We start from the raw sequence: 57,945 nt of genomic DNA on the forward strand, positions 1-57,945 counted from the left end.
CAGGGACCTTTCTCAGCAAAAAGAGGAAGATTGGCAACGGATGTTATCTCAGGGCCAATCTTCCTCACACACACAAAAAAAGAAGATGCGACACCTGGTTAAAGGAATTAGAGTGTCAGAGAGGAATGGACCATCCCCTCTTCACCTCCGTTCCCGGAAGCTCCCTCAGAACTCCTCAGAACTTCTCACTGCAGCAGAGGTGACTGGGACTCCCCCTGGGATAAGGAGGTCCCCAAAGCTGGAAAGGAATTTCCCTTCCTGCAAGATAACTGGACCAGTCATGTCTCCCTCAGTGCCTCAGTTCCCCTCATCTGTACAATGAGGCAGCAATAGCCTTCCTGGTCCTGCCTCCATGGGGGTATACGTGAGAACGCATAAGACAGAGTGGGGTACCACATTCTTGAAGCATCTCTAGTTTCAGGCTCAGCTGGGAGGGAGGTATGCATAACACTAAGAGAGTTACAATCAATTTTCCTGCCTTTACTGACAGGCACTGGAAGGCTGGGCATTTGGCCTAGGCCTTTTAAAGGGCTAGGACACTGCTTTCCCCCTACCCCAGCTTAAATTTCCAAGGGGAGGAAAGGGGGTTCAACCCTTGCTTTTCAATTCTCCATAGGCTGGCAGGGGAGACCTATCCCAACTGTCAACACTCAAAGATTAAGCTGACTACTCATTGCCCAGCATTTTGCCAAGTGGAAAGAATTCCTTTGGTGGCATGAGGTGGCCCCATCTCTGAGTCTGTGGAACATTGTCATCCAACACATCCCTGCTCGGAGCTCCTGAAATCTGGAAAATGGGCTCTCTTTCTAGCTGTAATTGTGTGTGTTGTGGGGGGTGTTGCAGGGGACAGGGGTTCTGCAGGGGGTGGGGTGGGTGTTGAGAGGGGGAGGTGAAGTAGATAAAGGGGCGGGAAGTGGGAGGTAGTGTTGCAGGCATTAACATGCTCAGTAGATGTTGTTTTCCCTCCCACAAATGCTTGGGAAAAAAGACCCGCAAAGCTGGAGAGTGGCTTCAGGGTGTATTTTCTGTGGTTTAAGGCTGTTCAGACTGCAGTTAGCCCCCTGCCCACCTGGGCAAATGAAAGAGAAGAACGAAAAAATAAAAAGGCGAGATCAAGGCAAACATGTGAATCTCCTTTTTACCTCATGATCTTTGTAGGAAAGATACCAGTGGCCGCAAAGCTAGAAACCCAAGTGACAACATGGAGGAAGCAAGAGGACCATGGGAAGAAAAAGGAAGCTGAGCACATGTCTTCCTTGAGAGACTTTCCTTTATTTCTCTGTAGCTGAAACTGTGAGCTCAAGGGCCTTACAGTGTGGTCAAGGAAACAGCTTATAAGAAACAACTAGAGAACAAGGCGAGAGAGAAGAGCATCAAGAGTCAGGTAAGAAAAAAATCAGACCAGATGAAAAAATTGAGTGGTGGTCAGAATCAAGGAAGGCTTCTGGGAGGAGGTGAGTATCGAACCTTGACATGGAGAATTTCGGCATGGAGAGTGGTGGGGAGGGAACCCCAGGGTAGTGGGGCAGGGGGTGTTGCGAAAGAACAAAGGCTTCAAAGAGCAATGTTTGTTGAGGGAGGCAGCATGGCTGAAGAGGAGGGTGCGGGTTGCAAGGTCATTGTGGAGATCTGAAGAGAACATACTGTACTGGTGGGAGCAAGGAAAGAGACTTTGTTTCCCTTTTGAGAATGACATGGCTCCAGGAGACCATGAGGGAGGTTTCCCCAATTCCCTCAACTCCTGGGCCACACATACAGGCTCAGCCTTCCGTCTCCTCCCCTCCATGCTTGCAAGGCTAAAGAGCAACTTATAAGATGAGGAGACTGATCCCACAGACAAAAATCAGTGTAATTATTTTACAATCCTACTGTGAACATGCTGGTCGCTGAGTGGGTGTGCATGCGTGTGTGCACGTGCGTGTTTGCATGCGTGCTACTCTGCAAGGGCACACACAAAGCATGACTTGTACTCTGTAAAACTTAAGCAGAGCAGGTGGCAGCCTGTTGGGTACCCTTTGAGGCAGGCTGCACGGCAGAGTGAGAAGGACACAGGACTTAGATTCAAATCCCGACTTATTTTCCATCTGGGGGACCCTTCACCTCTCTGAGCCTCATTTCCTCATCTGTAAAATGGGGATAAAATTAGCTACCTCATAAAGTGAGGATGAAATGAGATAAACTGTAAAACGCTTGGCTCATAATACGTACTCAAGCACGGACAACTTTTGATATTACTTACGCACTCTCCCATTCCACGCCACCCCAGGAGCCTGCCCTGCAAGCCTGAATTCCCACCATTTCCCACCAAGTCCCAGCTGAAAGTGCTGTTCAAGGCAGTGCCAGGCACTGTTTGTGTGGGAGGGGCATACAAACATGAAGCAGAAACAAACATGGCAACATCTTTTTTAATTTTTTGTGAGGAAGATCAGCCCTGAGCTAACATCCATGCCCATCTTCCTCCACTTTATGTGGGATGCTGCCACAGCATGGCCTGACAAGCGGTGCATCGGTGCGCGCCCAGGATCCAAACCCTGTCCGCCAGCAGCGGAGCGCGCGCACTTAACCACTACGCCACGGGGCCGGCCCCCAAATGTGGCAACATCTTGGCAGTTGTGGAATCTAGGTGATGGGGGTTCATTGTACCATCCACTTCTTTGTTTGAAACCCAAACAAACTGTAAGAGGGAGCAGAACTACTTCTTATCCGCAAGAAGGTTCCATCTATCGCAGAGGAGAGAAGCAAACCAGCAGCTAATTTTTATGCCAGGCGGAATGTGCAAGGAGGCCCTCAAAGAGGGGCTGGGAGGTGCTGTGAACCCGTGCAGGAGGGGAAGAGGACTTCACCTGAGGCACTGTGGGCAGCTTCCTGGAGGCAGGGGCAGTTCAGCTGGCCCTTTGAGGAAGAGAATTTGATTTGCAGAGAACAAGGTGGGGGGGCTGGTTACAGTGGTAAACTCTGGTCCAGGCTCAGAGGACAGTTGCCAACTGCACAGACTCTGGAACAGACGTGACTGTGACTAGTATGCTTGGAGAACTACATTCCAGTTGGGCGTGGCAGGAGGGGAACACTTTAACCCCCTGGCACTCCATAAACAGTTGTGGAGAGGGCTTAATGGATCAGATGAACCTGCTCTTTGCTAGTTAAGTGCAGAGCTAGGAGGGGGCCTATGTCAGGGCTCAGCTGGGAGATGAGGATGAAGGAGAATGGAGCTTGAGAACTCACCTGATTGCTGGGGGTGCAGTACTCCAGGTGTAGAACCGGAGAGGAGAGTGCCTGGTGGGGTCGGAGTGGGTCTGCTCAGGGCCCAACTTACAAGGGGGCAAAACAAAGCATGATGGGCAATGAAGGGTAAAAGTTTTCTCCTGCCCATGCCACCTCAGCCCGTCACAGGCCCAGAAATTCCCCGCCATCTGTTTTCGTTCTTTTCTAGGCACCTAGGGGATTTTTTTCTCAAGTTAAAGAGGCTCCTGTGCAACAAGACCTGGGGAGGGGACAGCGTGTTAAGCCACTATTAACTCCTTAGGTGTGCAGAGGGAATTCTCTAAACCAGTACTTACCAACCTTTCAGATGGAGAGCAAGGCTCTCCTGGAACAGGAAGGGAAGCGGGGAGAGGGTGAGGGGAGTGTCTGTGGAGGAGAACAAGGCTGGCAAGTGAAGAGGGAGACTTCAATTGGCTGAGGACAGAACTTGGCATGCGGCAGGGAGGACAGCGGGTTTCAAAAGGAGAGGGTGGGGCAAGGAAGCAAAGACCGACAACTTTGTCTAGGTCACAGTTATCTTTCCTAGGGGTCCTGTGTGCCCCTCCCTGCCCCACTTCCTCCTGACTTGGGCCCTTCTGAATACTGTGATCCCCACCTCTCTCCACACACAACAGGAAGGAGGCAACCAAGAACAGCCCAGAATACTCTCTACAGGATGAGTCTGGCTGGCTGGAGAAGGATGCCCAGGAGGCTGCCAGGCTCATTTCCACCTGGGAGGGCCAGATTAACTCAAGCTTCTTAGGCAGGTGCCAGGAGAGAAGGCCCTGGAATCCAGCAACCCTGGGACAGGATCCTTAAAGGCTGGAGCTAATCCCAGGTTAAAGGGATGGCCTTAAGAAGTTGGAATTAACCAACCCAAAGCATCCTTTTGTCAGTTGTATTTGGGAAGTTCTGGGGACACCAGGGGTGCATGTTCACCTTTTATGGCTAATATCTAGCAACCATAACTCATTTCTTTCTCATCTTCATTGCTGCCATTTTTTGAGTGTCTACCATATGCTAGGTACTTTATTATTATCAACAACAGCTAACAGGTATTAAACACTTACGACGTGGCAGGCTCAGTACCAAGAACTTGACTTGTATTATCTCAGTTCATCCCCACAACAGCCCTGTGATGTAGGTACTGCTATTGTCCGCATTTTACAGAATGGGAAACAGAGGCTCAGGGAAGTGAAAGAACTTAACTCACTGAAGGCCACACAGCTAACAACGGGTAGAGGCAAGATTCCAACTCAGGTCTCATTGGTTCCCAAACCCACATACTATGTGCTTCAGCAGTACACTCCACAGTCTCCAGCATGCTTTGCTGTCTTGCTCCTCACTAGTGATGATGCCTTCTCCCAATTAGTAGATTAGTCATGTGTTGACACTTCTAGTCTCAGTCTAATGGCTTGTTTATTTAACTGATGGATGCTGCTCCCCATTTGAGGCCATTAGCATTTAAACAAAACAAAACAAAACAAAACTGTTGAGCCTGGCAAAGTGACACTGTGTTTACTGTTTTTCTCCCAGTGTTAATTATGAGCATTTTCCAAATATGTATTTTGATGTGCTAACGGTCCCTAAAGAGAACTGCGGAACAGTTTAGTAATCTTCTCATGCAGCTCCAGCCCCATTCTCCTTGGTGAGTGGGACAAATGGCCCAGGGGGTCAGCCTTGGCTAGGATGGGGAAGAGAGATGGTGACAGTCCCATTCTGAACAATTAGGGGGCAGAGAGGCTGGGCTGGGTCAGCCAGTCTGTCCTTGGGGACTAAGCCCTGGAGCATCCCCCATCCACGCTTGGGGAGGGAATTTCGTATTTCTTTCCAGACAATAAGAACATCTGTGCCAAGGCAGAGGAGGAGGCCGGGCGCTCCGAGGCATCTCTGCCCGAGTCTCTTGACACTGTCCGATTGTTACTGTTTCAGTTTCTGCTTGGATCACTGACCGTGGCCATTTAGAGCAGGCTGGCTTGGGTGAAGACAGTGCAGGGCTGAGGAAGGACAGAGAGGACCTGCCAGGAGCGGGGTGTGAGGTGGGCAGGGAGCTGGACTGACTCTAAAGTGCCCAGGTTACAAATGAGCCGCTGCAAAGTACAGGGTGAATCTTGCATCCATAAATGGGATGAAGGAGCATTTCCACCCTCCCTCCTCCCCTGGGGTAACTGCTGTTGATCTGTCCTGTTGGTTTGTAGCCTCCTTCTTCTGACACATTGGGGTTCAGCTCGACCTTGGGGTAAATGGATGACAAGCTACATGGTTGATCCTTATATGGGACAGTTTGCTTCACACTGAGAAACTGGCTACTTCCTTCCTCCCCACTCCAGTTGCAAATTGATGGGAGTTAAAGTGGGGAGTTTAGGGCTCCCTGCAAACCCATTCCCAGTACTGGAAAGTCACACCACTCCGCGTCTTCTGATGGTGAGTGCAGCGGGATCTGGCCCTAGCAAGTTGGCCTCGGATTGGGAATGAGCTACGGAAGCTCCTTAGTTTCTTCCTCTCTCAGGACGTCCAGCTCTGGAACTGGGAGTTCTGGGGATGAGGAGGTAGGCATCTGCCTCCTGCATAATTAGCTACAGCAGTCTCAAAAAACATTGATGGCCCATCCCTTTGGGCATCATGCTGTGCCTGGCACGAGCTAGTAATCCCAACCGGGTCCTCGCCCTCCCGAGTTTACAACCTTAAGTCACACAATAATGACACAGAGCCCATAGGCGGGCAGTTAACAAATACATCCACTTGTCCGCCAATCACAAGGGATCCATTGAGTGAGCCACAGCGGCAAACAGCCCCCTTCAAAGAGCTTCCAGTCTGGTGGGTAAAGAGGTAAGACTTAGTGAGGGCTTGGGAGAAGAGGTTCAGGCGAGGAAACACGGTCAACTTGGGCATCATGGAACACTTTTTTTTTTAAGTGCCTATTGGCATGTGGCTGGGTGTTCTGTCCACTTGAAGCCGTGCCCCCCACCCCGGACTGAGGGGTGAATTCCGTCCTCCACGCTCGGGGTCGATACAAAGGGCCAGGGGCAACATCGCTCTGCGCGGCGTGGTGGGGAGACCCAGGCCGGGAGGCGGGGGCGAAGCGCTCGGCGTGGGCTCGCCGTTTCTCCCTGGGTGGCCGGGGCGTGTCACTGGCCCTCTCCTCCCCGGGCCTCACGGTCCGCAGCTAAGGTCCCTCTCGGCATTTTCGGATAGTCCCTCAGCCCCGTCCCGACAGCCCCGAGTCTCAGCTGCGCGCTGCGCGCTGGTGGCACAGGTTTGGGGCGGGAGCCGGGAGGAGGCTCCGGGTAAAGTCATCCCGGGCGGTCCGGTGGCGGCGTCTCCCCAGGGCGCGCCGGCCAGGCCTGGGCTGCGAGAGGCGCCGCGGCCGGCCCGTCCCCCAAACACTTCCGACGGGCGCCTGCGTCCCGGGCGGCTTCCCAGGGCCGGGCTGGGCGGGGGCGACCCGGCCCGGGTTCGCGCTCCCGGGCCATGCGCCCGCCCGTGAGGTGCCTGTGGCGGCGGGGCGCCGAAGCTCCCCCGAGGGCGGGCTGCGCGCTGCGCCGGGCCGGGCTGCCGCGGGGCCTGGGCGAGCGAGCGACGCGGGGCGGAGGGGGTGCCTGTGCGGGGGGAGCGCGGGAGCGCGAGCCGCCGGCCCGGGCAGGGTGGGTCCGGGAGCGGCGGCGGGAGGAGCGAGCCGGGAACCAGGGAGGTCGGCCGGGCTGGCGGGCCGGAGCCGGGGGGGCGGAGGGCGGAGCGCGGAGGGCGGGGATGGGGCCGAGGGAGGGAGGGGCCGGCGGGGGCGCGGCCAGGGGCGGGGCGCCGGGGCCTGGGGAAGATAAGAGCGTGCTCGCAGGGAGCAAGGGCGGGAGCGAGGGAGGGCGGGGGACGTAGAGACCAAAGAGGAGACAAAAGGACGGGGTGGGTGGGAGGGGCATAGACAAGCGGGGGTAGGGGAGGGGCGCCGGGGACGCCTTGGAGGGAGGGATATGTGTGTACGGGCGGGGGGGGGGCATGGTGTGGGAGGGACTTACAGAGGGACGTGAAGGGACAACATAAGAAGGGAGCGCGGGGGTACGGAGAAAGGGGGAGTGGGCCGGTAGTGCTCCACCACGCTGGCCACGAAGGGGAGGGGAGGCCACGAAGGGGAGGCCGCTGGGAGGAATGGCCACACACAGGGAGGGGGATCCTGGGGATGGACAGTCCGCGAGCAAGGGGGGCCGGTGCTTCGGCGGGCTCGGGATGGGAAGGGTGAGCAGACACGGGGAAAGGCAGTGCTGCGAGATCCCGAGGGTGGAGGCGGATGGGCGTGTGTGGCGCGCTGAAGGCAGGGATTTAACGCTGCTGATCTGGATGACCAAAAGACAATGGTGGGGGCTGCACAGACGGGACGGGGCTACCAAGGCAGGACGCAAACCGCCCAGGGGAAAGTGGGATCTACGAGGGCTGGAGAAAGGTGGCGGGGGCGGCCTCGGGCTCGGCAGGAAGGCGCCACCACCGCCCTCTGCCCGTCCCCAGCGTGCCCCGCCCCGTCCGGGGGCCCTAAGGGCAGCGGCCTGGGCCGTGGGGGAGCCGAGCCAGGGCGGTACCATTCGGAACTGAGAGGGGGGCTTGGGGGGAAGGGAGGAGCCAGGGGTCAGAACCCTGTTGGGGGCGGGGGGGGCCACACCCTGGGAAAAAGGCTTGGGCACATCCAGAATGGACCAATCAGCGAGCAAGGCCAGGGTGGCGTCAAGGGGCAGCTTTGGCCAATGGGAACGGAGAACACTTCGGAGGTTCGGAGGAAGAAAAGAAAAAAAAAAACCCCACGAAACAACAATCGAATGCGTTTGGGGGCTTGGAAGGCTGGGAGTGGGCGTCGTTTATAGCACGTTCCTGGGCCTGCCCACCCTTTGAAGGATGGGGTCGCTTGCATCACTCCTGGGCCGCGGGGAGAACCCGGAGCTGAGGAGGGTCCCGGGAAAGTAGACGGGGATTGGCCGTTTACTGGGGTCACTTGATTGGGCGCTTCAATTTGGGGGTGGGTGGGACAGAGGTGGCAGCTTTGTGCTCAAAAGAGTGAAGAGAAGGTTATGGACTGTTAAACGGAGGCAGGAGTGGTCAGGGGTCCCCGTTCCCTCCCGCTGGCTACTGGCTTAAGTGTCAACCAGCAAGTGGATCGCGGATAATCTCAAGCCAATAGATAACTTAAAAATGCCTCTTGCGCTCTGAGCGTGATCAAGGTATTCATTTCCCTTCCCAGCTCTGGGCTGGTTCTTGAGAGGATGAGCAAACGGTAGGGGCCCCCAGCTACCACTGCGAATTTCATAGAAATTTATGGAATGGCTTTTGGCTTCAGAGTTAGCCTAGGGTCCTAGTGCCTGCTCAGTCACTAATTTAATGTGTAACCCTGGATACATCACAGTACTCTGCAATCGTTCACCTATAAAATAAAGTTACTGGGACTAGTTTCCTTTGAGGTCTGAACGTTTTGGAACTGATCTGGAGAGTAGTGTGCTTGGAAAAGAGGGCCATATTGCTGGCAGTTATTGCAAAAGAAAACTCGTGGAGTGGCAGAGAGCTTTTGGCCTAGGGATTCCAAATGTCTGTAAAGCTCCTCCAACTGTTTGTAAAATGGTGTACGTTTGTGCACTTTTCTGGGGACAGTTCATAACTTCATCAAGTTCTCAGAGGGGTCTGTGATACACAAAAATTACCCCCCATCTTGGTCTCAAAAGGCTGGGGGGGGGGACCAACCTTCAAGGCAGGAGGTGAAGCACAGTAGTGGTATGTCCTTCTGGAACCAGAGGAGGGGTTTCTCCAATTCCTTGTTAGAAATGTCAGCTGCAGGGGCTCTTTCCATATATATATTCCTCAGAGCTGAGCAGCCCATGTGAACTGTCATATAGCAAATTAATGCTTGAATAAACTACACTTTGAATCAATGGTGAGGAGTTGGCCCTGAGTTAGGAAGGGACTAGAGCTCTGAAAGCCTACCTACCTCATCTGTAAAGGTAAAACCTCACAGTCTTACGAATGAGAAAATAAGTGCTAGCTACTCTAGACAGCAACCTGTGCAAGCCGGGAGGCTCTCACACACAAAGAAAATGATAGTAGCTAGCCTTAAAGCTGAATCCAGCTTCAGCACCACCTAGGACCAGCCCAGGACTCAATCCAATTGCATCGTTTGTGCATGCTGTTTCTAGGTTAAGAATATACACTATTTAGTCACTATCCCTGACTCTTCAAATTGGTTATTGATGGTGGATCATGTCTGATGTGATGTATTTAAGATCACAGGCTAGGGTAACTTCTCTTCACTTTGATTTAGGACTAACTACATAATCCTTGGTAAGAAAATGAGGTTCCTCTGACAAGTGACTGGAGAAATGCAATGGGGAGCAGCCAAAGGTGTCTTGTCTGACTGAAGAAAATGATTCCACTGGGAGACAACACAGAATACACTCCAGTTAAATAGATAAAAATGCCTTTATTTTAAAAATGTGACTTAACTACACCCACAGTGTGCTAAGCCAGTTTTGGAATTGATCTTGTAGCTCAGAGTCAACTGGGCCAATGGAGGAGCAGCCGTGGCTCCTGATTCTGGCCAGGATGTCACTCCTTCACCAACTCAATCTACAGAGTTTTTCTTCAGCTGTTTTTTGTGACGGATGGAGAGCCGTTTTGGATTCCTCTGTACGACAGAGAGGTCTGACCTTGAGGAAGACCTGTAGCCCACATCCTCTGCTTTTATAGGCTTAATGATATGGCCTGGCTTGGTGACAACCTTGGGCCTAGTCAGCTTTTGGAAGGCCCTCTGGGTGTTCCACGTCGATCCTATAGGGGTCTGGATGGTCCTTTCAAATTGCTGATGGTGGGTAAATGGATATGGAAGCACCCGGACCTGGAGAGGCAGGCAGAAATGGGAACTCGTCAGGTAGCGTTAGTACACAGGGCACAGTTCTACGTGCTGGCTGCAGTGAGTGAAGCTGCTGAGAGGTCAAGGCCTCCCAATGCCCCCATCTAACCTCAGGAGTCCCAATCTGCTTGAGGACATCTGGGAGTAGAAGGACCTAATTTGGATTAGGACTCCCCCTTCTCCTAGGCTTACCCAACAATCTAGGGATTCAAAAACCACCCCGACACTGCCCCTGTAGCTGTAGGAACACTCCAAGGCTGCTGTCCCCAAGTGGGTCTTCCTATACAACACTGACTGCAAGAAACATCTGGGCATTTGTGTATCCCTGTGGATTTGATGACCCTCCTACCCTCTTCATGCTCCCAATCCCTTCCTTTCCTCTCCTTGATACACGGGATTAATGTTGTAAGGAACCCAAAGGTTTACTCCTGAATCCTGAACTCTACCAGGCTGTTAACACTTAGCTTCATCCTCTTTTGGTATCACAGAATGTCAGAGCTAGAAGGCCCTAGATAATGGCAAAGGTCATCTCCCTCGGCCCAAGAATTTGGCTTAGACAGGGGAAGTAATTTACCCAAGTAAATTACGAGCAGTGAGGGAGAACAGAACCCGGGGCTCCTTTCCTGGACTAGTACTCTTCACCTCACCACAGCGCTACCTTCTGACATTTAAATAATCTTTAAACACTTCCCCAAAGGCCAAAGAAGAGGAAAAAAATGTAAGCAGAAGAATGGGGAAGCTACAATCAGTAGTTTTTGGAGATACGCAATGGAACACTCAAGAGAAGCTGCCAGGTGGGCCCGGTGGTGATGAAGGACACAGATTCTCTTTAGGTTAAGGGAATGTCTTATTGGGGCTGATAGCTAGATCTGTGCATGTCACCCAGAGCAAGAGAAAAAGAAAAACTCCTGGACAAAGTATTCAGTTTCAGGAGGCTTTTTTTTTTTTTTTTTTGCCTTCAGCAATTACACACTGGGACCTGCAGTCTATAGCTTATTAAAAAGATGAGGAAAATCAAGGGAGACTATTTGTCAGTTTGCTGTGAATGTATTAAAAAACAAACAGATAAGACTCCTGGAATGGAAGGGTGATCTTTTTTTTTTTTTTTTTTAAAGATTTTATTTATTCAGTTTTTTTCCCCCCAAAGCCCCAGCAGACAGTTGTATGTCATAGGTTCACATCCTTTTTTTTAGTTGCTGTACGTGGGACTCGGCCTCACGTTGGACGGAGAAGTGGTGCCTCGGGGCGCTCCCGGGATCCGAACCCAGGCCGCCAGCATCAGAGCGCGCGCACTTAACCGCTAAGCCACGGAGCCGGCCTGGAAGGGTGATCTTTATTGAGGTCCACACTCTGCCCTTCACCTAGAACCCTGGCCTGGTGGAGTACCTCTTTTCTCTCTCACCCCCTAACTGTCTGCTCATTGCCTATTTTCTGCTTATATATCCTCAACTGGGATTACAGTGGTTACAATTCAATTTCTGCAGTGATTGGTTCACAAAATAAGATCAATAGAGTATTACTAAAATGTGATTTCCTCACCTTTCTTTTGTACCTATTAAAACAGTTCCCCCCTTTTTTTCAGAAGGAAAAATAATTCATTTCAATATTATACTGGCTGGGGCCAGATCTCAGGGTCACAGACTTTCAGAATGGAAGGGAACATAAAGGTCATTGAGTCCAATCTCATTTCTGAGTCCCCTCTACACATGCTCACCCGCACCACAACCCATTCTCTCTCTGGACTGGCAGAAGGTTTCTCCTTAAACTGAACTCTGCTTTTCCTCCAACTTCTACTTTATGTGACTCCACTCCACATGACAGCCTTCAATATACTGGAAGACCATGATCATGCTCAAATTTGCTTCTCTCTTGGGTAAATATCCCTAGCTCATTATCATATGACACAATTTAAAATCCTTTCACTGCCTTGAACAAGCATCCCATTTGTCTTTGTTTTTCTTAAGATGCAGCACACACCTTATAGCCTCTGAACATTACCTTGACTATAAATACAAGCGAATGGTAATGCTTAGTTTAGTGACACCTATTTGCATCCGAGTTATCCGGGGTACTAGCTGAAAATGCAGATTTATGGTCCTCACCATTGCTACAAAGATTATCCTGTGAGTCTCAACCTTCCTCTTGGTCAATAATTAAAACAGCAGAGTCGATTTGGAATTCTTCACCTCAGAGCCAGTCAGTGAAAACAAGAATAGATTTGACTCTGTGATCAAGATCACACATCCCTCTTGACCAGAGAGCCCTAGAATACTCCTCCCAAGTAAGAGAGCTGGCCAGCAAAGAGGAGGCAGCTAAAGAACTCTCTCTCTCTCTCACCTGATGAGCTGCTGCATGGATGTTTCTCTTCTCATTGATAATCACATTTGGCAAATTCTTATCTTTTCTTGAAGGACCCTCAGGGACTTTAATGAGGAACCTGGAAAGCAGAACAGCAGGAGGTCTGACTAAGAGCATTAAGGACTTAGTGAAAAGGGCAGGGAGGACATATGAGAGTGAGGTGGGAGAACCTAGTGCCCTTCTGACAGGCTTTCTTCCCTGTTCTTACCGGTGTCTCTTCTTGGCACTGGGCTTCAGGCCCACACCACCCCACTCGCCCCAGCCAGGCAGAGTCAGGTCCATGTCCTTTGGCTTACTCGCCTCCACAGCCTCCCTCTTCTCTTTCAAGAAGTCTCTGATGACATCATCCCCAGCAAAAGCTTCCTTTATCATCTGCCTTTGATCTTTCTCCTCTTCATCTTCCTGAGAAGAAACAAGAGCAGAGCTACAGCTTGCCTTGTGAGCTGTGGTTCCCGGCAAGACCGCTTGACTTTTGGGTTGTGACATTTTAGCGCCCCCTAGAGGGAAGCACTGAACCATGATGGTCTTCCATCGGTAGCCAATCATGCTCCAATTTTCTTCTCTCTAGGGTAAATATCCCTAGCTCATTATCATATGACACAATTTTAAACTTTCAGTAAGGAAGCTGCTGGTGGAGGAAGGACTGGCCTGTGTTAGGAGGAGGCGCTCCAAGTGGCCTGGCCAGAATGTGGGCGTCCTCCAGCTACATCCCTGCAAAGACAGGCGCCAGGGCTCCTCACTTCAGCAGTTGCAATTACTTGATCGGGGAGTCCTGGAACATTTGAGATCCCACTGAGAGCAAAACCTTGGCAATAGCTCAATGATTCACCTTCGAGTTGTCCTGCCTGGGATCTGGTCAGAGCTTTGAATGACTCCCTCTTTCCTCTGAGGGCAGTTTTAGAGTCACCTCAGGGAAGGTCTGGTGGCTCAGGGTTTAGGATGTGGGAGTCTCAGCTGCACTCACATATTTGCACCTAGTAAACTGTCACGGGGACCAGCCTGGCCCCGTACTATTCCGGACCTCTCAACTAGCGAAATATGTCCCCGGCACAGCGAAACCTCACTGATTCTACTCCTTGTGCAAGAAGGACACTTTCCGTGCTGGCTCTGATCCCCCAAAATGGCCCATGACCCTGGCTCTGCTCACCAATTCCTCTATTGTCGTGGGAATGGCCAAAGACTTCACAGAAGGAGATTTTGTGGTAAGGAGGTTCTGCAGATCAATCATTTGCTCCTTCTTTGTCTTCTCCTTGGGGGCACCAGGCTGATTATTTGGGTTCCTCTCCAACTGCTGCCCATCTAATGCAGGTCTGGGAAGCTCCTTATCTTGAAAACATCCTTCTTCGCCCAGCTCCTCCAGCTCTTCCAGAGTCTGTGCTCTCTCCCGCTTCTGCAGCAACAGGGGCTCTTCTTCTTCGGCAGGTTCCTCTCTCTGGACTGGCAGAACCGTCCTTGCTGAACTCACTTTTTGCTTCCTGGACTGATGGTTTTCCTTGTTAAGTTTCTGGGAAAGTGCCCTCAATTCGGACAGCACCTCCTGGCTGCTAGAATCTGGGGGAAGAAATGAAAGCTGTCAGAAAAGAAGGTTGGAAGCTGCCTTGTCAACAAGCATTTATGGAGCACTCTCAACAACCAGCGAGCATTTGTTGAGCACCCACTGGGTGCTAGGCACCATGAAAGACATTCCATCAAGGACAAGTGAGTAAAAGAAGATTCCATTTGCTGGATTTCCTGGAGAGTTCACTAATCATTACCTGTCAAGAAGCAGGCAATGGAGTTGAGTAGTTAAAAGCAGCATGTTGGGAAGCAGATGTCCTGGGTCCTATTCCCAGCTTTGCCAATGACTCACTGTATAACCAGAACCGTGGCTTGATTTCCCTAAACAGTAAACCCTGCTTGGGGAGATCGCCCCAAGTTCCAAGTTTTTAAAAAGCTGTTTTTTTTTTTTTTTTGAGGAAGATAAGCCCTGAGCTAACATCCACGCCAATCCTCCTCTTTTTGCTGAGGAAGACCGGCTCTGTGCTAACATCTATTCCCAGTCCTCCTCCTTTTTTTTTTCCCTTTTTCTCCCCAAAGCCCCAGCAGATAGTTGTATGTCACAGTTGCACATCCTTCTAGTCGCTGTATGTAGGACGCCACCTCAGCATGGCCAGAGAAGCGGTGTGTGGGTGCGCGCCCAGGATCAGAACCCAGGCCGCCAGTAGCGGAGCGCACTCTTAACCGCTAAGCCATGGGGCTGGCCCCTTAAAAAGCTGTTTTAACAGGTGGCTTCTAGGACTGGCCCCATGGCTTAGCGGTTAAGTGCACACGCTCTGCTGCTGGCAGCCCGGGTTCGGCTCCCTGGCACACAGCGACGCACTGCTTCTCCGGCCATGCTGAGGCCGCGTCCCACGTGCAGCAACTGGAAGGATGTGCAGCTGTGACATACAACTATCCGCTGGGGCTTTGGGGGGTGAAAAAAAAACAGGTGGCCTCTGAATGCAACTTCATTGTCATTTATGATTTGTAATTTCTAAAAATTGTGATTTACTATTTGTAAAAACGTCACCCAGCATTGTTTATTTATTTATTTATTTTTTTTGTGAGGAAGATTGTTGCTTAGCTAACACCTATACCAATCTTCCTCTATTTTGTATGTGGGACGCTGCCATGGCATTGCTTGATGAGCAGTGTGTAGGTCCGTGCCCAGGATCTGAACCCGCAAACTGTGGGCCGCCAAAGTAGAGCACGCCAACTTAACCGCTATGCCATGGGGCCGACTCCAGCATTGTTTTATCTTAAAGCAGCATTCATAACCTGTTGTGGCTGAGTCAAGTAGCTCGCACTTTCCAGTCACCAGCAGCATCTGAGCAAATACCACTAGTCTCTGAGAGCCCCGAGGAAGACATGGCAGTAACACACTTCTAAACTGTCCTTTGCGTCAAGTTGCCTCCATTCCCAAGTTCATCCTGCTCTCTAGCTTTGGCTTGAAGCCACTGGAAGAAGCTACTTAGATCTGGCTTTTGGACACATGTATGTTTTTTCCTCAAGGTCGAATTTCCTTGTTCATTTTGTTTGGGGTCCATGACTTCTCACTATTTTAGGATACTATTTCCCCAAAGGTTTGGGAACATTCTATTTATTTATTATCCAAGGAAATCCAAATTCACCTTTCATACCACAACCAAATGCTCTACCTAGTTAGCTAGGTGACCAGCTTTTGAGGGGGGCCCAGGAGGATACAGCTGGTGTCCTGTGGTCGTATAGAGATGGCCCCGCAATCTCGGCCTGCAGTGCTGCTTTCCAAAATCCTCTCAGAAGTGACTGCCTGTAACTATTAATCCCACAACTCTCCAGCTGAAAACCCGAAGTTAAAGTCCTACAACACATTCCAAATGACAGCTCTTTTAAAATATTTTTTTTGCCGTGGACAAACAGATTCTTGCTGTCATCTAAATGCATTATTCCTATAGGAAATAAAATCAGACCGGAGAATCTGCCCAGCCAGCCAGGTGATTTCTGAATGCAAGTAGTTTCCTGAGCAGGCTTTATAACGCCCTGTGTTGTCCCCAGAATGGGAGCTCTCCAACCTGTCTCAAGGGCACTAAACATTGTGAATATAAAATCTCTTCAAGACAACAGGTAGAAAATATAGTATACAAATCGAGTCTGAGCATAGGGTAACAATTCTAACTTACCATGTACCTTGTGGAGTCAGTCATTCCTGTCAAGAAAGTCTCACCCTATATGACACATAACAACTAGCATTATGAAGTGCTAAAAATGCCACTCCTACTTTACAAATAGAAACTGCAGCAATGATTTGAAGATGTTTCATAACGCCTCAAAATCCACCTGTGCCTGTGGGTGTGAACGATTTTCAGATTTGCCATCCCACCTCATGCACTTCTCTCTGGTTTGTGGGGACCAGTAAGGTTACCTCCTGCCCTTACTTCCAGGATGGTGTGGTTCTGTCTTTCTGAAGACTGGAAGGAAGCCCTCAAGAGCAGAAAACATGTCTGAGCAGACATTGTACAGCCATGCAGATGACCGCTTATTAAATGCCTTTGAAGAAAAGTGGTGATGATGAATTTATTTTCTCTTCAGGGACTCAGGGCACTCTCTTGAAAGTCCCCAGAGCCTAATCACTCTGCGGCGTGTGGGTGGACAGTCTTCCTCTCACAGTCGGTCCGTAACACTAGCACTAGGAAGTTCTCTCTTCCCGTCCACCACAACTTACCTTTTGTTTCTTGTCTGCCCACCGGCTCAGAGTCCTGGTTAAGCCCAGACTTTTTTCTAAGCGATCGCCTTTCCTCCAATTCTTTCAACAAAATTTCTTCCTCTGCCAGTGGGCTTTCTTCTCCCTCACTTTCAGAAGCCTTGTGGGCCACAGGCTCTGAAAGTTGTTCAGGGTCCTTCTGGATTTCGGCCTCTTTTGCATCACTAGGGCGATTCCTGAGCATCCAAGGGTTTGGTCCGTCTGCATTCATCTGCACCTCATTCACCGCCTCAGGGACAAGCAGTTCATCCTCTTCCTCCGCACCTCCCTCCTCTTCCTCACTCTTGGAGGCCGCCTGGAGTTTCTGCGTCAGTTCTTTGTTTCTGGCCAATTGTTCCTGCAGAGCCTGGCGAGCCTGGAGGAAGGAGTCACAGCACGAGTGCCTTGTCATTAGTGACCGCGATAACACCTTTCCTGGTCCATTTCTTAAAGCTGCCTCCTCTCAATTCAGCTTAAGTATTTCTTACTGGTGCCTACTGTTTAAACTGCACATATACCACTGTGTTAACATCTATGAAATGAAACGGGAGACACATTCTTTGTCCTCAAGGAATCAACATGGGAAACAAGGTAAAAAAGCTCCTCTCCCCTTTAACTGGACTTGCCTTCAATGCTGTTTCCCTTTCATCTCTCCTTTTCCACTTTGTTCCTGGTCATTTTCCTCTCTGCCTTAGAGATTTTCTGATGCCTTTTTAGATTCCTGGTTTTCCATTCATCCTCATGGCTCTTCCCCAACTCTGCTTCTGCTAGCATCCTTATGGACTGATTTTCCTTTCTTTCCTCCAATTCCATCTCTTCTCTCACCCTGACGATCTCTTACCTCCAAGTCATATTTGGCCATAATTGCCTTTGACTTTGCCCACTTCCCACTGTTTTGATGCTTAAGGCTCATTCGCTCCTGGAAAGAAAGGGCAGAGTGAGATCCTTCTCGCTTTCCGGGGAAGGTTGGTTCAAGGGGTGGTGGCAAGAGGCAGCCTCACCATCATTCTGGCCTTTTCAATTTTTTCCAGCTCTTCCAATGCTGCAGAAGGATTGACCTTCTGCAGCTTCTCAAACTCTTTTAGGGCTTTCTTGGCCTTTCCTTTCTTCAGAACTTTGTGATACCTAGAGGATAAGAGGGGTAAGAGGGAAAAGACTTAGCTGAAACACTGACGCCAAACATAAAACTGCCCTGCTACCCAAGGGGTTTCCCTATGCAGGGGCTAGAACGGACATTACAGAGCCAGCTGACTGGAGGAAGCCAGTTTGGGACCTGAGAGGACTGACAGGACTCAGGCCCTGCAGCCCCCAGGGGCAGACCTCTGCAGAGCTGAGTCCCCTCTGCTTCTATAGTGCAAGGGAAGAGTAGAACAAGTTCCAAAGAGGCATAAAGGCAGGAAGGAAGCCCTACTGGCCTCAACAGCTGGCGAATTCACAGCTCATTCTGCAGAACCACTCTGTGATACCCTGGAAGTGAGAGAAAGTAATTGAACAGTCCTCTTTTTAGCAAAACCAAGACTGAAAGCCAAAGCTAGAGGAGAGGGCACTACTGAAGCAGGCAAAGCTCTCTGAGGCTGGTCTGAGAAAAAAAAAAAGGCTAGTCACTCCTATTTGGGACCTCTTCTACATGGCTCCAGCTGCCACGCCAGAGGTTCTTTCCTAAGAAATCACGATGAGCCATATCACTTTCTTCCATGGAACCCAAGGCCAGTTCACAGGGGCCTCCTTACTTTTTGCTCTTGATTTTCTTCTCTCTTCGAGCCCTGGCCTCATAGTAGGACTGCAGGGCTCGGGCCCTCTGCAGCTCTGCTCGGCGCATCTTAGCCTACAACGAATGGCATTCACAGTGATTCCTGGGCTTGGGGGCAAGTGCTGGGAGAAACAGAGCATGTCTGGGTGTATCAGAGGGCCTATCACACTTACCTCTTCCAAGCTCATGGCTTTGAGAGAGGCCTTTTCCAAGGGAGTCAGTAAAGGGTCTGTCACCGGCTGCTTGTTCTTATGGAGGAGGTTAAAAATTTCCTGCTCCAGGGGAGTTCTTGCCTTAAGGAGATAACAGAACATTCTAAGTCTTTAAGCCATGCTCCTGCAGTCTCCCTCTTTACAATCCTATGACCATCTACTTTATGACACTATAATTGGAATCACTAACTGGATAGGATTGGCTGTTACAGCAAGAGAAGGGCTTCCAGTCTCGCTGTCCAGCTGTGTAGATAAAGTCTTATTTTATTCTGATTTAAGATAACCTCAGCAAGGGAACCTTGAGGCTACTCTCTAATATTACTGAGGGGATCACTCTGTTCAGATTAACAATATATATGTAAAACAGAATACCATTCTCTTAAGAATCGAAGCAGGATGCCCCTAAGGTAGATGCTGGCAGGAGAGAGGGACAGCAGTACCAAATTGTCAGTTCTGATAGTTGCAAAACAAAATGGTCCCTGTACTGTTATGTACATTTTAAGCACATAATTACTGTATAGTTTGGAATTTCAGATTCATAGACACCTCCTTTTAAGAATATTTCTAGAGGAAAGGGAAGGTGAGGTCTTAACATGAGCACAAAAAGACAATGCCTTTAAAAATATGAACTTCATTTAATTAGACTGCTTCCTGACAGTACAAATTTAACTCCAGTCATTTTCTTTTTTTTTTTTTTAAAGATTTTATTGATTTTATTTTTTCCCCCCAAAACCCCAGTAGATAGTTGTATGTCATAGCTGCACATCCTTCTAGTTGCTGTATGTGGGACTCGGCCCCAGGATGGACGGAGAAGCGGTGCCTCGATGCGCACCCGGGATCCGAACCCGGGCCACCAGCATCGCAGCGCGCACACTTAACCACCAAGCCACAGGGCCGGCCCTCCAGTCATTTTCTAACTTTGGCTCCAACTCCTCAGTTTCCAGTTAACTTTGTATGCTAGGTAGTGTCTATGTGCATGAAATGAATCGACTGCGAACCAGTGACTTAACATGTCAACAAAAGACCCCATCTGCTGCTTGACTGATATTGTGAGGATGGCTAAAATAATAAGGCCGATCATGCCACAGTCCACTTTGGCAAGGCACAAAGATAGCCCTAGGCAACAGAGCCAGTTTCAAACCTCACATACATATTATATGTGGTTTTCTTCAACAGAATGTACCATATACATCATGGTCAGTATTAAACTTAGAAATATCTGGACAAATGCATAAACACACATCATCACATGTTACATGGTGCTATTGGTTTAACCATAAACCTATTCCACTGAATAGTAAAGGTGCATGTTCTTCCATTTTTAGTATTTGCAGTAGTGATCAATCACAGGCTACAAAGTGATTTATATTACAATGCTGTAATCTCCCTCCAATTCAATTCAATTTACAAACATTTATTGATTGCAGCTACATTCCAGGTACTGGTGCAGGGTGCTATGCATGCACAATTGATTAAGATCATTCCTGTCCTCACAGAGCTCACCGCCTTTCAGAGGAAAGAGACACATGTACCCCTAACAGAATGGGTTAAATGTTAGTCCATAGGAGTCATCATAGAGGGAGGAACAATTAATTCTGATTAGGAGGTAGGTTAGGCTTGGGCAAGGAGGAGACTTTTTGTATTAGGCTTTGAGGCATAAGTACAATTCTCTAAGGAGGGGGAAAAAAGTCAAAGAGAGATGAATATAAGCAAAAACACAGATATCAGGAGAGGCATGTAAGGGAACGATGTGTTGTCCAGTGGCTAAAATGCTAGGTGCTTCTGTCTTTAAGTTGAGAGCCTTTGGAAGGATTTGAAGCAGGAGAGTGACAATCAGTGTTTTAGAAAGAAAATCCTGGTGATTGTGTAAGGGCTTATTTGTAAAGCGCCAAATGAAAGGTGAAAATGACAATGAGAAGAGGAACCAGGGATCTGAGAGCAGTTACAGAGACACAATTTACAGGATTAGCCCACTGTCTGGGCTGGGGAGGGGGGGCCGTTAAGGGGAGAAGGAGGAATCAGATGGCTGAGGTTTCCAACCTAAGGGGCTGGGATAGGGAGTTACACTGTTGACTGAGTTAGTGAATGAAGGCGGTGGTACAGGGTTTGGGAGTCTGGGGTAGGAAAATGCCAGGCATACTCTGTTGTGTGTGAAGTTTAAGGTACATATGGAGACCCAGATGAGGCTGGCTAGTCATGTGGAATATGGGACTGGAGCTCAGAAGAAGGGGTTGAGAGTGATCTATAGCATATTCACAGAGCAAGAATAAAAAGGACTAAGAAAGGTCTGATAGATTAAAAAATAAAACAGGGGTATGCCACAGAAGCCAAGGGAGAAGAGTTTTTAACAATGTGATGTGTCAACGGCATCAAATAGGCTGAAGACTTAGAGGGCTTGGGGTCTGCCCTTTGAGCAGTTCCAGTAGGGCAGTAGGGGAAGAAGGTGAAAGAACAGAGACAGCAGTGGAGACTAGCTCTTCCCAAAGCTTGTTCCTCCTCAGCCAATGAGATTTGCTTCAAATTGTAGAAGGTTAAACTTCAATTTATTTGATTTTTAATAAAATCAGTTTGTACACTCTGGGTTAGAGTAAGTCAAAGGGGTTTCTTTACTATCTTTTCATAGCCTTTATAAAGCTAGCATGTATTGTGAATTGCCAGTCTCCAGTAGGGGCATGCAGCATTTTCTAGCGAGGGAACCCTGCCATCCCCTTTTTGAAGGCATATTGAAAACCTACGGTTTTGTGGAGAACACTTTGGGAAATGCTAGTGTAGGCTGCTAGGGGATGGGAAAAATGACCTTACATCATTTCTAGCACTTTGCAGTTTACAAATGCTTTCTCACGCATCATCCCATGTAATTCTTCTCAGCTACAGTCAAATGGACTTTTAGGAAGCTGGCCCAAAACTATAGCACTATAGCGCAGACTTTTTGGATTCTTAATCTCCAGAAATACTGGTATATTACTAGTCCTTGGTACTTTGCACTCTAAGTTGTAAGAAGAGAACTGTGAGTTGCTAGCCAGAAAGCACCCCCGACCTAGGCAGTTCCTTATTTCTCTGTGCCGCACTGGCGTAATTTCTCAAAAATGAATCTTAGCACGAATGGTACAGTAGATTCAACGTACAGCATCTGGGCCCCATTCTGTCTCGCATAGGGAATTCCTGGAGAGCAGAGGACGTGCCATTCTTAGTGCAACCTCCTCCTCCATCATCTCATCTTCAACAACCAACTTGGCATTTTCCTGCTATCTCCAAGATTATACCGTCATTTGGAAAAGGCAAGGTGCGGAACACTGTGTAGGAGTGCACTACTACTTTTTTGATTAAAAAAAAAACAGGTAAACATGAATATGTCAATAAAACTCATAAGTTAACAATAAAAACTTATAAAAGTAACAAGTTACTTCTAGGTGAGTATGGGGGTAAAAATGAGCAAATGCAGAACAGGGGTGGGGTCAGACTTTTCACTATGTATCTTCTATACTTTTTATTTTTGAATCCTGCAAAGTGTATTACCTCTTAAAATTTTTTTCCTAAAGTCTCCCTTCCATCCTGCAGCCACACTTTAAACCTGATCTCTTTTGCATGAGGAAAAGGAAGCATCCTAGAAAGAGAATGGTAATGACTTCAACAACAGTATCAGAAATAGAGCTTATCCTCGTAATAAACAACTACTTGCTCAATTTCTAGCTATGGTGACAAGCCATGTTTACTTTGATTAGCTTTAATCACCTCAAGTTCCTGAAACATAGGACACTATTATTCTCGGATTTTTAGAAAGCAGAGGAAAAGCAGAAAGAGGGCATCTATCTATGGTTTGGGCATTGCAGTTTTTGTCTATTTTTCTACTTAAGACAGAACATCCCATTATAGACCAATGGTGTATTGGAAAAGAAAGGCTAGCTGTTCTGAAGCAGCTGTTCACAGACTAAAAATTTTGAGACTTTAGGGACTAACAAAGGATTACCAACTGTTAATTTTGCCAAGGGCATAACCACCATTCTACCCCCAACCTCATCATTTATTACCACCATCATTTCACAAAAGAAAAGCTATTTCAACACCATTAAAGTGTAAAGAATAAGCTCATAATAAAGAACTGGCAACCTTATACTCACCATACTCACAATTATCCTTTTGCTTTGGATGGATGAAAACCTTGCCATGGATCAGTGTTTGGGAAACGCAGCTCTAAAATATCTTTTTTTATTTTCTGCAGCTCAGAGGGATAATGAATTACTTGCTAAAATCCTATTCGTTATCAGCAATATGTTATATTTTAATGTAATATTCCTTCACAAGTTAACTTTGGTTTCTGCTGCTCATATATCCCTATTAAGGCATCAGTAATGGTTTAATCAGTTCCTGATTTCCCCCCAGATCAGAATGTGGCTTTAAAAGCTTTTTAAGAACTGAGGTGTAAAAAAGAAAATATCATTATATTCCCTCTCTACTGGCAATCGGATGTTTTAACACAAAAACATGGCAATAACCATGTACTATATGCTACAAACTGATGGAGAGCGGCTACAGAGCTACTCTGACTGGCCATTGCACGACTGACAATGAATCTTGCTACCCGCTTCTCTCCCTTCCTTGACTGCTAAACTAAAATGACTACAGCTGGGATTTTGGCTTAACATGTCCAGTCAAATCAACCATAGGCTCTGCAATCTCTACGCTGCACAATCTCACCTTCCAAGGTGTAGGTTCCTTGTGTTGCACTCACCTTCCAGCCACTGAGCACATGTTCAATGGGAGCAAAGGCCGACTGCTCCTTCTTCAGGGGAAAAACCAGCTGCTCTGCCTGCCGGTTCTTCAGAACAACGGGATCCCATTTGGAGAGGGCTTGTGAGGTTTTATTGAATGCCACTTCTCTGTGGATCTGAAGCAGGCAAAGTACACAAAAGGAAAGAGCCACAAAATTAAGCATCAAACTCAAAGGACTAGCAGGAAATTAGGAGGCAATGTTTCTTAGCCCAAGAAAGAATCAGGATGCTAGAGATTAACTCTTGCTTACTTCTCAGGACTACACCTTCCCTGAGATTAGTTTTCGTCTTTTCCACGGTAAGGCAATCACAACTTCCCCTCCTCCCATTTTTCAGGCTTTCCTCCCTTCTCTTCTTAACATATTTTTCCTTGTCAGTTCAATTACTTGCCTTAATGGACCACTTTCTCAATAACTCACCCGCTCGACCTCTTCTTTGTTAAGGGGTAACTCCACAGTCTTCTTCGATTTGACTCTATTCAGTTGCTTTTTCACTGTGGCCAATGAGGATGAAGTTTTAACGGGCTCAAGCAGATCGGAAAGGACTAGCTTTTCTCCTGATCCTGTGGAAAGGCCAAACTTTCTGGTCAGACTAAGAAGTGAGGCAAAATCTCAATATCACCTAGGGAGATGCCTCAGGGGAAAATGCTAGTAGACAGGCAAATGTGCAGGGAAGCAGGAGTAATTCTTACTTCAATCACTAGCAATAGTGACACCCTCACTTGCGTACATTCCCAAATGTGTTGGAGGGTGGAAGACAGGAGAAAATTAGTTATTTTAAAGAGTTATTTGCTTTTCTCTTGGGTCTCTCTGCTTCTCTACTCTTGCCCCGCTGCAATTCATTCTTCACACAGCAGCCAAAATGATCTTTTGACAATGTAAATCACAGCATGTCATGATCCTGCTGAAAGTCCTTCAATGGCTCCCCATTATACTCAGAATTATATTGATCTAAAGGACGCAGCCCCATGGGGTCTGGTCCCCATCTGCCTCTCCAATCTCATGTTGTCCCCACCTCCACGATGCTCCAGTCACACTGGCCTTCTTCCTAGTCTTTGAACATGCTGAGCGTGTCTCTTCCTTAGAGCCTCTGCACTAGCTGCCCCCTCGCCCGGAATGCTTTACCCTATCTTCGCACAGTTGACTTTTCTTGTCATTCCGATCGCAGCTTAAATTTTGCCTCTTCAGAGACCTTTCACCACCAGCCAACTGAAAGCAGCAACTTAGTCACTTTATTGTATCATTTTGTTTTAATTCTCTTATTTTCTCCCCCCAACTAGTATGCAGCCCCAGGAGATCATGTCTTATTCTTTACTGTAGCCCCAGTATCTAAAGTTCCTGAACCGGATACATAGTAGAAGCACAAGAAGTATTTGCAGAATGAATAAACTTGGAAGAATACATTGTTACTTGTTCTGGGCGGTTACATTAGTGGTTACCACAAGTGCACGACTTACTTATTCAAGCTGCCTAAATTGTGAATACGGTGAAACAGATTTGGCATCTAGACCTGCGATGGGTTAAAATCCCCACTCTGCCATTTCCTAGATCATGTATTCTCAATAGGGCGACAGAACTCCCCCATCCAGAGGGTGAAAACTGGTTCTTGGTGGGGGGGTGAAAAAAATCTTAGATATTACAAAGTTGTGTGTCCCTCCAAAGCTCAACCCTAGCCAATAAAACCTTATTCCTTAATATTTGATTCTAGGGGGTGGGTGGGTGGGGGAGGGAGGCAGTGAGGTGAAAAAAAGTCTTAAAAGGCTCCCCAGGGGAGCAATGAGAAAAAAAAAGGGTTGAGAAACATTGTACTAGGTGAAGGCCCTTGAGTAACCTGACTTCTCTGAGCTCCAGCGGGAGAGATTATCTGCTTGTCCAAACTCAAAGCACTGAGAACTGAAATAAAAATGAGATCAGGAACATGACTAAGTTAGTGAGAGGCAGCTGTCTTCATTCATGTCCCTCTATTGCAGTAGCTCATCGAGCTCAGTAGGAGACCTGTACTGTGGCCTTCTAGGCTTTCTTCTAGAAATGGAAGAAACTCAAGGGCATCTGACTATCCTTCTTCACCCACTCACAGGCAAGTATTTTTGGTATGATTCACTAACCAGTCAAAAACAGTGACCCTTATGCTTTTGGAACTCCACAAGCTCCATGCATTGATAGCTTCCTTTGTCCAACTTACCTTCAGAACTGACATTGAACTCCGACACCCTCAGACTAGCCTCAGATCTCTCAGCCAATTTCCGCCTGAAATTAGGTAAAACAGAATATAACAAGAATGGACACATTTTGCTGGGGGAAGAAACACTTCTCTCTTCAAACAAGGCCTTGTTGTCACGTATTTCTCTTCTAGGGTCAGGTTTTGTCACAAAGCAACCAGGAAATCTGTCCTAACCTGGATGTGGTAGTCTACCCATCTCTTAATGTAGACTCAGCCCCGTAAAAACACAAGGCAATACAAGTTAGGCATAGTGGGAAAGGTACTAGACTTGGATTCAAACACAACTGGATCTGATTCCTGGATCTGCCATTTACGAGCTGAGTGACTTTGGGGCAAGTCAATTAACTTCTCTAATGGGGATAATTAACACCTATTCAATGCTTCAAAAGACTATAAGTGTGGAGTAAGTAAGAATTCAAATGCACGAAGCCCTATCACAATAAGAGCTAACAATTATATAACGCTTACTATATGCCAGGCATTGGATTAAGATCTTTACATTTATTAACTCATTCAAATGTCACAACAATGCTACAAGGTAGGTTCTATTATTAATCTTCTTTTCTAGTTGAAGAAACTGAGGTACAGAGAGAATAAAAAAAATCTGCCTACAGTCTGTCTCCAGAGTGCTGGATCTTAATAACGATGCTGACACTGGCGTCTTCATTGTCTTAGGCACCCAATAAACGTTAGTTGCAGATAAGTCTCATGGAATCAGCTAGTTATAACCTGCCAAACTGAAGGGAATGTTACCTATTCCTTCCATCAAGGGAACTGATTGCTTCCAGAAGCTTCTGATGCTTTCTCTCTCCATCACTGTCTCCCTAGACACAGAAAAGGAAAGACCATCAGAATGATGCCGGGAGGAAAAAAGACAGTGTGGAAATTGACGCCCATGTAAAATCTCTCGTTCTTTTGGTCAGTGGAGAACTGGGGAATCAGATGAGGTCTGGTGTGCAGGCATTCTGGCTCAAACTAAAAGAACTGCTTCAAAAACCAAACTCCCTCATTATAAGGAACATAAAGCCTTCGTAACTGGGAGCTAATGTTATACCTCTGTCTCAACTTGTTTTGGGAAGAAAAGTGCTATGAGAATAATATTGCTGGATAGAATACATAGTGTGATCTGACAGAGAAACTCCGACATTAAAAAAAACAATTTAAGTACTTTTGTCACGAGAATGAAGAGTTGGAATTCCTATAGCAGCTGCTGGAGATCTAGCTTAATTATGTATGTGTATATTTCAGCCATATACTTAAATAACTCTCTATGTAAATCCAAACCTGGGAAATAGGGAAATCATATCATGAGGACCATGTGTTCTGATCTTATATACTCAACTATATTTAATCAACTTGAGAAAAGTGACTGTATCTTATAGTCTTCAAATTCCCATAGCACTTAATACCGTATCTTATGCATGAAACACTAAACTGTTTGTAATTTATTTGTAAGACCCTGAATAAATATAAACAATGTTGCCACCTCTTCCCTTTCCAGGAATGTGCTGTCTACTCTGATTTTGAGGCAGAAGGGAAATTGAAGAAGGCAGTTTAGCAGTTGGCACCCACCTCATCTTCACTGGCACTCAAGGGGTAGTCTTTTGGCAAATCCTCTAGTTCTTCCTGTTGACTTAAAGCCAGAAGGCTGTTAAAGGAGATAAAAGAGAAATATTATTACTTGAAATAACTTTTCTCCTATTAAAATAATCTCTAAAACATAACTACAGTTCTCAGCCCAGCAAAGCCCTATCCCCTGGAAGATGCAGTGTGGGCATCTTTGGAAATTTGTCAAGACATTGAATTTAGACTGCAGAAGGCAGGCATCACCTCCAAGAGGTAAGCAGTGGATGGCGATACCCATACAAAACTGCATGAAAAAGATCTAACACTCTTCAGGGATTGGCATTTTCTACTGACCTCTGGAGGCTGTAAAAATGTCAGACCCTAAATAAGGTGGCAGAAAACGCTGTTCCTGGCCCTTGGGGCAAAGCAGTTTCACTGTTAATATTTCTAAACATCCTCCACATGGAAGACACCTTTGTAGGCGCAGCTTACTCCAAAGTGACATCTTGATCACTTGTTCCCAGGAATGGGGAAACGGAATCGGATGAAAGCAGTTGAGTAAGCCATTTTCCCTGGAGCTTACTCCGCAAAGTAGGTGCTTAACTAAGGAGCTTGGTACCTACAAATAAATTCTAGAGTCTATTATTACCTAACAGTATATACCAATCTTTGCAAGGCAACCATTACTAAAAGGATCATATTTAGTTCCCCTATGGGAGGGGCATGAAACATCAGAGAGAAAACGTGGTGGATGACTCCAATCGGCAAAGGTTTCCAAGATAAGGGGAGTTTACAACGCAGGCACTGCCTACGCAGAGGGTTGAAACGCGCCGCGACAGCGGCAGAAAAAGGAGTCACGTGACGAGGAAAGTGCAACATATTAACTTAGCTGGAGAGGAGAAGCCGCATCAGGACAAAGGGATGAGGGTAAAGAGCTGGGAAGCGGAGAGACCTATTTAAATTAAAATAAAAGGGCTTTAAAGGATGGATCGCAGAAATAGCAACGAATTGCGAGCTCTTGGGAGAACAACTGTCGTCTCTTATAAAGGCGGTTTCCACTTCTCAAAAGCCGGGAAAGCCGGCTCCCAACGAGCCCCAAACACTCTCCTCCCGTCTGTCGCCCTTACCTCTCCGCAGCCCGGGTCGCGCTCATCTCAGCGGCCTGTCTCTCACATGGGCCAGGAGCGGAAGCCGAAAGGAGAGCAATTTCCGTGGCGGCCGCAAAGCAATTTCTGCTTCCGCCAATCACGCGCGACAAGCGCGTCACTTCCGCTCCTGCCGGGGGCTTGCGGAAAACTGGAGACGTTTCGGGCGGGGCCAGCGGGAAACCGGGAGAGGGGAGATTAGAGCCTGTTAGCGGGCGGGGCTTTGTTTGCCCCGTCCACCCTTCATCTCCCGGGAGCGCCGGGGTCGGTCCTTCTGGCCCCCGGTTTCCAGGCGGCCCAAGGTGGGTGAGCTTAGGGCGAGGGTGCTGCGCTGTCGGGGATGGGCCCGAGCCTTCGTCGTCCTGCCTGATCCGAAAGGGAAGGCTCCAGCGCCCGTCCGTGTTCGACAACGTCCTGCGAGCCCACTGCCGGCCAGCTCGAGGCTTTAGTGAACGCCCGTGAAGTGGCCAGCATTGTGCTAGGCCCTGGTGATTCGACGGTGAACAAAGCAAGTTTCCTTCCCTTAAGGAAAAAATCCCCTTTGATCCTGTGCCCCCTTGTAATTGCAGTTCTAGGTTCCTCCTTCCCTATGTAACAAAGTTCCATCCAAGAATGGGCTGTGTCAGTGGCTGCAGCATCCTCACCTCCCATCAACTTTTAAGAAAATTTTTTTAGTTAAAAAAATGTAGAAAAGTTACACGAAAACATTCTTGGCATTTATTCTTTAAAGCAGCTCCCATTTTGCTTTTGCCTCACCATTCCACTGAAACTGCTCTAGACAAGATCACCAGTGACCCCCAAGGTTGCTAAATAAAACGGACACTCTCAGTCTCTGTCATCAGGACTTTGTGTGGTATTTGATACTATTGGATTGTTTTCTTATTCATATTCAGGAAATGTTTTTGACCATTAGCTATGTGCCGGGCCTCTAGGCACTGGAGAGACATTGGTGAACAAAACAGACATGTTCCATGGCTTCATAGAGTTTATTTATTTATGTTTGTGAGGAAGATCAGCACTGAGCCAACATCCATGCCAATCCTCCTCCCTTCCCTGAGGAAGACCAGCTCCGAGCCAACATCCACTGCCAATCCTCCTCCCTCTTTTCCCCCAAAGCCCCAGTAGATAGTTGTATGTCATAGTTGCACATCCTTCTAGTTGCTGTATGTGAGATGCAGCCTCAGTATGACCGGAGAAGCCATGTGTTGGTGCGCGCCCAGATCTGAACCCCAGGCCGCCAGTAGCGGAGCGAGCGCACTTAACCGCTAAGCCACGGGGCCTGCCCGTTTCATACAGTTTAGTTTCTGGTCGGATTAAAGACAATTTTGTGTTGTTGGGAACTCCATCCTGGGCTTCCATAACACCACTCTCTCGTGGTATCTTAGCTTTATGACTATCTTCCTCCGTCTTCACTGCTGGATACTTCTTCTGTACTTACTTCCTAAATGATGATGTTCCCCAGGTTCTTTTCTAAGCCCTGTTTGTATATTCCATATGCTCTTCCTAAGCCCTTAACAATTGTATGAGAACTCCAAAATCTTGAGCTCCAGACTAGTATCTCTGATTACCTCCTGGCAATCCTTTTTGTCTCACAGGCACGTCAAACATGAAGTGTCCAATAATTTCTATCTTTTCCACCAGAGTTCTTTATTTCTCATCTCTGTAACTGGCACCATCAACTAACCAAGTCAAAAGTCTGAGAGTCATCTTAGAGTCCTCTCTCCCTGTGCTGCACAGTTGTCCCCTCACGTTGTTAGTCTTACTTCTGAATCTCTCTGATGGATCTCGCCACCTTTCCACCGTTATTGCTGTTGTATCAGACCCTTGCAATTTCAAGCCTGTGGTATTGCTGTAATCTATTATAGAAAAGAGGAGCATTGGGTCCGGCCCGGTGGTGCAGCAGTTAAGTGTACGCACTCTGCTTCGGCGGCCCAGGGTTCGCAGGTTTGGATCCAGGGCGTGCACCCACGCATGGATTGTCAAGCCATGCTGTGGTGGCGTCCCATATAAAGTAGAGGAAGATGGACACGGATGTTAGCCCAGGGCTGGTCTTTCTTGGCAAAAAGAGGAGGATTGGCATCGGATGTTAGCTCAGTGCTGATCTTGCTCACAAAAAAAAAAAAAAAAAAAAAAAAGAGGAGCATTAAAGCATATTGACAAAGAGCATGAATTTTGAACCAAACTCTCTGGGTTTGAATCTTACCACTGCTGCTTACTGGATTTGTAATTCTTGAGTAAGTCACCTAACCTCTCTGTGCCTTTGTTTCCTCGTCTTTATAACTGGTATGATAATATTACATTGGGTAGTTGTGAGAACTAAATTAATTAATATACATAAAGCACTAGAATAAATGGAAATCCCTTAGAATAATATCTGTCACACATTAAATGCCAAATAAGTGTTAGCTATAATAATTTTTACTGGCTTTTCAGTCTTCAGTCTCTTCATCCAATCATGTCATGCCCCTACTGAAAAGATACAAATAGACCCTCATCATCTTTAGTCCTTGTCTACCTCTCCAACCCCTTGGAAGTGCTTGCCACTTCCCCCAAGGTACTCTGAATTATATTTTTATGAACAGATGATGTTCTCTTAGTCCTATATAAAGTATGAATAAAATAATTTTAAGAAAACATTGACATTTTTAATTGATCTATACTTAATCTAAGGAAAGATAGTGTGTTTGCTATGCAAATGCAGCTTTGGGACAGATCCCCTAGGAAGTCCCCCGTCCCAACTCTAACCAGATTGCTGCCCCATTTCTCCTCTGTGTAGAGTTATGGAACAGTCAATGCAGTGTTTCAGCTGAGACCTAAAGGAGAAGGAACCAGCATTGCAGAGAACTGGGGGAGAGGGTTCTGGGCAAAGGAAACAATGTATACACGGGAAGAGCTTGCTATATTTTAGCAAGCGAAAGGCCAGTGGAGCTGAATAGTGGTGATCAAAAAGGTAAATATAACAGAGAAGGATCGAGAGATGGGCAAGGTTCAGGTCTTGTAGGGCCTTGTAGGTCATAGTAGAATTTGAATTTTACTCTACATAAAATGGGCCACAAATAAAGGAGATTTATGTAGGAGAGTGATAATCTAAATCGTAATTTAAATTTTTGTAAAATCACTTTGGCTATTGTGTCTAGAATGAATTGGGGTGGGGTATGAGTGGAAACAGAGACCAGTCGGGAAGCTATTGTGTAGTACAGCAAGAGATAGCGATGACTTGAAGTAGTTAGCGGAGAATAGTCATTGATGGACCCACCAGAGAAATGTGAGAGGTAAGAGAAAGAGAAAGATTATGCCTATATTACTGGCTTGAACAAGTGCGGTAGACTATTTATTAAAACGCAGAAGACTAGTGATGGAGGAAACAGATTAGGGGAGTGAGACCAAAAGTTCAGTTTAGTACTTTTGAGGTTTGAGAGCAAGATAACTAAGTGGAGATATCAAGTGTGTAGTTGGGTACAGGAGTTGTGAAAGATAATTAGTTAAGAACCTTTGATCCTGATTAGAGCTATTAGTGATTATCAGAAAATAAAAATATATGTTTTCCCCCACAAGTATGTTTATATTTCAGCTGACTGACATTTCACAAAAAGGACCCAGGCTCCGCCAAAACTTGCAACATGGCAACAATTGTGATTTTACCATAAATTCATGAAGTTGTATGCCCTGCAGCATCTAACCATGTCCTCCAACATAGTAGGGGCTCAATAAGTGTTTTTTGAATTAATGAGTGAATAAAGTCATAATAGTTCCATGCTATTCATTCTCATAAAAGATGCATAATAATAATTATCTGTACATAATTTTAGAATTTATAGAGTGCTTCCTATAGTCCGAATGTTTGTGTCCCCCTCAAATTCATATGTTGAAATTCTCTAATCCCCAAGGTGATGGTGTTAAGAGGTGGGGCCCTTGGGAACTGATTAGATCATGAGGGTGGAGCCCTCATCAATGGGATTAATGCTGTTATAAAAGAGACCTCAGAGAGCTGCCTTGCCCCTTCCACCATGTGAGGACATACTAAGAAGGTGCCAGCTGTGAACCAGGAAGAGGGCTCGCACCCAATCACACAGGCACCTTGATCTTGGACTACCGGCCTCCAGGACTGCAAGAAATGAATTTCTGTTGTTTATAAGCCATCCGACCTGTGGTATTTTGTTATAGCAGCCTGATCTGAGTAAGACAGTGCTTTTACATCATTATGACATTTTATTCTTTTTTTATTAAGCTTTTTATTTTGAGATAATCATAGAGTCACATATAATTGTAAGAAATAATACAGAGAGATCCTGTGTATCCTTTACCCAGTTAACCCTAATGGTAACGTCTTGCAAAACTCTAATACGATATTACAACCAGGTTATTGATATTGATACAGTCAAGGTACAGAAGAATTCCATCACCACAAGGATCAGTCATGTTGCCATTTTGTAGCACACCCTCTTCCCTCCCACCCCTGCCTCCTCCTTGACTCCTGGCAACCACTATTCTGTTCTCTATTTCTATAATGTTGTCATTTCAAGAATGTTGTATAAATAGAATGATACAGGATGAAACATTGTGGGATTGGATTTTTTCACTGGAGGTTCATTCAGTTTATTGTGTGTATCAATAGTTCGTTCCTTCTTTTTTTGTTTTGTAAGTATACAATTCAATGGTTTTTAGTATATTCACACAGTTGTGCAACCACCACCACAATAAATTTTAGAACATTTTCATCACCCCAGAAACAAACCTTGTACCCTTTAGCCATCACCCTCTGTGGTATGATAGGAAATATTTTTGGTCTTTGTCCTTGGGTTCTGGCACAAAGCTCCTAACACCCTTGGACTTTTCTGAGTGACAGGAGTTTCTTTTGACATTCCTAAGGAGCCCATTTCAACCAAACCTGAGCTTGTGTTAATGAGGAGACTTTTAGAAAGCCCCTAAGTAACCTAAGGGTGGGGGCTGGTTGCCAGGGAACCAACCATGATTAATGAATGGGCTGGAGATTGAGTTCCATCACTAATAGCCAATGATTTAATCAATCATGTCAACATAGTGAAGCCTCCATAAAAACCCAAAAGGACAGGGTTCAGAGATTTTCTGGGTTGGTGAACACATGGAAATGTGGGGAGAGTGGCGTACCCAGAGAACATGGAAGCTCTGCACCCCTTCACATATACTTTGCCCTTTGCATCTCTTCCGTCTGGCTGTCTCTGAGTTATATCGTTTTAAAAGAAACTAGTAATCTAGTAAGTAAACTGGTTTCCTGAGTTCTGTGAGCCACTCTAACAAATTAATTGAACTTGAGGTAGGGGTTCCACTTGTGGGAACCTCTGATTTATAGTCAGTAGTTCAGAAGTACAGGTAACAATCTGAACTTGTGATTGGCATCTGAAGTAGGATGGGAAGAGTCTTGAGGGACTGAGCTCTTAACCTGTGGGATCTGACGCTATCTCCAGGTACATAGTGTCAGAATTGAGTTAAATTTGTGGGACACCCTCTCAGTGTCCCCTGAGAATTGGAGAATTGCTTGGTGGTGTGGAAAAAAACACATACAGACTTCTCAATCCTTCCTAGCCATAGGCAACCACTAATCTACTTTCTGTCTCTATAGATTTGTCTATTCTGGACAATTCATATGAATAGAACCATACAATATGTGGTATTTTGTGACTGGCTTCTTTCACTTAGCATAATTTTTTAAGGTGGATCCATGTTACAGCATGCATCAGTACTTTATTCATTTTTATTCTAGCATAATAATCCATTTTATAGATATACCACATTTTACTTATCTATTCGTCACTTGATGGATATTTGGATTGTTTCCACTTTTTGACTATTACAATGTATTATGATGGAATTATTTTTGGCATTACATACGTGATGAACATTCTTGTACAGGTTTTTGTGTGGACTTATATTTTCATTTCTTTTTGGTATATACCTAAGAATGGAGTTGCTGGGTCACATGGTAATGAACTGCCAACCTGTTTTCCAATGAGGCTGCACCATTTTACATTCCCACCAGCAATATACGAGGCTCCTAGTTTCTCCAAATCCAGGTCAGAACTTTGTTATTGTCTGTCTTTTTGATTATAGCTATTCTGGTGGGGGTGAAGTAGTATCTCAATGTAGTTTTGATTTGCATTTCCCTAGTGACTAATGATGTTGAGCATCTTTTCATGTGCTCTTTGGTCACTTGCATATCTTCTTTGGAGAAATGTCTATTCAGATCCTTTGTCCAATTTTTAATTGGGTTATTTGACTTTTTATTATTGACTTGTAAAGTTTTTTTTTTGTGAGGAAGATTAGCCCCGAGCTAACCTCTGTTGCAAATCTTCCTCTTTTTGCTGAGGAAGATTGGCCCTGGGCTAATATCCGTGCCCACCTTCCTCTACTTTATATGGGACGGCGCCACAGCATGGCTTGACAAGCAGTGCGTCAGTGTACACCTGGGATCCAAACCTGCGAACCCCGGGCCACTGCAGCGAAGCACGTGCACTTAACCGCTATGCCACCCTGCCGGCCCTGAGTTGTAAAGTTCTTGATGTATTCTGGATACAAATCTCTTGTCAGATATATGATTTGCAAATATTTTCTCCTATTCTGTGAGTTCTCTTTTCATTTTTTTGGTGTCCTTTGAAGCACAAAAGTTTTAAATTTTAATGTAATCTAATTTATCTATTTTTTCTTTTGTGTTTTTGGTTTTGTCATTTGTGTTTATGGAGTTGTATCTAAGAAACCTTGCCTAACCCAAGGTCACGAAGATTTGCTCCTCTGTTTTATTCTATGAGTTTTATAGTTATAGTACTTACATTTAGTTCTATGATCCATTTTGAGTTAAGTTTGCATATGGCGTGAGATAGAGGTCCAAATACATTCTTCTGCACGTGGATATCCAGTTGTCTCAGCACCATTTGTTGATTGTTTAGATTTTTTGCATCTAATCATGAGGGATATTGGGTCTGTGGTTTTTTCTTGTAATTTCTTTGTCTAGTTTTGATATCTGGATAATACTTACCTCATAGAATGAGTTGGGAAGGATTCCTTCCTCTTTAGTTTTTCTGGAAGAGATTGTGTAGAATTGGAGTTAGTTCTTCATTAAATGTTTAGTAGAATTTACCAGTGAAGCCATCTGAGTTTTCTTTGTGGGATGATTTTTAACTACAAATTCTATTTTCTTGAATAGATATAGAGCTATGCAGATTATTATTTTTTTCTTGAGTGAGCTTTGGTAGTTTGTGCCTTTTAAGGGATTTGTCCATTTCATATAAATTTTCATATTTATTGGCATGATGTTATTCATAAAATTTACTTATTTTAATATCTGTAGAATCTGGAATGATGTTACTTCTCTCATTGGTGATATTGTTATTTGGGTCTTGTCTCCATTTTCCCCTAAGACTGGCTACAGTTCCATCAATTTTGTTGATTTGTAATTTATTTCCTTTCTTGTGCTTAATTTGGGTTTAATTTTCTCTTATTTTTCTAGTTTCTTAAAGTTGAAGCTGAGGTCATTCATTGGAAATCTTTCTTCTTTTATGATATAGGCATTGAGTATTATCAATGTCCCTTCAAGTATTGCTTTCACAACCTCTCACAAATTTTCATATGCTTTTTTAAATTTTCTTTCAGTTCAGAATTCTTTATAATTTTTCATTTGATTTTATCCTTGAAAGCCAGTTTTACATCTTCCTTTCTAATCTAGATGCTTTTTTATTTATTTTCCCTTCCTGATTGCACTGGCTTAGAATCTCCAGTACAATGTTTAATACAAGTGGCAAGAATGGGTGTCCTTGAGTTGTTTCCAATCTTATGGGGAGAGCATTCACTCTTCCATCATTGATGCTATGATGATGTCATGATGTGAGCTATAGACTTTTCTTATACCTTTTATCAGTTTGAGAAATTTGCCTTCTATTCTGACGTTGTTGAGAATTTTTTAAAATTGTGGTAAAATATACATAACATAAAATTTACCATTTTAACCAATTTTAAGTGTACAACTCAGTAGCATTAAGTACATTCACATTGTTATGCAATCATCACCACCATCTATCTCCAGAAGTTTTTCATTTTCCCACACTGAAATTCTGTACCCATTAAACAATACCTCCTCACTTCCCCTCCCTCCAGCCCCTGACAACCACTATTCTAGTTTCTGTCTATATGACTTTGACTACTCTAGGTAGCTCATATAAATGGAATTATATATTTGTCCTTTTGTGACATGCTTATTTTACTTAGCATATGTCTTCAAGGTTCATCCATATTGTAGCATGTGTAAGAATTTCCTTCCTTCATAAGACTGAATAATATTCTATTGTATGTGTATACCACATTTTGTTATCCATTCTATCATGGACACTTGGGTTACCTGCTACCTGTCTTAGTCTGTTCGGGCTGCTATAACAAAATACAACAGACTGGGTATCTTAAAAAGACAGAAATTTATTTCTCACATTTATGGAGGCTGGAAGTCCAAAATCAATGCCCAAGTATGGTTGGGTGAAGGCCCTCTTCCTGGTTCATAGTTGGCGCCTTTTCTCTGGGTCCTCATCTGGTGGAAGGGGCTGGGGAGCTCTGAGGGATCTCTTTTATAAACGCACTGATCCCATTCATGAGGGCTGTATTCTCATGAATTAATCACCTCCCAAAGACCCCTATTGATAGATTTCTTCTCCCATTCAGTAGATTGCCTTTTTGTTTTGTTGATAGTTTCCTTTGCTGTACAAAAGCTTAAAAAATAAATCAGGGAGATGTAATGTACAGTATAGGGAATACAGTCAATAATGTTGTAATAACTGTATGGTGACAGAAGGTAACTAGACTTATCATGGTGATAATTTCATAATGTATATAAATGTTGAATCACTGTTGTACACTTGAAAGTCATATGATGTTATATGTCGACTATACTTCAATAAAAAAATAAATAAAACAAACCCCAAGATACAGGGGGAGAAAATAAAAGGTAATTAAAGTATGTATACATAAATAATATTTTAATATAAATATATAATAGATGAATTGTATATACATATATGTAATATATAAATAAATTTTTTTAAAGTCCCATAATTTGATCTAGTTGGAAATCCAAAATTCATATACTGAAGAATTTATATAGCAAAACAATAAAAAGTGTGCTGATTGGCTTTTGTGCCTCTACAGTTTGGTTCTAAATTAACTTTAACATTTGCTAAAATACACCAATTGACAAGAACTTTATGGACTTAATCAAGATGGGACTCAAATTATAGTTATACCTAGGGACCCACTAAATGTAAACATTGGGTCCCCTATAATCTTAAGAAGGTAACTAAATATAAGGTGAAGAGAAAATGGGTATGCCTCATTCTAACTGTAGCCTTGCCTAAATTTCCAAAGTCACAATACCCATTACCCTAAAATATTGTGTATTGGACACAGATGCTCTGACACAATAAATAATATATTAAAATTAAAGTAAGTCTTTGACACTTACAAATTGGCTTAACAAAATGGGACCCCACATACCCCCAGTTAAAATAGTAAACCTGGCCCCTTATAAGTGAAAACTGGGAGATCAAGGATTAAAACTTATTATATAAGACTTAATTAGGGGCCAGCCCGGTTGCCTAGTGGTTAAATTCTCACGCTCCGCTTTGGCGGCCCGGGGTTTGCAGGTTCGGATCCAGTGCCCAGAACTACACAATGCTCATCAAGCAATGCGGTGGCAGCATCCCACATACAAAATAGAGAAAGATTGGCACAGATGTTAGCTCAGTGACAATCTTCCTGAGCTAACATCTGTTGCCAGTCTTCCTCACACACACAAATAAGTAAAAAAAATTGTCTTTTTTTTTTAAAAGCCAAGAAACAAAACAATCTTAAAAAAAAGAATTAATAAAGGGGTGATTATCCCCACTCCTTCTCCATTTGACAGCCCAATTTTGCCTGTTTTTAAATCTACAAAAAGGAAAAGAAATAAGGCATGTGTGGGAGTACTCCTCATGATGGATTACTACTACCTTTATGCTGTGGTCCCATCCATCAAGGTCCCCATATCAGATATCCAGTCTTATTAAAATTACTGATTCTGTTCGGTCAACAATTGGTAAATATTTTGCTCTTATACATTTGGCTACCATTTTCTATTCAGTGCCTATTTTAACAGCCTCTCAGGTGCAGTTTGCCTTTACCTCTGAAGGGACACAATACACCTTCTCCAGGCTATCCATGGGGGCACCTTAACAACTTTACCGTCGCACACAATCTTTACAGACAAGATCTTAACTACATCCACCTTCCTCTAGGAGCGCGGGTATGACATTACATTGATAACATTCTCCTCCAAGGAGATTCATTAGACACACTCATTAAGGATATACAAATCCAACATCTTTTAGTTCTTCTTGGATTCTAATGATAACATATTCCTCATTTACAAATTTTATTTCCAAATTAAAATCAACAGGCAATCTTGTTAGCGCCCCCCACCCCCAAACTCTTTCACTAAAGAAGCTTTGGCAACCTTTTCTCATACCTCCTGGAGTCTCTGAACCACTTCCTATGGCCGTAAGTTGCCCAAGGGCTTTCGGTACAAGAAATTGCCCCTCTCGGCCTCATGCTATACACCATAAAAACAAAAAATGACTGGCTACCTACTGGGCTTTCCTAAAAACAGAGGCTCTCACAGACTCTGAACCAGTAACCCTCCATACTCAGCTGCCTGTTATGCTTTGAGTCATGGAAACAGCACCTCACAAGCTCAGTACGGCTACAAAGGCCTCCTTAAAACAGGATGGAACCAACCATGGGCCCTCTGAGATATTCTACCTGCAGGAGTGGGTGACTTTCCATGTCCTCAGTTCCTTGCCAGATGCCAGGGTGCTGGAGGAAGCCACCCTTCCCCCACACCCTTGGCTATCTGGGAAACCCTCTGGGATTAATTGAGTGAACAATGAGAGTTCTTAGACTATGGGAATGGCACTGCTAACTGTCATACATGATAGAGCTCAGTGGAATGTTGCTGCTTTCTGTCCCTTAGCTAGGATATCCCTAATAAAGGATGGGACCCAGAAAACAACATACTTGGCCAAACTTGAGGCAGTTATCTTATAGGAATTTGTCCATTCATCTAAGTTATCTAATTTGTTGGTGTAAACTTGTTCATAATATTCTCTTATAAACTTTTTAATTTTTGTAGGGTCAGTTGTGATGTCCCCTCTTCCATTCCTGACTTTAGTAATTTAAGTCTTTTGTCTTTTTTTCATTGTCAGTCTAGCGAAAGGTTTATCAATTTTACTGATCTTTTAAAAGAACTAACTTTTGATTTCACTAATTTTTCTCTATTTTTTTTGTTTTCTATTTCATTGATTTCTGCTGTAATTTTTATTATTTCCATCTTATGCTTGCCTTGGGTTTAGTTTGCTCTACTTTCTCTAGATTCTTAAGGTAAAAACTTAGATTATTTACTTGAAATTTTTCTTCTTTTCTCACATAGTCATTTCAAGCTATAATTTTCCCTTTAAACATTGCTTTAGCTGCATCCCATACATTTTAGCATGTTGTGTTTTAGTTTTCATTCAGTTCAAATTTCTTTCTAATTCCCTTTGTGGTTTATCCTTTCATCTATGGGTTATTAGAAATATATTGTTTAATTTGAAAATATTTCTGGATTTCCTAAATTTCCTTCTGTTGTTGATTTCTAATTTACTTCCGTTATGGTCAGATATATACATTGTAAAATTTAAATTCTTTAAAAAAAATTTCAGTCCTTTTAAATTTATTGTGGCTTGTTTTATGGCCTGGCCTACACCATAAACATAAACAATATAGAATGTTCCATGTGCACTTGAAAAGATTGTGTATTCTGCTGTTGTTGGGTGGAATGTCCTATAGAGATAATTTAAGTCAAATTGTATGCTAGTGTTGTTCAGGTCTTCTTTATCCTTGCTGACTTTTTTCTCTAGTTGTTCTATTAATTATTGAAAGTAGAATATTGGAGACTATTCTCTCTTCAGTTCTGTCAGTTTTTTTTTTTTTATAATTTTCTTTCTTTCTTTCTTTTCCCCCAAAGCCCCAGTAGATAGTTGTATGTCGTAGTTGCAAATCCTTCTAGTTGCTGTATGTGGGACGCGGCCTCAGCATGGCCGGAGAAGCGGTGCGTCGGTGCGCGCCCAGGATCCAAACCCCGGCCGCCAGCAGCGGAGCGCGCACACTTAACCGCTAAGCCACGGGGCCGGCCCTGTTAGTTTTTGTATCATTTATTTTGGTGCTCCTTTTTTAAGTGTGTACTTATAATTGTTGTGTCTTCCTGATGAATTGACCCTTTATCACTATAGAATGTCATTTTTTTCTCTAGTAATTTTTTGTGTTAAAATCTATTTTATCTGATATTAGTTGTGGTAGGCAGAATTCTAAAGATGGCTCCACGAGATTTCTGTTCCCTTCTTATTCAATCAAATACTAACCTGGGAACTGCTATGAAGTGATTAGTTTTCCAGATGTAATTAAAGTTTCAAGTCAGTTAACCTTAATGTGTGAAGATTATCTGGGTACACCTGACCCAATCACGTGAGCCCTTTAAATCCAGAGAGTTTTCTCTGGCTGATGCTAGAAGAGGTCATCATTCAGAGACTCAAAGCACAAAAAGGATTTGATGCTTCACTGTTTGCATGAAAACAGTGGAAACCATGTATAAAGGAAATGGGGACCTGAGTTTTACAGCTGCAATGAACTGAATTTCTGCCAAAAACTTGAACTTGGAAGCAGATTCTTTGAACTTGGAAGCAGATTCTTTTTTTGTTTGGAAACAGATTCTTCCCTAAAGCTTTCAGATGAGGCCAGCCTGGCCAACACCTTGATTTTGGCTTTTTGAGACCTTAGGCAGACAATCTGCCTGGTCTTATGACCTATAGAACTGTGAGCTAATAAATGAGTATTTTTTTAAGCTGCTAAATTTGTGGTAATTTGTTACACAGCAATGGAAAACTAACGCATTGGTATAGTCACTCCAGCTCTCTTATGGTTACTGTTTGCGTAGTATATCATTTTCCATCCTTTCAACCTATTTGTGTCTTGAATCTATAGTGTATCTGTTCTAGACAGCATACAGTTAGATCCTGTTTTAAATCTAGTCTGATAATCTCTTATTTTTTATAGTAGTGCTTATTTTATTTACATTTAATTATTGATTATAATGTAAATATAATTATTTATAACAGTAATTTTGCTATTGTCTATGTCTCATGTATTTTTTTCTCTTCTATTTCTCCTTTACTGCCTACTTTTGCATTAAATAGATACTTTCTAGTGTGCCATTTTAATTCCCTGTATTTACTCTATTTGTTGAATAATTTTCTTAGTGGTTGCTCTGAGGATTACAATATACAACCTAAATTAAAACAGCATACTTCACATTAATGCTAACTTATTTCCAGTAGTATACAGAAACTGCTCCAACATAGCTCCCTTTCCTCTCCTCTCCTTTGTGCTATTTTTATCACATACATTACATCTTTATATATTCTACACCCAACAATATTTTAATAATTATTGTCTTATGCAGATGCATTTTAAGTCAGTTGTGAGAAGGAAAGAAAACTACATTTATATTGTATTTTATGTTTTCCTATGTAATTATCTTTACTGGTACTCTATTTCTTTGTGTAGATTCAAGTTACAATTTCTTGTCAGCCTGATGAACTTCCTTTTAAAATTATTTATAAGGTGGGTCTGATAGCAATTAGTTCTCTTAGGCTTTGTTTTTTTTAAAGAATGTCTTCTTTTGTGGGGCCTTCACTTTTTAAGGGTTATTTTGTTACATATAGAATTATTTTTAATAGCATTATAGAGATATAAATCATATAACATATGATTAACCCATTTAAAGTGTACAGTTCAGTGGTTTTTACTATATTCACAGATTTGTGCAACCATAGCAATCAATTTTAGAACATTTTCATCACACCAAAAAGAAACCCTGTACCCTTTGCAGTCACTCCCCATCATCAACCCTCGCCCTGGTTCCACCAGCCCCTGGCAACAACTGATCTACTTTCTGTCTCTATGGATTTGCCTATTTTGGACATTTTATATAAATGGAATTATACAATATGTGGTATTTTGTGACTGGCTTCTTTCACTTAGAATATTATCTTCAAGGTTCATCCACATCATAACATATATCAGTACTTCATTTCTTTTTGTTGTTGAATAATATTCCATTGTTTGAAACCAAAGAGGCTTATGCACCCCTATGTTCATTGCAGTATTATTCACTATAGCCAAAAAGTGGAAGCAACCCAAGTGTCCATTAACACATGATTGGATAAAGAAGATGTGGTATATGTATATACCACAGAATAATACTCAGCCATAAAAAAAGATAAAATCGTCCCATTTGCAACAACATGGATGGACCTGGAGGGTATTACATTAAGTGAAATAAGCCAGACAGAGAAAGACAAACACTGTATGACTTCACTTATATGTGGAAGATAAACTAACACACAGACAGAGAGAACACTTTGGTGGTTACCAGGTGGAAGGGGGTTGAGGGGTTGGGACAAGGGGTGAAGGGGCACATTTATATGGTGACTGACAAATAATAATGTACAACTGGAATCTCACAATGTTACAAACTATTATGACATCAATAAAAAAATTAAATTAAAAAAATATTCCATTGTTTGGATATATTACATTTTGTTTATCCATTATTCAGTTGATGGACATTTGGCTTGTTTCCACTTTTTGGCTGTTATGAATAATGGTGCTATAAACATTCATGTACAAATTTTTATGTGGATGTAAATTTCCATTTCTTCTGGCTATACATAGAGTGGAATTGCTGGATCATATGATAACTCTATGTTTAACCTATTGAGGAACTGACAGCCTATTTTTCAAAGTGGCTGCATAATTTTACATTCCCACCAGCAGTGGAGGCTTCCAGTTTCTTCACATCCTTGCCAACACTTGTTATTATTTGTCCTCTTGATTTTAGCAACATTTGTTTTTATAAATAGTATTTCTGATATTTTGTAATACATTTAGACATTTTAAAATTTGAAATATATTAAATATTGTTTTACTGATTTTTTTGCTTTATGAATTCTGAACTTAAAAAATAATGATTTTAATACATATTTCAGTATTAAAAAAGGACCTCAAACTATCATTTTTGCAATAAATAATTGCGTTTTCTTGTAAAACCTTACATGACAAGTTATCTTCCGAGCTTAGAACTAGGTAAAGCTTTTTCTCTACTTGTATATTCCTTCTACAAAAAAAAAATATATGAGAGCTTTGTGACTTATTCCTTCTTTGTACTGGCTGCTAGAAAGCTTAAAGTTAGAGTTTTTCTTAGCCACAAATTCTTGCAAAACTAACTTTTATTTTCATCTTTTATAAAGATGAGTGTTGTTTTTATACCTCTACATTTAGTAAAAGCTAACTCACACCCTTCCCTATTTTTAGAGGGAAATAAGGTACAAAGAAGTAAATAAATAAATATTTACTAAGTATCCTTGACCTGCACAGCAGTCCCAAGGCAATAGTTAGGGTAAATATTCCCAACTCTACAAATGATGAAAGTGAGGCAATGAAAAGTGATTTACTCAAAGTCAGAAGCTTAGAAGTGGCAAAACATATGAGAACACAGATCTTAGAGAGTCTTCCATTTGTTTTTTATACTACTGGAAGTATTCCAAAGTAGCTGCTACAGAACTAACACTTAAACGTGATAGAGTCCCCATGATAAAATGTTCAAGTAATATACCATCGCAATGATTGAGATAATTTTAACTGTTCCTCAGTCCAATCCCTACAACGGCTTTCCTCTGTATGAGAGAAACAAACTTGTTTATTCTTCAGTGATGATCTGTGATGATTATATTTATTACTAATATTCAAATGATCAATTTGCTGCTAATGCTAAGATGGTATAAAACATAAAAATATAGTATTTGTTTAATAATATGGGTCATGATAGCTAATATGTGTAGTTAGCTTGATTAAGAACAGGGGAAAATATCTCCAAACAACTCCAATGTAGAGTAATTTATAGGAAGTTACTTTATATTTCACTGCATTACATTTTAAAGTCATATAAAATTATGTGGCTATATAAAATTTATGCATTCTTCCTTAAAGAAATAAAGTGAATATCTATAGAGACAGTTATAGAAATGCATTTGGTATTCATTACCGGTAATACCGAATAGAATTTAGGTTTTAATGCCAGATATAGGGTGAGAACACCATTAGCTAGAAACTATACTTACCACTGGATGATTTCTGGAAATTTGAAGTCCAATAATTTCACTTATTAAGTTGGGCAAATTAATTATATGTATGTTCCAGACCTATGTGACCATTAAGAAAATAGTCTAAATGTGAATGGAAGAGTTCAATAAATTTTTTAAATGCCTTAAAAGAACGCTTATCCTATCCTCATTCTATCTATCTCCACTTCCAGACTTGAGTATGGTGGACACTTGCAAAGTTTGGTCCAAAAAACTAGGCCATCACTATAAATTAGTAAACATTACAAAATGACTTAAATCACCATGTGCTAAGTGGCAGGAACTTGTAGTTGGATGAGTATTGGTTTTCTAGAATGGTAAGAAACCTTAGATGTTGCATAGTTTGTCTCAGTCATTTTACAGGCATGGGAAGTAAAAATCAGGTGAAGGGACTTTCCCAAGATCTCATAAGTTCATGGCAGAGTGGAGACTATAACCAAGCTAATTCCTGATTGAAGGCTGTTTCCACAATACCATGAAATTTCAAGTTCAAGTTTAAAATGAATTTGATTTGCAGTTTTGTTTAAACCTTAGGTTTTCAAAAAATGAACATGATATAGCCTAAAATAGCAAAAAGTTTTGATGAACTCACATTTTTAGCTAACAGCCAACTAGAAACCAAATATAATAGCAAAGTTACTATGAGAGCAGATCATGGATATATTATTAAAAGCAGGTGTAATGAGGACAAATCTCAGGTTTCCTAGGATATTTTTTTTTTTGTGAGGAAGATCAGCCCTGAGCTAACATCCATGCTAATCCTCCTCTTTTTGCTGAGGAAGACCGGCTCTGAGCTAACATCTATTGCCAATCCTCCTCCTTTTTTCCCCCAAAGCCCCAGTAGATAGTTGTATGTCATAGATGCACATCCTTCTAGTTGCTGTATGTGGGACGTGGCCTCAGCATGGCCAGAGAAGCGGTGCGTCGGTGTGTGCCCGGGATCCGAACCCCGGCCGCCAGCAGCAGAGCGCGCGCACTTAACTGCTAAGCCACCAGGCCGGCCCCTCCTAGGATATTTTAAGAATCACAAACACTGCTATTGGATATTTTAGGTCACTAAAATTACTTTCCAAAGTTATTTTTGAGTCTAAACTAAGTTACTAAGAAAATTACTTTCATGCAGACAAAGGAACAAACTTCTGGAAGAGGAGCTAAAGAGGTTTAATAGCTCTTTCTTATCTATTTCATTCCCTGAAAAATGTCTTGAACATTAACTTCACAAGTTGAATATTACAGATGAAAAAAGGGAAGAAATAGAAATCCACTCAGTTCTGGAATCATGGGTTGAGTTTTGGAAGATGGTTTGATCTTGTAATCTTTTTTGCTGGTTCTTTCTTGGCATTTGCTAACTTCTGATTACCTGGATTATGTCTTCCGATTTTCACTAGATTATCTTTCTTTCTATGCAGTTGATCCATCTGTTGCCTTTTAGAAACTTGGTGTGAGCCAGAGACCTGAGACATTTTAGCTAGGTATATACGGCGTTCATCAATGGCCCTGTGGTAAGCCTTTGATTCTTGTTCCAGTCTAAGTGCACAGTCTTTCACTTGATTTTCAAAAATCCTTTTTTCTTTTTCCAGCTGTGTAAGTAATGTAATTAAGGATTCCACTGGCATTCTTTCATAGACACGAATGGAAGATAGTCTATCTGAAGGATTTGCACGGATTTTTTCCAGTTTTTCTTTGAGAGTAATAATTTGCTTTTCTAGATGATCATTCAGTTCAAGTTGTGTCTCATAACGGATTTTCCATTCACTGCCTTCCTTGTCAGTATTGAGTTTGGCTTCCAGTTCTACTATGTTTTGTCTTATTTCAATTATTGAGAGTTCTACTAAGTTTTTCTTATGGATTTCTTCCAATAACTCCAGTTTAAGGCATTCAGTGCTCATACCTTCGAAGTTATCACCTCTTTTGTCTCCCATAGTGTCAGGTCAGAGACCTCCCACGCCCTTCCCCTCAGCACAGCTTAGGGCAAACCTGAAGGGACTCCCAGAAGCTGGGGAGGAGAAATTGTTGTCATGAGCTGTTGCCATGGTGAACTGACTCCTAGAATTCTTGGTTGGCAGTTCTTTTCCCCCAGCACTTTGAATATGTCATAACATTGCCTTCTTGTCTCCATTGTTTCTGATGAGAAGTCAGTTGTTAATCTTACTGTGGCTTCTTTGTATATAACACGTAATTTTCCTCTTGCTGTTTTCAAGTTTTTCTCTTTGGCTTTCAATAGTTTGACTATGATCCTTTAGCTGTGAATATCTTTGAGTTTGACTACTTTAATTTGTTGGGGAAGAGGGAGAATCCCCCTCCGCCCTTTCCCTTAAGGTTCTTATGCCTGGCCAAATAATTAAAAGACAGGTTAGCAGGAGAAAATAATACCAAGTTTAATAACATGTATACATGAGAGAAACCAGGGAAACTAAGTTTCTCAACAAAATGGCAGAGATTCTCATCTTAAATACTATTTTCAGCTAAAGACAAAGGAGGATGTTGGGGGTGGGGGAGGAGACAGGAGGGAGACAGAAATGACAGTAATAAAGAGTATGTATATTTAAGTCCTTTTCTTCCATACTGATAAGAGTTTCCAGAGATAAGTCCATCTCCCCCTCTTCCCAGTACGGAAAGGGAGATACCTTTACAAATGTAAATGTTTGGTAAACAGAACTTTGATAAGAACGGGCTTAGCAAGGACCCTGCCAGTCTGTCCATACCCAGAGTTAAATTCCTTTAGGCAGTTGGTGGGGGAGGTCAAATGTCTGTCAGAGAAAATAATCAAGATAAAGAGACATATTTCAGGGTGGCCAATTTTGATCTCCCACAAATTCATTGAGCTTCTTGAATGTATAGATTAATGTTTGTTTGTTTTTTTTAAATCAAATTTGAGAAGTTTTCACCTATTATTTCTTCAAATACTTGTGTCCCTTTTTTCTCCTCTCTTCTTCTGGAACTCCCGTTATGCATATGTGGTGTTTTTGATGGTGTCTCACAGGCCTTTGAGGTTCTTCAGTTTTCTTCATTCTTTTTACATTCTGTTCTTTAGACTGGATAATCTCTATTGATCTACCTTTAAGTTTATTGATTCTTTTTTTCTATCAGTTCACATCTGCTGTTGAGCTGCTTGAGTGAATTTTTCATTTCAGTTGTTGTACATTTTAACTCCAGAATTTTCATTCATTTCTTTTTTATAATTCGTATCTCTTTTTTAACAATCTCTATGGGATTAGTTGTCATCATACATTCCTTTAATTCTTTAAACATGGTTTCCTTTAGTTCTTTGGACATATTTATAATAGCTTATTTGAAATCTTTATGTACTAAATCTATCATCTAGGCCCTCCCAGAGACAATTTATATAAGCTGTTTTTTTTTTCTCCGTATGGGCTGCACCTTTGTTCTTTTTTTATTATTATTATTTTTGGTTTTGTTTAGTGATTTACTTGGATTAATTAGGTAGTGTCTATTTCCTCTGCAGTGTGTGACAACTGGAATCTCTGATCTGTTTTTTTTTTTTTAATATTGTTCTTATTTTTAAGCCTCGCTACCTAGAGTTCACCCTTGGGTCATTATAGCTTAGTGGTCAGCTAATTATTGGTCAGAGATTTTGCTTAAACACTGAGCCAGTAAGGTTTCCTAGGGAATCTGTGCATGTGTTGGTACACTCATTCTGAGTTCAGGCAGTTTTACAAGTCTTCTCTGGTTTCCACTTTCTGCTTGTACAGGGCCTCAAGGTCAGCCATGAATGAGTAGATAACTGGGGCCATCTCTGGTCTCCCCTGAGCATATGTGCAGCACTGTGTATGCACACAGCCTTCCAGATCCCCCCAAAATATATGGGAGGTTATCAAAGCTCCTTATGGCCATTTCATTTTCCAGCTTTTCTTTTTAAATTTTTGACTGATCTGTTGCTTGCTCTAACCAGTATCACAGCCTTATGTAGCTATGTTGCTGGCCTTCCTTGATTATTTGCCCCTGATATCACTATTGGGCATGGAGCTCTTCTGCAGAGCTTCAAATTGCGTCAGCCCCTTCAGCTACCGTGAGACTGCCAGTCCTCCAGTCCCCAAGGCTACTGCACCTTGGAACTGGGGGCATGGGAGCAGTCCCAAGTTAAAATACCACAGATCCTGCTGTTCTTGCTGTAGTTCAGTAGCTTTTCTCATATATACACTTTTCAATGTTTTGTAGGCTTTTGGTTAATTTCCAGGGTTCTGAAATGGTTGGTTTTGACATTTTCATCCAGTTTTATCATTCTTTTTGGGGGAGAGGATTTGGCAAGGTCCTCGCTGGGCCGTCGTGGAAGTCCTACCATGCCTAGTCATTTTTTGGAACACCTTTTGGAAATGTAATTCATATACCATACATTCCACTAATATATATTGTACAATTCAATTTTTTTGATATATTCATAGGGTTGTACAATCATCATCACAATCTAATTTTAAGACATGCATAGTAATTTTTTATTGGATACCAGACATTGTAAATTTTACCATGTTGAGTGCTACATATTTTTGTATTCTTATAAATATTCTTGAATTATGTTTTGAGATACAGTTAAGTTACTCAGAAACAGTTTGATCCTTTTGGGTCTTACATTTAGGATTTGTTATGTGGGACTGGAGTAGTGCTTGGTCTAGCACTAATTATTCTACACTACTGAGGTATGACCCTTCTGTGTATTCTACCCAATGGCTCATGAATCTTGAGCTTTTCAATCTGGCTGGTGAGAACAGACAACTTTCCTAGTCTTGTGAGAGTGCCAGGCACTGTTACCTCTAATCTTTTTAGATGGTTCTTTCCCCAGCCTTGTAGTTTCCTCACACACATGTGCTGGTCCGTACTCATATGGATCCTTGAGGAGGACTCTCCGAAAATCTCTGAGGTTCTCTTTCTATGCAGCTTTCTTCTCTCTGGTACTCTAATCTGAGAACTTTAGTCACCATATTGTCCCTGGACTCTCAGCTCCATCTCAACTTTGGGAGTCTGCTGGCATCAACCTAGGTTCCTCCTTCATGTGCCACAGCCTTGAAACTCTCTCCAGGCAGTAAGATGGAGTAATTGTAGAGCTACCCTCATTTGTTCTCCACATCTCAGAGATCGTTGTACTTTGTTATCTGATGTTCAATGTCTTGACAACCATTTCATATATGTATTGTCTAGGTTATTTGGTTGTTTCAGGTTGGGAGCGTAAATCCAGTAACTGTTAATCCATCTTGTCTAGAAGCAGAAACAATCATTTGGGGGATTCTCTAGATAATTTATTATTATTGGTTTCTAATTGAATTTCTTTGTTGTTGGAGAATATACTTTGTAAGATTTTAAGTCTTTTAAATTTATGGACATATTTTATGGCCTAGTATATCATCTATCTTGGTGAATGTTTTGTGTGTTCTAGAAAAGAGTGTTGGGTATAGTATTCTATGAATATAAATCAGTTAGATCAAGTTAGTTGATAGTGTTGTTAAAATCCTCCATAGCTTTACTGATTTTTTTTGTGTACTTATAGCAATACTGAGGGAGGGATATTAAAATCTTTGCCTGTGATTGTGGATTCGTCTGTCTTTTTAATTCTGTCAATTTTTGCTCATATATTTTAAAGTTTTGTTATTAAGTTCATTTATATTTTGGATTATTATATCTTCTTAATGAATTGACTCTTATCATTACGAAATGACCTTTTTTTATCTCTTATCTCTGGTAACACTCCTTGTCTTGAAGTGCATTGTGCATGTGCCTTATAGTAATGGAGCTGTATCATCTTTGTTATGCTTAGTGTTTGCATGGGATATCTTTTTTCATCCTTTTGCTTTCAACTTATCTGTCTTTATATTTAAAGTATATTTCTTGTAAGCATCATATAGTTGGGTCTTACCTTTATTTAGATACAGTCTGACAGTCTTTGCTTTTTAATTGGTATTTATAGTTAATGTAATTATTGATATAGTTGATTTTGTCTGTTATCTTGTTGTTTGTTTTCTATTTGTCCCTCTGTTTTTGTTTCTTTTTTCCTCCTTTCTTATCTTCTTTTGGATTAATTAATTATATTTTAGTATTCCATTCTACCTGGCTTTAGCTATATCCAGTATAGTAATATAATATAATTAATAGAAATATTTTGCTTTAGCTATAAATGCATAATTTTTTTAGTGGTTCCTATAGGGATTACAATAGGTATCCTTAATTTATTCACAGTTTAATTAAATTAAAATTATACAACTTCACATATTATATAATAACATTACTACAATAATTCTATTTTCACTCCTTCTTATCTTTCGTGTTGTCATATATTTGACTTCTTCCTATATTATAAACCCCACAATTCATGTTATTATTTTTGCTTTAAACAGTCAATTGACTTTTAAAGAATTAAGGATATAAAAAATAGATTTTTAAATATTTACTTTACATATTTTCATTTTCAATAGGCTTCTTTTCTTCTTGAAGATCTGAATTTCCATCTGGTGTTATTTCTTTTCCACTTGAGGAACTTCCTTTAGCATTTCTCCCAGTATGGGTCTGCTTTTGATTAATTCTCTCACCTATCATTGATCTGAAAATGTATTTAACATTTGTTTTCATTCTATCAGACATATCTCATGTCTCTCCTCATATATCTCTGCCAACTTTTAAATTTTGTTGCTGAGGCACTCAGCTGGAGTGCTTATCTTTTGCTTTCTGTTCTAGGGCTTTTCTGGGGCCACCTTGCGGGATGCTTGCTAGAATTCACTCAGCTCTTCTGATGCATATGTAACCTGGAAGTGCAAGGGTGTTAACTCCCCATTGGACAACTCTCCCCCTTGGTGGTGAGTCTGTGGATAAGTTCTTCCCTCTTCTGTTCTTTCAATGGACAATTCTGTCATATTCCACTTGTTCCCTCGGAGGACCCCCACTGAGATCGAGCCCCACTTGGCCATGGTGTTGACCAGATTGGTAACCTCATACCCTTGGGTTGGCTTTCCCTTCTTCCCTTTTCCGCTCATCCAAGTCTCCCTCTCCTATTCCTTGATGTCATTTTCCAAAATAAACTATTTGCATTCAAAATCTTGTTTCAATTGGTGTTCTTCTGTGGGGAACCGTGGCTAAGACACTTCTTTTCTAATATGTGCCTTTCAGGTTCTAAATTTCATTACTGTTTTAGAAGCATCCTACAAGTTTTTGTACAACTTATTTTTTCATTATTATTTCTTTCTCCTTTGATCCCTGGGTTATTTGGAAGTGTATTATATAATTTTCAAATTGAGATTTTTTTTTTTGTTATCTTTTTGTTATTGATTCCTGGCTTAATTCTACTGTGGTCAGATAACATACTCTGTATGATTTCAGTCTTTTGAAATTTTTTAAGACTAGCTTTATTGCTCATAGTATGGCCAATTTTGGTGAATGTTTCATTTACACTTGAATAGAATATGTATTCTTCAGGTGTTGTGTGTGTGTTCTGTATTTGTCAGGTCAAGTTTGTTGTTCATGTTGTTCAACTCTTCTATATGCTTAATGATTTTTTTCTACCAATTACTGGGGGATATGTGTATAAATCTCCCAACTTGATTGTGCATTTCTTTATTTTTTCTCTTAGTTCTGTCACTTTTACTTTATATATTTTCTGACGATGTTATGAGGTATATATAATTTTAAGATTGTTATAATTTCCTGTTAATCAAATCTTTTCTCATTATGAAAAGTCCCTGTTTATCTCTATAATGCTGATTCCCTTAAAGTCTATTTCTGTCTGATATTCATATAATTATCCTGATTTATTTTCGTTATTGCTTGCATGATATGTCATTTTGCCATTTATTTTTAACCATTTTGTATCCTTACATTTATTTTTTTTTATTTTTTTTATTTTTTTATTTTTAAAGATTTTATTTATTTATTTTTTCCCGCCAAAGCCCCAGTAGATAGTTGTATGTCATAGCTGCACATCCTTCCAGTTGCTGTATGTGGGACTCGGCCCCAGGATGAACGGAGAAGTGGTGCCTCGGTGCGCACCCAGGATCCGAACCCGGGCCGCCAGCATCGGAGCGCGTGCACTTAACCACCAAGCCACGGGGCCGGCCCTATCCTTACATTTAAAATGTGTCTCTTGAAAGCAGCATATGGTTGATTTTTTCGTATAGTTGGACTGTTTCTTTAATTGGAGTACTAATCAAATTATATTTAATGTAACTATTGTTACGTTACATTAATGTAACTATATCTAATGTAACTATTGATACATTTAGGTTTATATCTGCCATCTTTCTGTTTGTTTCCCATTTGTCATATGTGTTCTTTGTTTCCTTTTTCCCCTTTCTTGTCTATTTTTGGATTTATGAAGTTTGTTTTAAATAAACTTTTTATTTTGGAATAATTTTAGATTTACAGAGAAGTTGCAAAGATAATACTGAAAGTTCCCATATACCCAGTTTCAATTTCCCCTAATTTCAATTTCCCCTAATCTTATCATTTGTTGAAATTAAGAAACCAACATTGCCACATCATTAACTAAACTTCAGATTTTATTTGAATTTCACTAGTTTTTCCATTAACGTTCTTTTTCTGCTTCAGACTGCAATCCCACAGTATCACATTGCATTTAGTTGTCTTGTCTCCTTAGTCTCCTCTGATTTGTGACAGTTTCTCAGTCTTTGTTTTTCATTACCTTAACAATTTTGAGCAGAATTTGCCAGGTATTTTGTAGACTGTCCTTCAATTTGGGTTTTTCTGATGTTTTTCTCATGATTAGATTGGGATATTGGGTTTTGAGACAGAATACCACAGAGACAAAGTGCCTTTCTCATCACATCATATCAGAGGGTACATGCTATCAACATGACTTATCACTGATCATATTAACCTTGATTAAGGTGGTGTCTGCCAGGTGTCTCCATTGTAAAGTTACTATTTTTTCCCTTCCCATACTCTGTTCCTTGGAAGTGGGTCAGTAAGTATGATGTGTTTTGTATTATTCTATTTTCCATCTTTTAGTTTACTATTAATACCTTCTTCTATTATTCTTCTAATTGTTAACCTAAAAATTACAACATGTATTCTTGACTAAAACTTACCTGCAATTAGTACTTTTACCACTGCTTAATGGAAGGAACTTTCAACACTTTGACTCAGTTTATTCCGTTGTAAATTGAGGTGTTGTCATGTGCTGTTAATGTCATGAATTTTAGTTCATTATGTTTTTTAAACCCCATAAGACATTTTCAAAAAATCTTAAAACAATCTCATACCTATGGAAAAGTTTTAAGTACAGTACAAAGAAATTTTTTCCCTGAACCTTTTATGAGTAAGTCACTAACATGATGCCCTATCATTTCAAAATATTTCCATGTATATTTCCTAAAAAAACAAAGGGCATTCTCTTACAAAACTACAATATAACCATCAAATCAGAAAATTAACATTGATACATCGCTATCATTCAATACTCAGATACCATTTAAGTTTTGCCAATTTTGCCAATAATGTCCTTTATAGCCAAAGAATCCAATTCAGAAGGAAGCATTGCATTTGGTTGTCATGTCTATTTAGTGTCTTTCAATCTGCAACAGTTCCTCTGTCTTTCCTTTACTTCCATGACCTTGACACTTGAAGATTACAGCCCGGTTATTTTGTAAAATGTCCCACAACTTAGGTTTATCTGTTTCCTCATAATTATATTCATGAGGAGTTTTTGGCAGGAATACCACAGAAGTGATGCTTTGTTCTTTCATTGTATTAAGGTGGTGTCTTCCAGGCTTCTCCACTGTAAGGTTATTCTTTTTCCCTTTGCAATTAGTAAGTGTTTTGTAGACAGGTACTTTGAAACTATATCTATATCTGTATCTATATGTCTAACTCTGCAGTTCCTCATCAAATTTCTCATTCATTCATTCATATCAGTATGGACTCATGACTTCCTACTTTATTCAATGTGTTTTAATCTATTACTATCATTATTTACTGTGATGCTCAAATTTAGCCCTTAGTGGGAGCCCTTTTAGGCTGGCTTCTGTGTCCTTTTGACATTTCCCCATCATTCTTTGGGCACTTCTTTACTTTTAGGGACAAAAAGAAGTTTTAAGCTCCTCTTATACTTTCTGTGCCCCAGTCATAGAATTAGCCTTTTCTCCAAAAAGCCCTGGTTCCTTTCAGTGGAGAATGGTATTTAGAAACCAAGATCTGGGTGCTAGTTGTGATCAATGTTATTAGAGTTGTTATGGACTGAATTTTTGTGCCCCCACAAAATTCATATGTTGAAGCCCTAATCCCCAATGTGATGGTATTTGGAGATGAGGTCATTGGGAGATAATTAGGTTTAGATGAGGTCATGAGGATAGGACCCCCGTGGTGGTATTAGTGGCCTTCCAAGAAGAGGAAGAGACCAGAGCTCTCTCCACCATGGGAAGATTACAGTGAGAAGGTAGCTATCTGCAAACCAAGAACAGGCTTCTCACCAGAACCTGACCATGCTGGCACCCTGATCTCAGATTCTCAGCCTTCAGAACTGTGAGAAATAAATATCTGTTGTTTAAACCACCAAGTCTATGGCGTTTTGTTATAGCAGCCGGAGCTGACTAAGACAAGGGTGTTGCTGCTCCCAGGCCCTCTCAGTGGATTAACAGTGAGAAACCTGACTCCCATTTTTCTTAATATAATCCTCCTATATGTAACCAATCTTCTATAGCTGTATTTATCCATTATGTCATTCAATTTTGTGAATATATTAATTATAATTATTCTAAAGTCTATGTCTGAGAACTCTAATATCTGGGTCTTCTGTGGATCTGTATCTATTGTCTATTTTTCTCCTGATTTTTAGTCAGCAGTTGCCTTTTTGCATGTTTCATTATTAATGATTGAATGTTGGGTGTATAAAAAGTTGAAGAGATAATTTGAGGTGCTGGCTGATTCTGTCTTCCTCCAGAGGGGATTGATTTTTTACTCTGGCAAACACTCAAGGTAGGGATAGGTCACCTTAATCTGATTAGAGGTTGAGACTGGGCTTCAGTGGTTATGAGGGCTGATCTGTTTCCCATTCTCTCATACTCTTAGTCATGGCGCTTTGGGGGATTCAGCTGAAATTCTGTGGTATTTACAGGGCTCTTCCTCCTTCATGGGCACCCAACTCCATTTTCCCCTACCCAGTTCCATGAGACTTCTGAAATCTCTACTCAGCTTCTCAGACTCTCAGCCATTATTTTCTGCACTGTTTTCTACTCAGGTTCTTAGCTCCTCAGTCCACAGCTTTCAAATTGGCAAATGTCGGGCAGATGTCTGGCCCATTTCTTTATCTCTCTCTCTCTCTCTCTCTCGATTCTCCAGAATCTTGCCCTCTCAATTCCTTGCTAGCTTGGTGGCCTTTCAATGTGACCCCCAACTTTTTTATGTGTTGATCAGCTTTTATGGTTGTTCTCAGTGGGATCGTTAGTCTGAAATGTTAGTCTGCCATTGACAGAAGCAGAAATTGATTTATACTCATAAAAGGTCACTCTGGCTGTTGTGTGGAGAGTTAAGAGGGGAAATAGGGACACCCGATAGGAGGCTTGATAAGATGATGGCTTGGACAAGTGTGAAAATAGAGATGTGGCAAAATGGACATAGGATGGGAGGTAAGGGTGAGAAGAAGTAGAGATAAATATAGGACACTAAAGTCTATCTTACAAATTGAGCAGTTAGGAGAAGCTACCTATGGTTGATGAAGCAGGAAATATAAGTTTATGCATGTTATTTAAAGTGAAAAAGATAACCATTAGAGGAAATAAAAATAATGTTAAAACTATATTGGAAGGGATGGATGGGAGGTGGGAGTGGTATAAGTGAGCTTAATCCTTATCTCTCATAGCATTATTTCATAGATAATGTCAGAGAAGAGCTATAGAGGAGGGGATAAATTTGAAGAATTTTTAGGAGGTAAAGTTTGCAGGGCTTTGTGATTGATTTAATTTAGTGAATATGGGAAAGGGAGGAGGCAAAGGTGATTTGCAGATTTCCAGCTTGAGTGATTGGGTAGATGTGGTATTACAATTGAAGTAAAGAATATGGAGGAGTATCTGGTTCAAAAGAGAAGATGATAAATTCAGTTTTAGTTGTATGTGGCACATTGTGGTCAAGATATATAGTAGGTACTCACACACACATGTGGGCAAAGGTTCTTGCCACAATAAAGTAAAAAAGAGAAATTAACAATAAAACAATAGCAAAGAAAAAAATCTGGCCACTTAGAAATTTAAAATGACTCATTTAAAAACTCTTGGGTTAAAGTGGAAATGAAACAAAATACAAATTGTTTATAAATAAATGATAATTACAGGAAAAAAGGAAAGAATCCATGTTGATGTTGTTATAAACATCTTCACTTAGTAGACCTCTGCTTCAGACTGAATGTTTGTGTCACCCACAAACTCAGATGTTGAAACCTAACCTTCAAGGTGCTGATATTAGGAGATGAGGCCTTTAGGAGGTGCTTAGGTCGTGAGAGTGGAGCCGTCATGAATAGGATTAGTGCCCTTATAAAAGAGACCCCAGAGAGCTCTCTTGCCCCTTCTGCCATGTGAGGGCACAGTGAAAAGGCATCGGCTGTCTAGGAAGCACTTTCTCAACACACACTGAATATAGCACCGTGATCTTGGACTTTTCAACTTCCAGAGTTGTGAGAAATAAATGTTTGTTGTTTATAAGTCCCCCAGTTTATGGTATTTTGTTATAGCAGCACGAATGGACTAAGATAAACTCATTGATAACTACAGTCAGGATTCTGGTACACAGAGTGGGCAGATGAGATAAAACTTATCCCTTCTGTGGTACTGTCTAAGTGAGGCCTGTGGTTGTCTGGCAGTGCCACACATTTTAGTTTGTCTTGCATTCCTTTATAACCCTCAGCAATAGCTCCTTCCCTCAATACTTTGATATAAATTTGCTTCATACTTCATAGAATTTGGGAATGTTGAGAGGCTCAAACTATGGTATCCCAATGTTTCCATAGTAACTAATGCACACCCAGGGGGAAAAGATGGAGAATAAATGAGAATAGCATTTTAACAAAATAAGTGAGGGACGAAGAGGCTTTAGACATGTGATTACCTCTTATTTAGGAATATGAAGATATTGATCTCCTTAATAATGGGGTTATAAAAGTTGTTACAATGAGACTTGTCAGTAGCCATTTATATTCCATTTTTCTCAATAATTGTCACCATCAAAAGCATTTAAGCACTTCTTTGCCCACAATACTGTAGAGAGTGAGTCAAAGGGAAATAGTTGCCACTCTCCTGTGAGCCTGCAATCAGGATGGGACAGGATAGGCCAACGTTCCTCTTCC

At 42.3% G+C, this 57,945-nt stretch overlaps 2 protein-coding genes across 2 annotated transcripts; both read right to left on the bottom strand.

Moving 5' to 3' along the window:
* Positions 1-9,668: 9,668 nt before the first annotated feature.
* On the bottom strand, positions 9,669-28,467 carry UTP14A (UTP14A small subunit processome component). The gene is made up of 15 exons (XM_004437298.3): positions 28,357-28,467; positions 27,236-27,311; positions 26,417-26,487; positions 25,625-25,689; positions 23,863-24,005; positions 23,404-23,559; positions 18,636-18,755; positions 18,443-18,537; positions 17,714-17,837; positions 17,554-17,631; positions 16,695-17,088; positions 13,623-14,026; positions 12,684-12,877; positions 12,455-12,554; positions 9,669-10,102 (listed from the first exon to the last, which is right to left on the bottom strand). The coding sequence occupies exons 1-15, from the start codon at positions 28,380-28,382 to the stop codon at positions 9,830-9,832; spliced, it is 2,319 nt and encodes a 772-aa protein (XP_004437355.2). The 5' UTR covers positions 28,383-28,467; the 3' UTR covers positions 9,669-9,829.
* A 17,467-nt stretch (positions 28,468-45,934) lies between these two features.
* On the bottom strand, positions 45,935-46,579 carry CCDC169 (coiled-coil domain containing 169). The gene has a single exon (XM_087426834.1). It carries the CDS (start codon positions 46,577-46,579, stop codon positions 45,935-45,937), a length of 645 nt encoding a protein of 214 aa, XP_087282960.1.
* Positions 46,580-57,945: the final 11,366 nt, after the last annotated feature.

This window comes from Ceratotherium simum, chromosome X (assembly GCF_057802395.1).
Source record: "Ceratotherium simum simum isolate JZ-2026a chromosome X, ASM5780239v1, whole genome shotgun sequence".
Taxonomy (NCBI): domain Eukaryota; kingdom Metazoa; phylum Chordata; class Mammalia; order Perissodactyla; family Rhinocerotidae; genus Ceratotherium; species Ceratotherium simum.

Excerpts from the sequence above, each read along its gene's own strand:
- UTP14A (XM_004437298.3), bottom strand. The coding sequence starts at position 28,382 with ATGAGCGCGACCCGGGCTGCGGAGAG. Across the intron at positions 27,312-28,356 it reads GCGACCCGGGCTGCGGAGAG|CCTTCTGGCTTTAAGTCAAC; the intron begins GTAAGGGCGACA and ends CTCCTTTAACAG. Across the intron at positions 12,878-13,622 it reads CCACGACAATAGAGGAATTG|GAAGATGAAGAGGAGAAAGA; the intron begins GTGAGCAGAGCC and ends GTTTCTTCTCAG.
- CCDC169 (XM_087426834.1), bottom strand. The coding sequence starts at position 46,579 with ATGGGAGACAAAAGAGGTGATAACTTCGAAGGTATGAGCACTGAATGC.